Below are 64536 nucleotides of genomic sequence, written 5' to 3'. Positions count from 1 at the left end.
CATTCATCCATCCATCCATCCATCCACTCATCCATCCACTCATCCATTCATCCATCCACTCATCCATCCACTCATCCATCCATCCATCCATCCATTCTCTCATCCATCCACTCATCCATCCACTCATCCATCCACTCATCCATCCATCCATCCATCCTCTCATCCATCCACTCATCCATCCATCCATCCTCTCATCCATCCACTCATCCATCCACTCATCCATCCATCCATCCATCCATCCTCTCATCCATCCACTCATCCATCCACTCACCCATCCATCCATCCATCCTCTCATCCATCCACTCATCCATCCATCCATCCACTCATCCATCCACTCATCCATCCATCCATCCATCCATCCACTCATCCATCCACTCATCCATCCACTCATCCATCCATCCATCCATCCATCCATCTTCCCATCTATCCATCCATCCTCATATTCATGCATCCTCCCTTCCATTCATTCATTCATCCACCCATCCTCACATTCATCCATCCATCCATCCACTCATCCATCCATCCATCCACTCATCCATCCACTCATCCATCCACTCATCCATCCATCCATCCATCCATCCATCTTCCCATCTATCCATCCATCCTCATATTCATCCATCCTCCCTTCCATTCATTCATCCACCCATCCTCACATTCATCCATCCATCCATCCACTCATCCTTCCATCCATCCATCCATCCATGCACTCGTCCATCCATCCATCCATCTATCCATCCACTCATCCATCATCCATCCACTCATCCATTCATCCATCCACTCATCCATTCATCCATCCACTCATCCATCATCCATCCACTCATCCGTCCACTCATCCATCCATCCATCCATCCATCCATCCTCTCATCCATCCACTCATCCATCCATCCATCCATCCATCCACTCATCCATCATCCATCCACTCATCCGTCCACTCATCCATCCATCCTCTCATCCATCCACTCATCCATCCATCCTCTCATCCATCCACTCATCCATCCATCCACTCATCCACTCATCCATCCATCCATCCATCCATCCATCCATTCCTCAGTCTATCAATTCATTGATCATCAACTGTCTAACTCCATGGAACTCTCCTCTGCACGCCCAGGCCATCCTCAGCTCTGCCCTCCTCAGAGAGGTTTGAAGAATCAATGCTCAGCCACTGGCCTCCTGCAGCAGCAGTTTCAGGAGCTGGTTAGGCTGCTCCCACCTTCTCCCTGAGTGTGGACCTCCTTTGCCCACACCTGCCATGCTCAGGAGTGCAAGGCAGGCTGTAGCCCTGAGTTCTGGAACTGAATCCTCATGATACCCCCAGGTGTGATCAAGGAGGCCCCTCCCACTTTCTGACCCTGGACACAGTCCCCACTCCCGGGACCTCGGGAGGCGACAGAGTAGTACTTTCCTGAGAGAGTTCTAGAGTGGCTGAGGTGGAGCTGCTCCCAGCAAGTTCAGAGCTGTTGCTCATCATGAGACAGGATTGGGGAGAGGAGGTCTGTCCCACACTCCGCCTGGGTCTGCATCTGTGCGATCCTGGGCAAGTAGCCTGCACCGTCTGGGCTTCCTCATCTGTAAAATGGGATAAATATGTCCATGTATGCTATACATTAAGGTAATATTGACATAGATTAAGAGACAATACATGTCCCATTCATATAACAGCCTGGCACAAAACAGGCCGTTATCGACTGCAGTCTGTTGTTTCAGATAGCATAAGCTTTGACTTCCTAAATAGAAAACTCAATTCAGCTGGGCGCAGCGCCCACACCTGTAATCCCAGCCACTCTGGAGGCTGAGGAAGGAAGATCACAGGTTCAAGGCCAAAATAAAAAATAAAACTAAAAACTAAAAAAGGGCTGGGCAGGGAGCAAACTGCTCTCAGCCCTCTAGGGCTCCAGGGCTGCACGCCCCCAAGGGAACAAGGGATTCACCACATCCCCCTGTGCCCTGGGAACCCACAGCCAGGGAGAAGGGTGTTGGAAACCCAAGGGCTGCCAACGGGGCTGGCAGGTGGCCCAGAGACCCTGCCACAGTGACCAAGGGAAAGGAGGCTGCTCCAAGTGCAGCAAGCTGCCACCAGGGGGAGCCAGCACCATGCACGGGCTGCCTAGAGGGAGCAGAGAGGGAGGCGCCCCAGGGCCTCCGAGGGCACCACTCAAGAGGGTCTGTGCGCCTTGCTTCTGGACGCCAAGCAGGCTCCTGCGGGGCTTCGGGGCGGCGGCACCTCCCCTCAGCTCACTGTGCCATCTTAACTCAGCTCCTCAAGACCACCCCTAGAGTGCCGCCTGTGCCCGCCCCTGCTTCTTGTCCACCTGTTGAGGCCAGTGTCTCTTCCTGGAGGTAGTGAGCCCCAGGGGAGGTTCTGTCTCCTGGAATATAAGTGAACCCTGGTCCCTGGACTGTGCAGGGTGCGCATACAGCAGGGGCTCAATAATGAGCCCGAGTCGACGCAGGAGTGGTGCTTACTGCACGGGTAGAGTGCCTTCGCTCTGCCTGCCTCTCCCGCGGGGTGAGGGCTGTGTGGCTGCTGCTGAGGCCCCACGGCCGGGTCCTCGGGGTGTCGGTGAGTGCGGAGCGGCCAGAGGTGCGCCAGGGTGGCCGAGCACAGGTGGCTCACCATCTTCCCGAGACACGGTGCGGCCACGTGCTTCGCCCAGCACACCTGAGGACCAGGTGTTTTACAGAGTTTGGGAGAGAAGAAGGTCACGAGCAGAAGTCGAGGCCCTGGGACAGATGCCAGGTCCTGACTGCAGCCCCCAGGGCGGGCGAGCACTGGAGCGCAGGAGGAGCACCCAGGCCCAGGTCCCAGCACTGGGCTCAGGGGCCCGAGAGTGTGGGCCTTGCAGTTGATCTGCATGTAAGAAAAGGCCTGCCCCGTGGGTGGGTGTGGACCCTGGTCCTCGAGGGGTGCCCCCCATGGATCAGCCAGTGAGAGGGACGAAGGGTCTCCCCAGGCCTCCCGCCCCACAGGAGAGGGGTGCCCGAGCTAACCTCCCGAAGCCCTCCCAGCTGTGCAGGGCCGAGCAAACCCGGCGGCTTCCCACGGGCCCCAGGATTGCAGCGCGCCCACCCCGAGACGCTCGCGGGCGAGGCTTGGCCTGAGGCAGCTCGGGGAGGCATGGTGTGGGGGCAGGGTGGGGGTGGAGGGTGTGCAGCCCTCTCCCCAAATTAAAACATCCATTTTTAAAAACAAGAATCAGCCTGAGGGCTGCCATGCCACAGAGGCTGGTCACAGCTGTCAGAGCATTTGGAAGTGTCCCCAGGTGCTGGCTCTACCAGGCCCATGTTAGGCTGCCTCCTGAGAGGAGGCAGCTGGACAGTCCTGCTTCACTGCTGCTCCAAGGCCTCCCTGTGGACAGAGAGGGACAGATGTGCCCTGGATGAAGCCTTGCCAGGTCCCTGGTGGCATTAGCTGGGCAGAAGCGCATGGCGCCCTGTGACTCTCAGGAGCAGATGACCACTGGTCTTGGGAGGGGCTTGGACAAGGGCCCAAGGCCCGACTGCTCACAGTGTCTGGGTCTTGGGACACTGAGCCCCTCCTGGGGTGGAAGTGGTCTGAGCATTGGAGAAGCTTTGGCTCTGGTCCAGGCAGGGCCCTCGGCAAGTCACCTTAAGCTCTGGACAGGTAGGAGGGGCAAGCCGTTCTGGCAGAGGGAAGGGGTCAGTAGGCAGGGTGACCTGAGGGCTGGAAACCGAGGTGGCCGACAGTTGGAGGCCCGCATTGCCTTGGAATCTCGTGCCTGTGGTGTGGGCCCTCTGAGCAGTGAGAGCTGTGGCTGACGTGGGTCACCATGGTGCCCATCTCACCGGTGTCCCCTCTCAGCAGCACTGCAGTGCTGGTCACCCGTGGGACACACCTTAGTCCGAGGTCACGTGGTTTTCCCCGTGTTCCTTGGTCCTTCCGGTGCTGGAGGCCTGCAGCTCTCCCTGACCCAGCTGCGGAGACAGAAGTGCCTTCTCAAGCCGGGGCCTGGCCATCCACCCCAGAGTGGGACAGTCAACAGCCCCAGGGAAGTGCAGGGAAGTCTGGCCTCTGGTGTCCTGTGCTGAGTCCCAGCTGCAGGCCAGAGAGCAGCTGCCTGCCATCAGGAGGCCCTGGCTGTCCTGCTGAGGGGACATGGCCTGGCCCTGGCCCTTCCTCCTGGGCCCCCCTCCTCAGGCCTGCTGTTCTCTCTGGCCACAGCAGTGATGGGAGGAGAGCGAGGAGGCAGCCTGGCAGGCACCCTGCAGTTTGTGTGCTGTGCAATGACATTGCAGTCCCCTGGCTCTGGATGGCTGAGGACGTTCCAGGTAAGTGGCAGCACGGAGTGTTCAAGGGGCCTTGTTTTCCAGTTTGCAGGGTGACACCTCGTCCCTGATCCTTGCCTGGCCTCGGCCTGGCTCCAGGTTCTGTCTTCCTCCGAGGGCAGTTTGGTACATGGGCCATCCATCCCTCTGGCCCTCCAAGCTGCAGCTGTCCGTGGCTTGGGCTCCCACAAGGTCCAGCCTGCTCTGAAGCCTGTGCCCATGGCCGCCCAGGCCCCTTGGGGCTTAGGTTCTCAGTGGTGGAGTCCTGGCCAGAGGAGGGACCGTGCGGGATGCCCAGCGGAGCCCCGGCTGCTGCCCCAGTGGCCTCCCCATCGTCCTCTCAGACGCTCTGTGCCCGGCTGCCACTCCAGCCCGCTGTCCCCGGGGCAGGGTTGCACTGAAGAGACAGTGCCTGTCCCCGAGGGTGGTGCTCATCCCCGACCTTGGCCTTCCCCTCCAGCCCTGCCTGCCACCCCTAGACCTCCCTGTCCAGTGCAGCCTGCTGCCTCCTGGATTGGGGGCCTTGCTCCTGAATCTCAGGGGACACTGAGCGAGGACTTGCAGATCAAGTCTCTGTCCTCACTTATGCAGGGGAACTGTGTCCCAGGGAGGCTCAGAAGCTGCCCCAGCTGCCGCAGAGTCAGGTTGGGGCTGAGGTCCCCAGTAGCCTCGTCAGCCCGCTCCTCCCACCCACTCCCCATCCTCTGCGGTCACCTGCTCCGCTGGATGCACTCGGCATTATGAACACAGGAGGGAAGAGCCAGCTCCTTACTGGCCCTGGCCCATGTGGCACCAAACAACAGACAGCCTGAGTCATGACGTGAGGAGGCTTCCTGTCACCACAGTGTCCAGGGCCCTTCAGAGCCCAGCCACGGGAGCGTCCGAGCACTCTGAGCTTCTCCCTCACAGGGAAGGAAGAAGGAAAGGGACCCAAGCAGGGAGCTCTCCGCAGGGAGCAGATCTGCGCTGGGCGCTCCACAGGCTCCCTCGGGCCTCCCCGCCTGGCTGACGGGAAGGCGGCTCCGCAGGAGCACAGGGCAGTGCCCCGGCGCTGCGCAGCAAAGCCACTCAGAAGCAGGACGGCTGGCCTCAGCGCCCCTGCTCCCCGTGCATGGCGAAGGGCCCTTCTTCAGGTGTCACGTGGCTGCAGGTGTCTGCTCCAGGCCACGGGGACTCAAACCCTGACGCTGGGCTGGCCAGAAGCAGCAGGTGCTGCTGGAGCTTAGCCTTCTTTCCTGGGCCCTGGCTCCTTTCTTGCCAAGGCCCAGGCGCCTTCCCTGGGGATGCAGGGGTCCCACAACAGGGCCAGGGCTGGGCAGTCCCTGGGTGGGGGTCCTCCCCGGTGTCCACTGTTGTCTCGGGGCCTCCTGCTGGAGAGTGAAGCGCTGGTGGAGACGAGCAGCCCTCCCCTGCTGGTTTAAGAGAGAATTCAAGCTGCAGGACACTGGGCAGCAGAGTGGCTGAGCCTCTGGTCTGTCCCCTGAGTTCTGTGATGTTCACCAGCCCTCGGAGCAGGGCACATGCCCACGCCTGGCCCACCCGGCTCCAGCGGCCACTCGCGCCTCTCAGCAGGCCTCTGCGTTGTCTCTCACCTTCTGGCCCTGTCCTGCCACAGGCCCTCCTCTAAGCTGCCATGCTGGGAAAGTTGTTCCAAAACGCAGCTTTGGGCTGCTCACTTGGGGCACAGGTCCCCGTGCTCTCAGGAAACGGCCCACCCTGAACCGGTTCCCAGGATGAACCCCGGCCACGTCAGAAGGCCGGGCAGAACTGGGGAGAGACCAGGGCTGGGGTGGCAACATCGGGGAGGGCTCAGCCTGCCAAGCCTGAGAGCCTCCTCCTGCCCCTGGACAGGCAGCAGCCGCCCGCGCCCCCTGAGCCTGCGCCACCGCCGTCCTCACGTCGTTGCACGAGCCGCCAAGCGGCTTCCTGGTGACATTCATGTAGCTGTGTAGCCCAGCCCCCAAAGGTTCAAACACACCACCTGACACCGCCTCCTCCTCCTTCAGAGGGGCTGACCACCCAGAATGGGTCAGCTCTGCTCACCTGCTGTCCCTTGCCAGGCGTGGCCCTGCAGACCTCCACCAGCTTTGCAAAGTGGCCACAGGTAGGACCTGCCAACCTGTATCAGGGTGACACCTGCTGGTGGCTCCGAAGCGCAGGGACTTTGGCCCAGCAGTGTCCTTTATGCACTGATGGGGCTCCTGAGGCGGGCAGGCCCTGGGGGCCGACATCCCCCAGGTCCCAGGCCAGCCCCAGAAGCCTCAGAGATGGGTCCGGGGCATGTAGGGCCTAGGATCTGCTTTCAGAACCAGCCCCGGGTGCCGAGGTGCAGCCCTGGGCTCTCACTTGGTGTGGCGCTGATCTTCACAAAGACACAGGCAGCTGGTACCTTCCAAGGCCCACGAGGTGCCAGGCACAGGTCTAGGCTCCGGGCACAGCAGGGCTCCGAGCAGCGCACACTAAGGACCGGCCACCAGCATGCGGGGGCAGCAGGTGTATCCGCCATGGGCCACCTTCACAGGACCGCTGGGGCAGGACCACCATCCTGCTCAGATGGACACGTGGAGGGTGTCCAGCATCTGGGCCCCACAAGGGAGAGGCAGAACCACTAGATTCAGAACCCAGAACCAGCGCCATGCTCTGCAGACCTCACCCAAGACCTCCAGAGGGGGAGGAGGCCAGAGACCACCATGGGATGTGAGTGCCCGAGGACGGCCCTGGGGTCCCTCGTGGCACAAGATGGCACGCTGGGTCTGACTGAGGGAGGGTGGCGGGCAGCCGAGGGCCGCAGTCTACGATCCAGGCTCACCGTCAGGTCTACCAGAGACACCATCTTGCAGAAGGCCCGGGCCAGGCAGGGGCTCCCCCAACCAAACGGCACAGATGGACTGATTGGACAGTGTCCCACGGAAGGCCAGAGAGCTATCAGAGGTGCCGGGCCCTCTGCAAGGTGGGCGAGTGGACGCCCGGAGTCCTCACGCACTTTTGCTGGAGCAGGAGGGGCCAGCGTGACGGCAGACCCCAGGAGGAGGCCGGCTACCGTGGGATCAGGCCACCCCAAGGGGCAGGTGCCACACCTGGGTGATGTCATAGCAGACTACCTGGTCTCTGCCACCACGTGGACACTCACCAAAGGGACCTCACACCCACTTCACAGCTGGCAAAACAGACTCAGAGGACCCCGTGAGCAGAGCGAGGATTCCGCCCAGGCCTTCAGCAGTGACTCGGGTGTCATGTTCGCCGTTGACATCAGAGCTGCCATCCAAGAAGGGCCACAGGGAGGCCAGCCAGCCAGCGACCACAGCAGTGCCCGTCACAGGTACAGAGAAGGACGACTCCTGTCCCCGCCCCGGGGGTTGAGGGTCCAGCGTCAGGCAGGCTGGCTGCTGGGACACCAGCCCCCTCTCGGCTCCAAGCTGGCTTCTCGCGTGTGTCCAACCCGATGTGCAGATGACCCTGAAGCGGGGCCTCGGGCTCCTTCTAGCTGCTGCTCCCACCGGTCTTTGGGGCTCCGTCCTGCTCGTGGGACTCCTGGAGCCAGCACTGCCCTGCCGGGAACCTGGCCTGCGGAGAAGCCGCTGTTTTGGGAGACCCAGCTGGGGACAACTCGCCGCGCGGCAGTGCGCTCCAGCCAGGGGACCAGGAGCCAGGGACCTCGCCACCACTCTGCCCGTCCCCTGTGCCGTGAAAACATGGGCGAGGCAGCACGGCACTCGGAGAGCTGCAGGGGTCGGCCGTGGGAGCCAGGGAGCACCCCGCCAGGGCCACCGCGCAGAGCCCTCACTGACCCGGCCGGTGCAGTCCCCGTCTCAGCTGGAGCTGCTGCTTCTGGAGGGACCAGGGTCTCCCTCAGCCAGCTCCCTTGTCCCTGGGGCGGGCTCGGGCCCCACGGTGGCTGGATGAAACCTGAGCGGGGCGGGTGAGGAGTGGGCCTGCAGACGGCCCGGGCTGTGGCCGGGTGCTCCCGACCGACCGGCCTGGGGCTCTTGCTCAGGGCTCCCTGCCTGGAGTCCCCACCTCTCCTCCCCACCCAGCTCTCCGGCTCACACTGTCCCTGCTGGGTCTTCTGGTCCACTTGAGGTTTTGGTGTCCCCACCTGCCTGCGCAGCCTTGGCCCTGTCTGCGGGGGAGGCTTCTGTCTCACAGAGGAGGAGGATCAAGCTGCCATTAGTTTTCTTCACAAAATGCACCTTGTTGTGAATGGGCCTCTGGGGTGGGGGGGTGACGACGCCCTCATTCAGGCCCAATCAGCGCCTAAGCCTCCTCCAGTCTGTGGAGGCTGGCTGGGCCCAGGTGCCAGCTGGCGCCAGAGCCTGCACGCCACCTCGGAGCAGCTCCTTTGTCCTGCCAGGAGCCCGCCGACCCACTCAGCTAACTGCAGGTCTCTGAAAGTGCAACTTCAATTTGCCCCAGGCCTGTCTCCTCCAGCGTGGCCAGGAGGAGACCGAGTTCCCACACAAGAGCCGGGAAGACTCCAGCTCTCCAGGACACCCAGGCTGCCGCTCATCTGCCTGCTTGTCCCTCAAACCCGCAAACCAAGGTGCCTGCAATCCTGAACAACGTGGCCCACTCTCTCCAGCACTTGCACCCGTGCAAACCTCTGCCTTACTGGGGCTTTGAAAAGCAGCCACGAGGCAGCCAGGCGGCCCTTGGGGACACTGCACCCCTGCCCGGCCCTGCTCAGGTGGGACACACTTGTCCTGGAGGCCCGGAAGAAGCCAGGGACCTGAGTTCACAGGACAAAAGGGGCACAGCCTCTAGAAACATCCATCCCCTCCAAGTCCTCTCTGGGGAAGAGGGATGGCTTAGTTGGTCAGCCATCTGAGACGTCCCGTGGACACTGTGGAGAGCAGCTCTCCTCTGTGCACATTTCAGAGAGAGCACCAGGTGTAGGGGGGCTTCAACTTCCGCTTGGCAGTCTCTGCTCTCTGATCCTGGGGGTGGAGCCTCAGTGTGTCTCTACCCACCAGGGCACCAGGGAGCGCCAGTGCCCAGAGCAGCTGTGGGTCTCACGGTGGCCACCAGGGTGACCAGGTTGGGCACAGAACTCAGGCCCCCGCTCTTGGCTCCTGTCCATCGCCCAGCATGCGCTGGCCTCACTGTGGCAACCCTGCAGACACTTCCCGTGGTCCACCGAGTCCAGCAGGATGGGCTCTGCCCTGCAGCCCTCAACTTGCAGAGGAGCTCAGCCTTTCTGGTCTCATTTGACCAGCTTTTGTCCCAACCCTGCCCGGGGGTCCAGCCAGACCCAGTGAGGGCTGGGCTGAGGGTGGGGTGGGGTCAGGAGGCCTGGGGTCAGAAGACAGTCTTGACTGCAGGAGGGACCCACAAAACTGAGAGCGTGCTGGGCCCCACGGCACAGCCAGGCCTCACGGGACCCAAGATCCACTCTGACAGCACCTTCCAGTCGCCAGAGTTAACTGAGACACGGTGAGCCCCCAGTCACCCCTCGGGCAGGGCTGAGTATGGCGCAGGGGCTGGCTCAGCGCACTGCACTGGCGCTGCTCACCTCTCCTCCCGGCACCCCAGAGCTGGGTTACCAGCCCAAGGAGCCAGCAAGGAGGCAGTCTCTGAACCAGGTGAAGGGCTCGCCACGATCCTGTCTGTACTGGAAGGCAGAGCTGAAATTCACACTCAGTCCCCCTGAACAAGGGCAGCAAAGCCACCAGCCTCTAGGGAACACTGGCGAGAGGGCCAATGGGCCTGTTGCCACCCGCGTCCCTGCTCCTCCATATCCTCATACCAAGACTAGTCCTTGACCGGGGGCCTAGGCCCACACAGAGCTGCCGCTCATGCCCTTGGAGACTGGGCGCATGTGCCAAAGGCACTCAGGGCTTCATCCACCACTGCCTTCAGGTCGAGAAGCCTGACCCCTGTCTGCAGGTGGTCCCCTGCCCCAGCGGCTGACCCCAGGTTTGAGGCCTTATCCTAGAGTGCACAGAATAGTCCTTCCCTTTCTTCAGGAACTGCCTGGAGACCTGGCAGAAATCTGGGCACAGAGCAGGCGTCTCAGCCCCACAACTAGGCAGCTTAAAACCATCACTAGTTCCTTGGTCTTTGGCCCAATGATGTGCTGGGCCCAGCTGGGTGGCTCCTCTGCTGGCCTCACTGGGTTTGCGCCTTCCTCTGTGGTCAGCTGGTGGTCAGTGATTTCAGAGCCAGGTTTGATGGTTGCTTGCTGACGGGCTGATGGTCAGGTGGAGTTACTAGGGGTTCCTGGAGGTTCCTGAGCCTCATCTCTCACTATGGCATGGTCTGGCTGCATTTCCGAGGTCAGCGAGAGCCAGTCCAATGGGTGAGCACTTCTCAAAGCCTCTGCTTGCTTTGTGCTTGCTCACCTGCCATTGTTCAAGACTAGCCATGTGACCAGCCCATGTGCAAGGCATGGGGACCCCCACCATCAAGCACATGGGCCCACTGGTGCATCTGTGGCAGGAGGTGCTCTGTGCTTTCCAGGGTGTCTGCTGCCTCTCCCTCCTCCCAGGAACAACTCCTGTCCTGACCATGACAGTCCCGTGGTGCAGTGGTCTGATTTCCGGGGCTTCTCCTCCTCCTGCGGTGGCTAAGCTCCCCAGGCAGGAACACAGCAGCTGTTTTGCTTCCCTGGCCCCTGGAATAGGGTCTAATGAATGCTTACTGGTGTTTATTAAAGTCACTGAGTTTGCTGAGATGGATTGGAAGTGAAAGTGGCTGCAGGTGAGCAAGGTGTTAATTAGACCCAGGATCTGGAACTCCAGATGGCAGAGGGGACTCAGCCTTTAGGAAGCATTCTCGCAAACCCATGTCAGTGTGACTGGCTGCCCCCAACATCCTGCCCAGCAGAACTTACAGATCACAGGTGGGCCAGGCTCTGACCTGGCTTGGGGCACAGGCCTTTGGAGAAGCTACTGGGAATGATAAGTTTCTCCCCAGAACATGCCCACCCACCTGTATCAGTTGGGGCCCAGCAGCAGAGAGCAAGGCATCCCCCAAGCTGGTCGAGGCAGAAGGCAGGATTGCATGACCCGGAGCAGGGTCATCTGGGGGAACCAGGTGATGCTGAGCAAGTGCTAAGGAGTGACATTGAACACAGACACAGCTCCCTCTTCACCAACCGGAAACCACCTGCTCGGCTGGGAAGCTGGTGTGCCACCCCCAGCTCCAGGGTCTGCTGCCACTGCCCCCGTCACGGGTCGGGAGACAGCACTCCTGGACTCCACCCAGAGCCGGATGCTGCTGTAGGAAGGCTGGGCTCCACCTGGTGTGCTCACCGGCTGGTCGCCCGGCCATGGGGCTGAGCCCGCCTCTGTGTGGGCCAGTGTGCCCATAGGGCCAGGCAGCCGGTGCACGCGGGAAGGCTGGGTGGGGGCGACGCCCCTCGCTCCACCAGGCCCTGGAAGACCAGCACCGCACGCCCCGGTCCCGTCCTGAACCGCAGGCAGGGCATGTGTTGTTGATGGGCACCGACTTCCAGCTCACCTGGGAAGCGGCGTCTTCCTGTTTGTCTCTTCTCTGAGCACGCGATTTCTCTCCGTTTGCGTCTTCTCCAGAAGTTCATGGTTTTCTTAACGCAAGCCCCACGGTTTCTTGTTTGATTCTCCTCTAGGTATTTTCCGTCACTTGCTATTCTTTTCTCCCAATGCTACTTTCTAAACACTATTTCTAGAAATATCGATGATGTTAGCATAGGTCATGTCGCGTAGGGTGATTCTAGCTCCCAGGGGATTTAAAAACTCAATCAAACGTATGTGTGATACAAAGGGACTGTGTGTAGATGGTGACCTTGTTAAACTGGGCGGGCGGCCTCAGTTGTCCTCCTTTCCACCTGCTTGTGCCCTCCATGGGGAAGCGTCGTCGAACCTGCCGAGGTGTGATGGACTGACAGATCTGGCTCCATGAGAATGTTCTAGGCCAGACTCTAAGGGAAATGACTAAACAGACTCCATTCTGCTCTGAGACTCCATGTTATGTAGGAAATAAGCTTCTCCCATGGGAACACCCCGCCTCTGTGCCCATCATCAGTTACATGGTGTGACATGTTTAATAATATACAATGGCAACTCCTATGTAGTAAAGAATTGCTCTCTTTTGATTCCTATTGCTCCTAAACAATGTACCATGTGAACAGTGATTGTGTGGGTGTTAGTAACCATTCTTCAGTTTGTACCTAGGTAAGGGTCATTCTGACCCACTGCCCCCTCTGTTGATGATCTCATGATGTTAATGTGTAATTTCGAATCACAGACACTTAGGATTGATGTGATTTTTGGTATAAGAACCCCTACAACCCTGTGGTCGGGGCTGTTCTTCCAATAGCCATTTTTTGGGGCATTGTGTGAGACAGTCAGCTGGCCAGCTTAATAAAGACTCTCAAATTTGGACTTCTCAGTGGTGATCGGTCTGTTCTTAAGTTGCGCCCCATAACATATGGAGGCCCCAGCGAGAGCCTTGCTGCCTGGTGGGTAACCACCGCTCACCACTGACCTGGAAACTCCTGCGGAGGGGAGAGGCCACAGCGCTGCTCCCAGGGGAAGGCCTCTGAGAGACGTTCCTCAGTCCCAGGCTGCACGGTCTGTGGAGCCCCAGGACTGGACTAAATTCTCCAAGAGAATCACCTGTTTCTGCACCCCTGGGGGACCGGTGAGTCTGTTTCTGGCGGATCCGCATCTGGGGACTCTGAGGAAGGCTGGACGCAGCATTACTTCCCTAGTCCGGGACTGGCAAGACGTTGCTCAGTCCCTCTGGTCTGGAATCTGGAGTGGCCACTCCTCCGTGTCTTGGTGTTTTACCTGTTCTGTGTTTGTTTGTCCTTTTCTGTTTTTTGTTGCCCTTAAGTGTAAGCCTGGGTCAGTCTCCCTCACGCCAGTCATGTGCTCCCCTCCAGTGCATGTTAAATAATTTCCAGGAATTCCAGAAGAGGGCCAGTGACTGCGGAACCCGCTGCGATGTCTTTTCTCTCTCTAAATTCTGTGAGAGAGAACGACCAACTTTCGACGTCTGATGGCCCCCTGAGGGTACCACCAAATTGTCTTTGGGCAGCCTGAACAATCTGATCAAATGTTGTATAGTCAAATTTGGAAAAAAAATGGTTAAAAAGGTTTTTAGCCATGTTCATTGAAGCTTACATTAAAATATAAACTGCTGCCAATAGGAACTTCCAACTATTGGAGTTGGTCCATCAAAATGCCAGGCTAAAATTCTGATGGCTGCCATCCAAAGGGAAACCGGTTTAGAACAAGACCCCAACCTGAGGGGGCTCTCCCAGGAGGCCAATGGAAGCAGCTCCCTTGCTGTCTCTTCAGGAAACTCCTTCAGGAAGGGATAGGGCACAACCTTGTCTATATTCTCTTAATTCTTTTTCATCTCAGAATGGAGGCAAAAAAAGACTTTTAAAATTCTATTTTTTTTTGAATTCATAATTTCGATCTGGTGCACCTAAGTTAATTTTTAGTAAGACCTATTTTATCCAAATATAAAGTTTTCTTAATGCTCTGTTTCATTCAGAGGCCAGTTTACAAGGGTTAACTCTCAGTCTAATGGGTTTTAAGAAATAAGCTATAAGGCCTTTGTCCATCTGTTTACTGTATGTATATGTACACCGGTGTATTGTCATGTCTGCATATATTTGGTACCAAAATTGACATATGAGCTCATAAATTAAAATTTTAAAAAATGGATCCAAATGCTTTTGATTTACATGATTTAAAAGGTTTTTAAATTGGGTAAACAAAAATATGGCTTTCAAGTTACTAATACAGTTTTGTTTCTAGGTGGTCAAAAATAATAAAATATTAATTTTATAAAATGTCTAGTACCCATTGTTTCTAGGTTTTTCTTCAACAGGAAAGAAATGACTAATATGGCTCAATACAATTTTCTGGATATCTTGGTTTTTAAAAAATAACTAAATATTGATTTAACGTATATGGGATTGATCATGGATGTGTTTGGTTAAAAAGTTAAAATGCTAACTGTTAAATGTAACATCAAGTACTCTACTCCCTAAATTCCACAAGGTAACATACTTAAAACATTTTTGGTGTTTTCATAAATTGGTAAATAAAAAAGGATTTAAATTTATTTTATGTTATCACTGAAAACATGGTTACTAAATGTCTTAGCAGGTATTATTCTATATAAAGGGTCCAAAAGTTTCAACTGTATTTAAATAGAATTCTATAAGTAACAAAGAATTCATCGGATTAAAATGGAGTAGTTTATCTCAATATAGAAATTTATAAGGGTTGTTTCAGAATATAAATTTTAAAAAAGGGAATCAACAGATTAAAACATTACAAGGTTTTAGATATAAAAATATATTTAATAAAAAATGTTTCTAGATAAAAAAGCCTTTATGTGATAAAATAAGGCTGTAATACATATAAGTAAACAACAAGAGTGTCTAAGTGATTAAAAAATGTTAATTAAGAGTAAATTTTAAAAGGTTTACATGTATATGTAAGTAACACAACAGTTAAAACTATTCAAGGTTTTTTCCTAAGGTCAAATATTAATGTACATAAACCAAATTTCAGTCTATATGCTAAAATGACCAATAATTCTGAAAGCATTAATTTATTCTTAACATTGTATCTGTTAAGTTTTATTCTCTAGAACAGCTAGTCTTAAAAATTGGGGGTTTGTACAATTCTGGTTAAACAGCAACTGTTATTTTAGAGTATTGTACTACATTACAAAGTCTAAATTTTCTTTATTTTTTTTTAAATTTATTTATTTTTTTATTGTAAACAAATGGGATACATGTTGTTTCTCTGTTTGTACATGGCGTAAAGGCATACCATTTGTGTAATCATAAATTTACATAGAGTGATGTTGTTTGATTCATTCTGTTATTTTTCCCTTCCCCCCACCCCTCCCATCCCTCTTTACCCTCTATACAGTACTTCCTTCCTCCATACTTGCCCCCCTCCCTAACCCTAACTCTAACCCTAACACTAACCCTTCCCTCCCCCCCATTATGTGTCATCCTCCACTTATTAGCGATATCATTCGTCCTTTGGCTTTTTGAGATTGGCTTATCTCACTTAGCATGATATTCTCCAATTTCATCCATTTGCCTGCAAATGCCTAAATTTTCTTTAAAAGTTAAACATGGTTAATAAAAAAACATCAGTGTAATTTGATTCTATTATTCTTACTCATATATTAAATGTGTTCATATCTTCCAGGTATGCAAGTCTTCACAAGGTTTAAAAGAACATTTTATCAAACTGGTGTTCTCCACCTAAAGTTGTAATGGTAATTTTAAACTTATCAGAATAAGAAATTTTATTGGGGATTTATTTATATCATTTAGTGTTCTGTAACTGGACTTGAACCTTATGTTACCTTCCGCACTGGGATAAAAATGTAAATGTATTTCTAAAAGATAATGAGAGCCTGATATGTTTAAAAGTTGATATCATGAAACAGGAAAAACATTTTGCCACTTTACTAAACAAAAGGAAAGTTAAAAGCTCTCTCAGCTTTCTTTGATTCATGTTTTAGGTATAATATCATACTGCTTTACCTAAGATTTATGAAGAGCCCCACCTTACCTGAGATAAGGCTCTACTTCCTACCTTACTATATGTTACAATGGCTCCAAAATAGGTCAGAATTCAGCTCAAAAGTTATATTCTAAAGGTTGATTTTTTGTTATAATTCCATTTTGTATTTTCCTTGTAAACTCTGTAACTTTTTACTGATTAATGTTTTACAGAGGTACTGCTTCAAGAACAATCTAAATTAATTTGTGATAATAAGTCATCACCTATAGGACAGATCATATAGACCCCAGTTTAATAAAAGTTGGTAAATAACTATAAAGTCATAGACATTAAAGTTAAAACCCAGTACTCTTACTGTATAACTGGTGAAACTGACTTGCTGGATGTTTAAGATCAAAACCTAAAGATTAAGATTAAAATAAAGAGGTCAAGAGAATCAATATTTTGCTCTTGCCCTCAGAGTCAGCCTAAACCCAGGAACAAGAGAACTTCTCTAAGGAGCTTTGCAACTCTGGGCCATACAACCTTCCGATCAGGGAGACTGATGAGACCACTAGAGGATGAAAAGCCAATCAGTGCACCTGCTGTAGAGGAGGGTCCTTGGGAAAGGGAGACATCCCTAATGCTTCCAAAGGAAGCCACCTCCTCAAGGAGACCCTACCAGGTGAATGGCACTAAAGGAGCTAAGAAGCTGCTCTGGGAACTCAGCTGACTCTTAACAGCAGATAGGAACAAGGTCAATTTGACCAGCTTGATCTTAAATACCTAGCAAAAACAGTTAAAACCAAAACACAGTCATTCCTGGACTAAAACTAAACAAAAGTTATTTTAATGTAACAAGATGTACACTTTTGGTAGCCCCCCCCCCCCCGCCCTGCCAAATAAGTAAGACTAGAGGTAACAAAAAATATTCTTAGACAAAAATGCCTGATAACTATCAAGAGTAACTGCCAGAGTTATAAGTTTTTAGTCAGTTAAGGCCTGCAGATCATCCTAACCTCCAGTACAGGTAGACTTAATTAATGTTTGCTAGTATGGTTCTCTAACCCTAAGTAACAAAAACAAAGGGATCTCTACTAAACAAAAAGATCATGCCAGTAAAAAGATACTTTACAAAAATCAGGTGACATTAACTTAACTAAATGTTGTGCTTACATTCCTGATATCTCCGACAGTGTTAAAGATTTACGATTGAGGCCTTATCATCTCCAGCCTTGTTAGACTTTGTTAGGCCTTTATATGGGAACAACCTCTCAGCTCTTCCACCTCCTGGTAAGAGATTATTAATTTCTATCAGCTTCATGATAGTTATTGACATGTTCCAGATGCTATTTATTTTGCACTCATGGTTTTTTGTTTCTTTCATAGAACAAGACTTTTACCCCTAGAAGGGAACTTTTTACTGCTTGCCCCACCCCACATTGCCCCCTCTCAGCTTGAAGCAGCAAGAGTGGTCATCGCCCTTTTTCCTTACAGCAGTAAAGAGTCCCTAAAATTAGAGGGGTTATAATAAAAATTTTAAAAAGACAGTCAATATAGATGGGTAAATTGGGTTAAATCACAAAAATAAGGGCCAGTTTGGTTCCAGAAAGTTGAAGGCAAATGACATCTGAGGATTAAAAGGTTAATGCTTCCAGAGCCCTTCCTCCACCCTTACCAAGAACCTGCTCCTGTTCTAACCTGTTGTTAAGTCTCTCCAACAGGTTCAACTTATGAGAAAACCAGCCCCAAGAGACCACTGATTTCCAACACCCATTTCAGTCAGAAGACTATGTCTACGTCAAATGGTTCCAAAAAGGACTAATGCCCGGCTAAAATGGAGGGACCTTACTCACAACATGGACTCATCACATCTGAGTCAAGACAACAGAAAAATGGACAGCCCTCAGAGACCCCAACCACCATCTAAAGATAAGACTGAAAAAAATGTTAAACATGTTTTTCTCTTGCTTGGACTATGTTAGGAATAACTCTGTGCTTAACCGTTCAACTTTTTGAGATTGCCAAATGGGCTAAATTCTGTATACTATTATGATGGGGAGGGATAAAAGGAACATATGGGGCTAATATCTAAACAAGCAGCCCCTGTCTTAGTTCCCCTCCTAGTGGGAATAGGTATAGCGGGCTCCACAGCTGTAGGAACCACTGCCCTGATTACTGGAAACCAGAATTTCAAAACTTTAAGTAGACAAATAGATTTGGACTTAAATATGTTAGAGATAATCCAGTCTGTTAAGCTAATGGGGTTGCACACTCACTACAATCACCTGTGCACTACTAATGAATCAATGATTTGATTATGTACATAAAATCAGTGGGGAATGTGATGGGCTGACAGATCTGGCTCCATGAGAATGTTCTAGGCCAGACTCTGAGGGAACTGACTACACAGACTCCATTCTGCTCTGAGACTCCATGTTATGTAGGAAATAAGCTTCTCCCATGGGAACACCCCGCCTCTGTGCCCATCATCAGTTACGTGGTGTGACATGTTTAATAATATACAATGACAACTCCTATGTAGTAAAGAATTGCTCTCTTGATTCCTATTGCTCCTAAACAATGCACCATGTGAACAGTGATTGTGTGGATGTTAGTAGCCATTCTTTAGTTTGTACCTAGGTAAGGGTCATTCTGACCCACTTCCCCCTCTGTTGATGATCTCATGATGTTAGTTTGAATCATAGCAACAGACACTTATGATTGATGTGATTTTTGGTGTAAGAACCCCTACAACCCTGTGGTTGGGCTGTTCTCCCAATAGCCATTTTTTGGGGCACTGTGTGAGACAGTCAGCTGGCCAGCTGAATAAAGACTCTCAAATTTGGACTTCTCAGTGGTGATCAGTCTGTTATTAAATTGAGCCCCATAACAGAGGGTATGGCTGTTGTTGTTTGCTTGGTGCTGGGGACAGGGCCAGGCAGCATCCGCCATCCAGCCGCACCCCAGCCCGCTCTGGGACGGGCACCATGGGCTTTTGTGAAGGTTACAGTGTTTGAGAAAGTGTGTACGGTCGGCATCTGCCTGTGCTGCGTTTGCAAAGGCCCTGGCTGCATGAAGGATGGCCACCGTCCTCCGTGCTAGTCAGCTTACTGAACATCAAGGTTGGTGGCTGTGCCCAGGCAAGGACTTCAGGATCCAGCCTCCTCTTCTCACCCTCCATCCTCAACCCATGGCCTCCAGTCGGCTGAAGGTTACCTGCACTCCAGCCAGCAGAGGAGGGCTGCAGGTGGGCAGTGGGGACCCACCCTGTAAATACTGGACCCCATTCCTCTCACGTGATATTCCCTGATTAGATCCCAAAGCCTGGCCCCCCTAACTGGCAGGAACAGGGACACATCGTCTCACTCTGGGCCCAGCAAAAGGCAGAACAGATCTGATGAGCAGAGCCACCGCCTGCCTCTCCTGGACTGTCCAAATTCTCTGCGTCCTTGCTAGAAGTCTTCCTGCTTGTCTTAGCAATTACCAAAAGATGCTTATTACCAATGCCCACTCCTGGGCTGGGGCCTGACTCCTTCCCAGCACCGCAAACCAAACCAAACCAACCCCACAGTGGTGACTTTCGATTTCTTAGGGTGCACCTGGTTAGTGTTTTAGAATTTTATTATTTGGTTCATATTTTTATTAAAGTTACATATGTACATAGCCTAAAGAGTCAAGTTACTTTTAAAAACTGGCTAGAGAGAAACCGAGCTGGACTCGGGCTGCTGGCTGCTGTCAGAATCGCTCCGTCCTGCAGCACGTGCCCCTCCTGCACCGACACTTCTTCCTGCCTGGCCTGCGTCTCTGCTGGCTGGAGGGTGCATCGCAGGCGATCCTGGTGGCTGCCAGCCCTTCTCACTTGCCATGAATGACTCCCGCCTCCCCCAGGGCAGCACCCCTGGCGCCTCCAGGCCAAACCCCTCCCACACCGAGCGCTTCGTCCTGGGGTCGAGTTTGGGTTCGGTTCAGTTTCATTGTCCGAGAGGAGGGTTTGATCGCTTCTGCTCTTGCTTCTAAGCAAGAGCCTGCAGGTGGCCAGCTCCTAGGTCCTCCGTGGAGCGTCTCATGAGGGTCTCCTATGTGTCTGGCTGCACTCTTCAGCGCACGGGCACAGGATTTAGGGCTGGTGGTCCTCTCCCGTTTTAAGGACCTCGGTCCCCCACCCAGGGCTGCTGTTGCTCATGCTGGCAAAGCCCGTCTGTCCCACCCGCGCTGTGCTCTGCAAACCTCCTGCCGCTTCTGCTGCCTCCCATCTTCTCCTCTTCCTTAAGCTGCACTATGAAGCTCAGTGGTGCCTTGGGCTCTGCCTGTCTGATCGACGTGGAAGAGCGCGTCCCGTCTTCCGTCTGCGTCTGCTTTTCATTTGGATGCTCGTGTTCTGACACGTCCCTTCCTGTGCCTCTTGTTCTTCCGTCTCTCATCACCCTGGACTCTCCCTTAGGTTTTCCATTATCCAGAGTTTTGAGAATGCGAAGTCCGGAAGCTGGAGGCCGCAGTCTTATCCCGCGTTGGCCGGAGGGGCGGCGACGGGTGACTGTGGAAGCGGGCGGCAGGTGGGAAGGTTCCGCTGACAGCCTTTCCACTCCACTCTGCCAGTTTGTCCCGTGATAATGTTAGTGGCCGGGAAAACGGTGTCCAGCAGTCTGCTGCTTGGCAGCCATTAGCCCCTCATGTGAGGTCCACTTACAATTCCCCGGGGAGAATGTATCCCTACTCCGCGCCAAGGCCGTGGGCAGGTGCTGTCTCCTGGACGCCGCTTCACTGACAGCGTAGCGGCCTGAGGACTCGGCTTGAGCAGGTCTCCCTCCATCTCGCCCTCGGCAGCCTCAGAGCTTCCCCGTGTGGGCGCTGAGCGCTGAGCCGCTGAAGGACGCCTCCTGCTCTCCGCCCCGAGACAGACACCCAGAGAAAGGAGGGGGGCTGGTCTTGACAGTGCATGTGTTTCTGCTCCGGGTTTTAACCCCATTGTTTATTTTGACTGCATTTTATTGTGAATTCTGCTAAGAACTTGCAGGACAATTTTTGTGTTTTTTCCGGTTTTCCTCGATTTTTTGATCCGTGGGATTCGATTGTCTTGTCTGAAATGTTTCTGGACTCCCAAGTCAGCCTGCGCAGCTCTGCAGTTCGGGTTCTGCTGGGGCAGGGCGAGGGGAGCGCCGTTCCAGAAGGCCGTTTAATTCTGATCATCTCGGAAAACTTTTGCCTTCCCTTGAACCCCAAGACTGCCCTCTCTCTTCTATTTGTTTATTATTTGCTTGGTGGACATCGCGGGGCAGAGACAGGCATAGGATGCTGCATGGTCCTGGGCACCAGGTCCCCGCTGGCTGTCCCCATCGTCCCCATGCCCGCTCCCTCCTCTCTCCGGGAAAGCGCTCGCTTACTGTTTGACACACACCCTGGAAGTCTTGCGTTCCTGGTAAAATGCGTGCTGTGCTTTTACTTTGCCTCAACAGTGCCATACCATCAATCCCATCTGCTTTTAACTTAAAACCCAACACAGATTTAAGACCCGTCAGCTCTCCCGTGCGTGTAGACTCCAGTGCTTTAACGGCTGCGTGGAGTTCGAGGGTTGGTATCTGCCAAGCAGTGCTTACCAAGCCTCCCACCAAGGGTGCTCGGGAGCTCCTTGCCCAGGTGAGAGGCAGCAGGGCGGGTGGCTGGAGTGGACGCGGGGGCAGAGAGCGGGACGGCCGAGCCCCTAGAGCTCTCCGGCAGGCCCTGCCAGAGCGGGTCCGGTCCTGCGGCTTCTCTGCGAGCTTGGGCATGTGCTCCAGGCCGCCTCCCCAGCAGTGGTCAGACCCTAACCGGCCCTGGCCCTCTCCCTCCGTTTGTCCTTCCCAGCTTGCAGAATCCAGGCCTGCCACACCCGGAGGACCTACCCGTGGGCTTTAGCATCAGTTAGAATTCTACTGTCTCCAGGGATCTTTCTCTTGGGGGTTGCGATTCGTGCCCCTTTCAGTCAGCTCTTTAGCCTGTGGCTAAATGATCTGACCCGCACAGTTGTGGAGGAGAAAAGGTTTATTTGCCGGCTCACGGTCTCAGAGGTCTCAGTCTTAGTCCATAGAAGGTCGGCTCCATTCCTCGGGGTTCCAGGTGAGGCTGAACAACAAGGCAGTAGAGGGTGGCAGAGGGAAGCAGCTCACGTCACGGCGATCAGGAAGCAGAGCGAGTCACTCCACTTGCCAGAATCGGACACATACCCGAAGCCACGCCCCATTCCCCCCTCCTCCAGCCACACCCCCACTTCATTAATCCATCAGGGATCAGTCACCAACCTGGCTAAGACTCTTACAACCCAGTCAGTTTTCCTCCGAACCTTCCTGCATTGTCCCACATGTGAGCTTTTGGGGGACACCTCTCTTCCGAGTGCTGTCCGCCCGGTGTCTGGAAGGCTGTCCACGCTGCCTGCCTGGCTTCTTCCCTTCACTCACCCAGTCATTTGCTCAACTTTCTAAGCCTCCTGGTGAGTCAGTGCTGGCCATAATGGTGACACCAAGTCCCTGCCCTTGGGACCTGCCATCCAGCAGGGGACAGACAATTCCCAGAGCCAAACATATGCTATGTTGGGGCAAAAAGTTGTGAAGGCCAAGCACACAGGACACAAAGATGGGGCTGTTTGGGGCAGGATCACAGCCAGGGACCAGCCCCGCCCAAGAAAGAGATTTTCCCAGAGCCCTGAGGGTCTCAGGGAGCAGGTGGTGGAGGAGTGGGCCCATGTGCCAGAGGGGCTCTGCACCGGCAAGGCCAAGGCCGAGGGAGGCTGCATGCTCCTGGAGCTGCACAGAGGACAGTGACAGGGAGCTGGGCTGACATCACAGAGCTGGCAGCCACGGGTCCAGCAGAGACTCCAGAGAAAGGCTCTACCTCTTCTTCCTGGGTGAGAGGCCACTGCAGGACTCTTGGTAAAATGTCATGAAGCTCCCGTCTTAACCTCTGGGCACACTGTTGAGTGACATTAAATAAGGCCATCCACCTTCAGAACTTCCTCGTCCCCCCAAACTGAAGCCCTGTTCCGTAAACACGATCCCAGCCTCCTCTCTGCCTCCATGAGTCTGAAGACTCCCGGGGCCTCTGCATGGACTCCTGTGGTCCCGTCCTGTGTGTGGCTTCGTCCTCAGGTCTTCCAGGCTGCAGGAGAGTCCGAGTTCCCTTTCTTCCCCCTCTTCCTTGTGATGGTGGTATTATTCGAGCCCAGGGCTGCTCCACCACTGAGCTGCACCCCCCGTTCTTCTCAGTTTTCCTTTTGAGACAGTCTGGCTCAGCTGCTGAGGCTGGCCTTGAACGGGCCATTCCCCTGCCTCAGCCTCCCGAGTCGCTGGGATGGCAAGCGTGTGCCACGGCACCTGCCTGCTCTCTTCTTCAGGCTGAGTGATATGCCGCTGTCTGGACAGACCACATTTCCTTCATTCATCCGTCAGTAGACCCGGCGGCCTCCACCTCTGGCCACTGCAAACATCGCTGCTGTGAGCACAGTGTGCGGGCATCTCTTCGAAGCCCTGACTTCTCTTGTTCCAGGTACACACCTCCATGGGGACCGGCTAGATCACACAGTATTCTAGTCTTAACTTTGCAAGGAGCCACAGTACCGTTCCCAGCAGCCCCTCGCAGCCCCCAGGGGGATATCCCCACATCCCCATGAGGCAGGGAGCGGCTGCCCTGGAGGGTGAGATGGGTCCTCCTGTGTCCTCAGGACCCGCAGCCCAGGAGAGACATCATCCCACTGTGTCCTCGAGAGCTTTCCAGCTACATGGTGAAAGCTGGGACCTGTTCCCAGGCCGCCACAAAACCAGGCAGAGGCCCTTGTGGGGGACGGCAGTGCTGGGTGGTGGGGCTGAGTCCTAGAGAAAGTTCGAAGGTTCTTCCAAAGCAGGCTGTGCTTCCAGCACACTGTTGCCAATCATGATAGGTTTTGCAAAACAGAAAGCGTCCTCCCCAGGAGCGCAGTGTGGAGCTGGAGAGCCACATCTGACCACCTCCCCAAGGTCAGGTGAAGTGGCAGGTGATATAAGTGTAAGCTTGAGGGCAGGGCTGGTGGCCACACAAAAGTGGGCAGAAAGGGCCGAAGTGAGCTTTATTGGAAATTCCCAGCCCCCGGGGTACAGGTCAGGTAGGGAGCCAGAGAAAATTGCACGTGGCCCTGCTGCCCGGGGTCTTTCTATGGCGGAAGAGGCGGGGGTCCTGCTGAGTGACAGGTGGAGGTAAGGGTCAGTGGAGGTTCCCTGCCCCTGTTTGGTCGCTGTTTGGCACGCTGCCCGCTCCTCAGGCGTTTTGCTCTCTCGTACACCTGCTCAGATCCCGACCTAATAAGGAGTGGGCAGGTGGCTGGAGGTGGCCAGCGTTCTGCACAGGAGGAATCCACCTTCATGGCTCTTCTGGGAACACGTGTTCAGAGGGTGGTGGAGGCAGGGGACCGGAGGTGGAGCTCTGGGCCTCCGCACGCCAGGTCACCATGGGATACCTGTGCAGACCCAAGTGAAGAGTGGCGGTTTCAACAGGAATGACCTTCAGGTCTCTGGAAAGTGACCTCAGCACCCTCCGCCATGGTCACCGCAGGTCAGAGGTGTCATCTGCCTCAAAGCTCAGCTGCGAGACCCTCAGAACCAGTGACTCGTGACGCCGACTGGAAGCACGTAGCCCAAAGGGGAGGACCCGGAGGTCTGTGCAGGATTTCCCTCAGCTTCAAAGGTGGACGCCTCTGTGACATGGGCCGCAGCAGGCGTCCAGGTCACCCTGGGCATTCTGGCTGAGTGGCGCCCCACATGGCTGCTGCGGGAGGCAGCTTTGGGCCTCGGGGAGGGTTCCTTTCTCTCCTGTGTCTCCCTGGTCCTGCCCCTGGCACTCGGATCAGATTCACTTACACATTTAAGCTCCCTGTGGCCACCTGGGTAACCTCGATCCCGCAGATACCTGCTCCGCCCCAGTTCCCGCATCCTGGAATCAGCTCTGGGGCGGGCTCGCCGCAGCACCACAGGACCTGACCCTCCCGGTGCCGCGCCCCTCCCACGTGCGCTCTGGGCCCCCGCCCGACTGCTTTCATGCCCCCAGAGCTTCCGCACTGTCCCCATGTGGGTGCGTCGGGCCTGGCAGGGGCACCTGCCGGCCTCTCGAGCTGTGCCCCATGCCCTTTCTGGCTGCAGCACTGCACTGCTGGGGTAGGACGCTGCCGTGGTGTCTGCCTAAGCTTCCCACAATGCAGCCCCACTACCTCGGATGAGGTCCTGGGGTCCTTGTGATGGCATTAAGGGTTTATAAGAGGATGAGGAGGACCCGTCTCTCCATGCGATACCCTCTGCCATGTCATGAGGCAGCCCTGGCCAGACACTAGTACCACTCTTGGACCTCTCATCCAGAAACAGGAGCCAAATAAACCCCCATCATTTCTAAAGGACCAGGCCTTGGGCATTTTGTTTCAGCAACAGTAAATGGAGCCAGACCCCCTCCCCATGGACGAAGACAATGCTGCTGCAGAGGCTCTGCCAGCACGTCCCAAGTGTGGGGCTGCAGGAGGAGCCCTGGCCACCCCAGGGCACAGCCACAGGCATGGGAAGCCACCTGTTTGTTGGGGCTGAGTCAGGGGTGTGTGCCGCTGTCCCAGCTGGGAGGCGGGAGGGAGTTCACGAGGAGACACAGCATCCCTCGTTGGCCTATTTACCGGCGGCCGGGGAGGAAGGACCTCGCGTGTGAGCGGGCTCCACAAGCTGACCCACTCTGACCTGGACCTGGGTGGGTGGCACAGGCAGGGCCCTGGCAGTCACATGTCAGATGCTTCTTCTGCTGACGGCGGAGAATCCCATGTCCTTGTACTCTTTGTTGGTCACCCACATTTCCTCGAACGTGGACAGCGAACACAGGATGGAGCCACCCACCCAGGCACCGTACTTGGCGTATGGAGAGGTGTACACCTGGAAGGTAGAGGCAGTGCAGAGGGGAGGGGAGGGGAGGGGAGAAGGCCTGTCAGTCCACAGCTCTACAGGGACAGCTGCTTCCACAGGCTGGGCTCCTCCTGGCAGGCGGGCTTTTCCATGGGTTGGTACTCTTGAGCAGCTGGCACCTCCTTCCAGCACCCTCACCCTCAGCAATGGGGAGACACAGGAGGGCACCTTCTAACCTGGGCCCCTCCTGGCAGACCTGTTCTGAGGGGAAGCTAGCGGTCCCTGACCTTCACTCCCAGCCCACTGACCCCACCCACAACCACATCCAGGGCAATCCCTTCCCCAGGGCTCCGGCCTCCTCCCCTCGTCCCTGAGCTCTCCGAAGTGCCTCCGTGGCTCCTGCTCTAGGAGAGCGGGACCCCCCTCACCCACTGGTCGGGGGGGGCCGCTGAGGCTCAGGAGGGTCAGGGTCACTGTCGAGGTCGGGCCTGCCACCCTCAGGTCTCACTGACGTCCTGCAAGGCGCAGGGCTTCTGGCAACAGCTTGGCTGCTGTCCTGAGACATGGGGGTGGGGCAGGCTCCAGCGTCTGCACGGGAAGCTGGGGCTGGGGATTCAGGTGCAGCGGGGAAAGTCAAGTTGAGCTCTCAGCCCGTCCCTGACACCTGCTGGCTCTGTCGCCCACAGAACTGCCCGGCTTGGACCCGTGGCTGGCCTCAGTGAAGAGGGGTATCACGTTGATTTTAAGGAGGGAGAAAGAGGGTCCGGGAGAGGGGTTGCATGTTTCAGGTGGGTCCTTTGGGTAGGGAACAGGCCATGCCAGGCACCCGGGGCCTCGGCTGCTTTCTTCTGACCGGGGACGAGTCCACTCCGCCTGCATCTTACCCAAACACACTAGAGCCAGACCCTGGGGGCTGTGTGCATTAAGAAGAAAGCAAGAGTACCCATGGAAAACGTGGCCGAGGTTGGAACAGGCGACCACAGAAAGGCGCTTTAAAACAGAAGGAAGAAAGAGCAGGACAGTACTTGCTCCCCACCTATCCAGCTGGCAAAAGGGGTTTGAAGACAAAGCCGGCGGCAGCTTCCATGGGCATTTGGCCACACTTTTCGAAAGCCTTAGATTTCGCCTGTATTTCTGATATCAAAAACCCACATTTAGTGGGCTGGGGAGATAGCTCAGTTGGTGGAGTGCTTGCCTTGCAAGCACAAGGCCCTGGGTTCAAATCCCCAGCACCCCCCAAAAAAAACAAAAAACAAACAAACAAAAAAAAAAAACCCACATCTAGAACGGATTCTAGGAGAAAGAAAGAGTATCCTAAAATAATAATAATGCAAAGAGTTCAGCTGGGAACAGTGGGGACATCTGGAAGGAACACAGCCGCCCCCCGGCCGGGGCTCCCATCCTGATGGAAGGCTTGCAGTGGAGCCACGTGGAACCCCGCCCTGCAGAACACCCAGCTCCGCCACTCGTGCCCGGGCGCTGAGCCCGCTGCTGCCATCACAGAGCTGACCAGGAGCTGTGGCCACCTGGCAGCAAGAGTGAGGACCGTGCCGCCTACCGCTAGCTGGGAAAAGCTCAAAGTTCCAAGCTGCAGACACGGCCACCTGAACCCTGGCTTTCACACCACCATGGAGCGGAAGGCCCGTGTGCCATCACCGGTGTCGGGCTCCTGGCCCCTGGCAGCCGGCTCTCCTGCTGCTGGTGAGTGGCTCTGGAAGGGGACAGTGCTCTCCTTTAGGGGAGCCCCTCGGAGCTCCGCCTCCAGGGCGGGTCAGGAGAGGGGTTAGGCTGCTTCAGAACCAGTCTCAGGAAAGCAGCTCCCCTCTCCCGCGGGGTGGGCGGTGGGCGCACCTGAGGGGCTCTGCAGAGGAGGGAAGGGCTGGTGCCGGGCAGCCCAGCCACGGCTGTAGCACAAAGATGGCCCACAGCTCCCCTTTGCCATTACTGCCAAGACACTGACCATCGTCCACGTTCACTGGCTTCCCGTCCTGGCTGAGGGGTAGCCTCCTCCTTGATGTGGTAAGAGTTCACCTCACCAAGAGGCAGGGGCTCAGAGGGCAGGGAGGTCAGGAGGCAGTGGCAGAGCGGGGGGCAGAGTGCGAAGCGGGAGGGGCCATTGTCCCCTAGGATGTAAACATGGATACACGGGGCTGCGGGCTCGGGAGGGAGTGGGCAGGGCGCCCGGGGGCGGCAGGGCTTGCGCTGTGTGGAGCCCTGTGTGATGTGTCACCAGGCGCTGGGTCGGAGGAAGGAAGGATAGGGTCAGCGCTCAGCATTCTGTGAGCTGAGGGCTGCGGGTGGTAGGCCAGGGTGGCGTCTGTGACTGTGGCTGGTAGAACAAGGGACTTTGCCAGGTCGACTGTCACACAGCAGCCTGGTCTATAACTCAGTGGTCACACCAAAGAGCGAGGACAGGCAGAAGGCCTGCGACTTCAGCAGGGCACGCACGAGACGCTCTGGCTGGGAGAGCCCTGCCCGCGGCCAGACCCACAAACCCAGGAGCCGTGCGGCAGGCGGGGTACTGACTGAGGCAGTCCTCCAGCGAAGGCTGGGGAGCCAGGGCACAGCGGTGAAGTCCGCACCTCCTGCCAGTGGGCCCTGGGAGGAGGTGGCCTCCAGACGGGTACAAGGGAGGCAGCTTCTGAGCTCACTGCCCCAGGGAGGACACGGAGCAACCTCGAAGGGCGGCGGACAGAGAGGAGGCACTCGCAGGCCAGCCCGGGGCAGCCACAGTTGGCTGGGGAGCTCAGAGCCAGCTCCAGGGCAGCAGGCAAGTCAGAGGACCCAGGGCCAAGGAGGAGGGCAGAACCCCAGCCGCAACAGGGACTGTGAGGCCAGAAGCAAACCAAGAGCAAGCCAGAGGGGACAGCTCAGCACAGAGGGTGCCAGGGCCGAAGAGGGCTGCATTCCACCAAAGGGCCCGTGCGGACGGACGGACGGACGGACAGACGGCGGAGCTCGCAGAGGGACTGGGCACCCTCAGCTGGGCTTGTTCTAGAGCCTGCATCCTGACATCCCGGCAGGGCACACCACACTCCTGAGGACAACCCACATCTGGGGACAGTCCACCCACACCTGAGGACAGCCCACACCTGAGGGCAGTCCACCCCACACCTGAGGACAGCCTACCCCACACCTGAGGACAGCCTACCCCACACCTCGGGACAGCCCACCCTCTACTTGGGAACAGCCCGCACCTGAGGGCAGTCCACCCCACACCTGAGGGCAGTCCACCCCACACCTGAGGACAGTCCACCCCACACCTGAGGGCAGTCCACCCCACACCTGAGGGCAGTCCACCCCACCCCTGACAACGGCACTGGCGGACGGTGTCCCTCTGCCCAAGCCTTGGTGGTCTCAGGTCCTCTCTGGCATGGGCTCCCCACAGCTTCCCGATGGTCACTGGCTCCCCTGCCTCTCTGGGTCCCGGCCAGCTGTGCCCGCCTGGCTCCACTCTGCCCCCTCCCCTTCCCACAAGCCCTCCCCGTCAGGGGTCTGTCCGTGGCTGCTTCCGCCCCACTGCAATGGAAGCTCGAGGGCTGGCCTCCTTTGTCTACCGATGCTTCCCCAGTGCCAGGACCACCTGGCCCCAGCCGGGCGTTCTGGCAGTGTCTGGGCGGGCCCCCAGGTGGCTGGGAACTCACCTGGGTGTTGAAGGCGGGCCCCCAGGTGGCTGGGAACTCACCTGGGTGTTGAAGGCGGGGCAAACCAGTTTGTCTATTTCTCTCTGCAGTCGGGACCGCAGGCCAGAGCAGGAGCCCGTTCCTCCAGACAGGATTATGTGGCTAAAGAGGGCCTTCCAGTGGCGGGGGTGACAGGAGGAGATGCAGCGGAAGACGGTCATGGGCATGCCCAGGCTGTTCCTCCCTGCCAGGCAGGAGCGAGAGAGCCCGGGCTACAGCCGTGCCCACACCCGGCCCTCCCCCAGCTGTCGGCAGTGGGCACCCATGTCCCCCGGGTGGCACAGGACCTCGGCGCCCCCATAGGAGGCCGGTGGCTTCTCCACGGTAGTGAAGGGGGCCTGGCTCCAGCTCCGCAGGACCCACGGCCAGCTGATAGTGCTGGTTCTGCCTCCTCGCCCAGGGAGTCCACCATCGGATGGTTCGGACAGTTTCTCAAGCCTCCCTACTGACTGTGTTGTGAAAGGCTCTTGGCCGGCCAGTGTCCTGGCCTTTGCACAGGGATCCTGAGCAACCCTCCTGAGCCCACAGAAAGGCAGAGCCCTGGCACGTGACGGTCTCGGATGCCCTGGGCCTCTGGAGGGGCTGCTGTTCCCTTACATCTGATGCCTTGGCCAGGGCCTGAGCAGCTACTGAACCAGGTGGTGTCCATTTCCCCTGGGGTCCACCCAGACCCTGGAGAGGACCTGGACGCAGTGGGGTAAGGACTCCAGTGACTCAATATTTGGGGGGGTGGCATGTGCTGTGATTTTAAAACTGGATGCCTCTGGTCGAGCAGGGGAACTGGCACCCCCCTCCCCCCTGCCTCTCCCAGGACTGTGCCAGGCACTTCTTAGCTGGTCCTGGGAAATGCAGCCAGGCCCTCTCCGTCCCATGCGTTATGGCTTGGATGTGAGGGGTCCCCCAAAAGCTCACGTGTGAGACAATGCAAGAAGGTTTGGAGGAGACATAATGGGGTTTGAGTCTTAACCCAATGGGAGGTTTAACCCGTGGGATTACTGAGTGGAGCTGGCGTGGGGGGCGAGGCTGGAGGAGGGGTCGATGGGCGTGGCTTTGGGTCCTAGGTTTCCGTCTGGAGAGTGGCTCTCCCGGCTCTGGGTGATGGGAGCTGCTTCCCTCTGCCACATGCTTCCTTCAGTCACGATGTTCTGCCTCACTTGATCCCTGAGGATGGGAGCCAGCCTTCTAGGGACTAAGACCTCTGAAACATGAGCTGTCAAGGAAACTTTTCTCCTTTAAAATTGTTCTGGTCAGATTTTTTTAAGTCACAGCAGCAAAAAAGCTGACTGAAATGTCGTGACTGTGACAACCCATTCCAAGACTTGGATTCCAGGGAACATTTGGTTTTCCATACCTTCCCAGCAAACCTCATCTCCCTGTGCTGGTGACTCTGTACCCCGCTGCTGTCCCTCCCCAGTGCTGCCTGCCAGGTTCACTCAGCTGGAGGCTCATTTCCAACCTCTTCAAGTTCCCTCCGAATCTGCGGGTTTTACTTTCCTGCCTCACTTGTCTTCACTTGTATGTAAATCATTTTGGAAGCAGCTGGAGTTTTAAAACTTCCCTTGGGAAGGCTGCAGCCCAGCGGAGTTAGCATCCTCCTGGCAGATGACCTAAGACGCCAGGGCGAGTTTCCTTCTCTGTGAGGCGAACAGGAGAAGGGGGAGGAGAAAAGGGCCACTCAAGGGCAAGGGCCAGCAAAACCAGGGGCACACAGCAGGCACCAGAGGAGCTTCTGCCGCAGAGCGCCCCTCGGCACTCCAATAGGCCCTCCTGGGCCCAGCACTTGCTTTGCCGGGGCCCGATGGCCGCCCTGGCTGCCTTCCCCAGACTCACCTATGAGGCTGGGCTGGAAGAGCACCTCGGGGCACAGGAAATGCTCCTGCCTCAGCGTGATCTCCTGGCCATCGGGCAGCAGGAATCTGTCTTGGCAGGGAAGGAGGCTGTCCTTCGACTTCTCCAAGTCAAAGTCCAGGGCCACATAGCAGCACTTCTCTTTCATGTCCCTGACGAACTCTCGGTCCGCTACGGGACAAAGGAAAAGCCCCAGCTAGAGGAGACAGGAGAGCCACTCACAGAAGCCCCTGCCGGGCGGAGAGACCCCACCAGCAGCCCTCCACGCGTAGCCTGGCTGCAGGTCCTCCTGTCCCTACCACGAGGGCCTGGACCTGCCCTGAGATGAGGGTGGCAGGACGTCCGCATTTTGTAGGTTGAGACCCTGCCATGTGTGGTGTGTTTTGGGTTCTAGAAAATCAAATCTCCTTGTTATTTACTGCAGCAGGAGAGTCTGCAAGCCTCGTCCCTGGAAGGCCATGCCCCCCTTGTTCTAGAAGGCGACGCCCCCACTTTCTCCTGGAAGGCAATGCCCCCCTTTCTGGGCAGCTGGCGACAGCTGAACCTCTGAGTTGCAATCAGCAGGGAATTTCTCGCAGGGCTGCCCTGGAAATCCCACCTGCTCTGCAGCCCACTGACGCCCGGATCCCACCGCCACTTGCTCCGCCCAGAGGGCTCCTGCCCAGTCTGCTCCGTTCTCCCAGTTCCAACGCCCGGCCAGCAAGCCGAGCAATCGAGCAATCCCTTCTCCCTTCCTGCTGCTAAGATGCTCTGACTCCTGATACTTTTCCCTTCTTCACCTAGTTCAAGCTTTGGTGAGACGAAGCTGGGTCCAAATCCTACCTCTGCCATTGACTAAATGCCTACATTTACGCAAGTGCCTCATTCCCTAAGCCTGCCTTCCTTCAGCTGCATGAATAGAATTAATGATCACTCTCAGGGTCATTTTAAGGACAAACTGAAATAATGCACATAGACATCTTGCTAAACGTGATTTGTCATTAACGTGCCATAGCTGGGCCAGGACCGATTCTCACTTCCTCCTGATTGGTGGTGTTCTTCAGGTCTCCCTACTTTGCTAGGCACTGGACATAGACCTCTGGCCTGGGATGACCGGAAAGGCCAATGCGGGATTGCAGGCTTATTGGAAGTGGCTGTCATGCAGTGTGCTCAAGCTGGGAATGTCCAGAGACAGCTGAAAAATAGGACAGGCACTGCTCACCTCCCAAGAGCTAAAACCCCCACTTACAGGATGCTGGCCACATCCCCTAACCTTCCTAGGCCTCTTTGTCTTGCAATAGAAATAACTGTTCCCCTCATAGGGTTGTGGCAAGAAGCAAAGAGAGAATGTGCCTTGCACAGTCTCAGTTCTCTGTAAAGCTTAACTCATAGTTACCATAAAAACCACCACCACCACCACCACCATCACCACGACCACTATCACCACCACCATCACCACCACCATCACCATCACCACCACCACCATCACCACCATCACCACCACCACCATCACCACCACCACCACCACCACAACCATCATCACCACCATCACCACCAGCACCACCACCACCACCACCAGCACCACCACCACCACCACCACCACAACCACCACCACCACCACAACCACCATCACCACCACCACCACCAGCACCACCACCACCACCACTATCACCATCACCACCACAACCACCACCACCACCACCACCACCACCACCACCACCATTGCCACCACCATCATCACCACCACCACTATCACCACCACCACCACCACCACCATCACCACGACCACCATCACCACCACCACCACCAGCACCACCATCACCATCACCACCACCACCATCACCACCATCACCACCACCACCATCACCACCACCACCACCACCACAACCATCATCACCACCATCACCACCAGCACCACCACCACCACCACCAGCACCACCACCACCACCACCACCACAACCACCACCACCACCACAACCACCATCACCACCACCACCACCAGCACCACCACCATCACCACCACCACCATCACCACCACCACCACCACCACCACCATCACCATCACCACCACCACCATCACCACCATCACCACCACCACCATCACCACCACCACCACCACCACAACCATCATCACCACCATCACCACCAGCACCACCACCACCACCACCAGCACCACCACCACCACCACCACCACCACAACCACCACCACCACCACAACCACCATCACCACCACCACCACCAGCACCACCACCACCACCACTATCACCATCACCACCACAACCACCACCACCACCACCACCACCACCACCACCATCACCACCACCACCACCACCACCACCATTGCCACCACCATCATCACCACCACCACTATCACCACCACCACCACCACCACCATCACCACGACCACCATCACCACCACCACCACCAGCACCACCACCATCACCACCATCACCATCACCACCAGCACCACCACCATCACCACCACCACCAGCACCATCACCACCATCACCACCACCAGTAGCACCACTGTCACCACCACCACCATCATCACTGACTTCATCGCCACCACCATCGCCACCACCATCACCACCATCTTCACATCACCATCTTCACCATCACCATCACCATTGTCACTCTCATCATTGTCAAGGAACTAAATGTCCCTAAATACAGATAGGGCTGATTTTAGAACTTGGATGCTGGTCCTGTAGCCTTAGCTTTACAAATTGAGGGCTGCAGGTTGAGCAAGGCGAGAAGGATATCATACCCCAGTGCTGGCTGAGAATAGCCGCTTCCTACCTGTGCTCACCAGTAAGTTCCTACTGTCTGCCAACAGTTGCAGGAGGTACGAGGTCAGGTCTTGGCCGGCTATGTCCATCTGGACGGTTGACTGAAGCAAAGGACAGCCATCAATAATGGGCACAAAGTACGTCATTCCTTCTCCAGATTCGATGGTTGTTCCTGGGTAAGAAAACACGTTGGTATCGTCACGCGGGGTACACGCATGCCTTACCACTGCCAGGCCTCAGGAAGAGAAGGCAGAGGGGAAGAGGTCCGAGGAGTCGGCTTCTTCCTGGGGAGGGCTGTTGGGAGGGGAGCCTGGATTGCTCCTTTCCTTATGGTTAGGGGAGGAAGGTCGGCAGCAGGGGTCAAGGGGTCGAGAGGAAGGAGAGTGCCGTGAGGCTGACGGCGCCTCTGGGCACGAGCACCCCTGGGCAGCACCGAGGTGTGGGGCAGTCTGAACGCGTGGAGGAGCTGCATGTCAGCCAGCAGGCACGCTAAGAGGGGTGGCCCAAGGGACGTGAGTGGCAGTGGAAACGCATGACTCATTCTGTGAGACAGACTGGCTTCTGGGGCCTCCAGAGCTGACCGGGGTCCAGGCACCGGCTCCTCACGCCTGTCGAGTCTTCAGCCTAGGACTGCACATTCCAACGAAGCCAGTCACGCAGACAGGCCCTCCCCTTCCAGCCGTGCTGGGGACCGGGGATTCCCACCCACCCTCGCAACCAAGAGCACAGAGGCTGCCTTCAAGATACTGGGTGCCAGGCTAGAAGGCGGTGTCCCTGGGAGCTGGAACACTAGGCCACTGTCACCTGTGAATATGGACTCAAAGTTCAAGGAGAATCAGTGACACATACAACGGCTCAGTCGTGACCAGACGAGTCTGGCCTGGAAGGCCAGGAAGTTCTGTTAGTCCAAATCAAACAGGGAGAGCCACCATATTAAAGAGGAGAGAAGACCCAGATGCCACTCAGTAGATGCAGAGAGTGCTTTTGAGAAAATCCAACCTCCACTACTGGTAAAATACTTCTCAGCAAACTGAGAACATAAGAAACCTTCAAAGGCATAAAGGACGCTGATAAGAAACCAAAGCTGTCACTGCAAGACCTAATGGTTCCCTCTAAGATTAGGAGCAAGATTAGGGGCTTCTGCCCCACCACTTCTGACCAGGAGTGTACTGGGGAATTCACTCTGTACAACCAGAAAACAAAACAAAACATAAAAGCATCCAATTCTGAAATAATGGAATGGAATAAGACTTTGTTTACAAAACGATGGTCCAAGTAATAAACCCTATGAAATCTAAATAAATGAGTTTAATTAGAATATAAGTATATAATGTCAATGTACAAAAATCAATTGTAGGGACCTGGGATGGATGTAGCTCAAGGTAGAGTGCTTGCCTGGCATGTGCAAGGCAGTGGGTTTGATCTTGCATCACAAAAACAAGAAATTGATTGCATTCCTACCTAACTAGCAATGAACAATAAAAATTGAAATAAAAATATAATTTACTACAGCACCAGAGTGTAAGAAACAAAGACAGATCTGACAAGACACCTGTGGCCTGTCCGTTGTGAACATAGGAAGCTCCTGGGAGAAACGAGCGTTCCCAGCATGCATGCCACGGTTGCTGGTTGGAGCTAAATATGCAAGCTGGCTCCGATCAAAACCTCACGCCCTAGGCTGGGGGTGAGCTCAGGGGTCAGCACTCGCCCAGCAAGCAAGAGGCCCTGGCAAGAGGCCACAAAAGCAAAACAAAACCACAGCACCCAAAGAAGTGATTTTGGATTTTTTTTTATGTTGTTTGTTTGTTTTAGAAAATTACAAACTGATTCTAAAATTCATATGGAAATGTTGAGGACTAAAATAGCCAAAAACTTTCAAAAACAAGAGACCAAAACAGTAGCACTGATGTCACCTCATTCAGAGACTCCTCACAAGCTGCTCCTCAGGACAACATGGCAGCAGCCCACGACTGGACACAGAGCTAAGGAGACAGGGTCCAGGGCACCAGAGGAGCCGGAGCACACAGACAACCGTGCACCAGCAAGTCAGCCTAGAAAAGGGTGTCTCCAACAGACACCTCGGGAGAAACTGGAGCTCTGCACACACACACATGCATGCGCAAGCACACACATGTACATACATGCACACACATGTGTGCATACACGCACTTCATTCATGCCTTACGCCTATTCAAAACGATCCCTAGGACTAAGTGCAAAACTAAAATGCATGAGAGTTCTAGCAGCATATCTTTGAGTTTGGCTTCTCTGTCTTTTCCTTTTTATTTTTATTGTGAGGCAGGGCCTGGCTACGTTGCTGTGGCTTGGCCTCTCACCCACTCAAGCCACTGGGATGAGAGACACACGCCATGGCTCAGCATCTATTTCTTAGATATGATACCAAAGTCGCAGTCCACACAACAATAAACTGATAACTGGACGGAATGGATATCAAAACCTGCTCTTCAAAGGACAGGACGAGAGTGAAGGGGAAGGCAGGGACGGGCGTGTGCGGAACGTGCGTCTGTCGAAGGGCTGTGTCCAGGATGGAGACACAGCGCTGAAACACAAGCCCGAGGCCTGGGAGGAGCAGGGCGAGCCTGCAGAGCGCTTCCCAGGAGGACGCCCAATGGGAGCCAGGAAGAAGGTCCAGTGCCAGCGTGGCCAGGGTGCTAACCGAAGCCTGGGACACACCCTGCACTCCCATCCCTTGCCCAGAGCGCCCACGGCCGTGGACCGGCAGAGCGGCCTGGCTGCCTTGGTGACTAGCTTGCAGGGCCATCACGTGGCCCAGACAGTCCACCTCTGGATATGCACCAAGACCCAGTGAGAGCGCACATCCATGCAGAGACGTCCGCAGCAACGCGCATGGCAACTTTCTTCCAACAGCTCCGAGCTAGAAATAGCCCCAAACCCGTTCGTGGACAAACAAATGAGGGTGCATTCACCACACGGGACAGCAACGCAGCGATACCAAGAAACGCACCACCAATGCAAAAGGATTTCCAAATTATTCACAGGGAGAGCGACACATAGAAAAGAGTCCTTGCCTTCTGATGCCATTTATACCAAATTCTAGCAATGCAAACTCATCTGCAGGGACGGATTGGCCATCACCTGGGGACAGGTGGGAAGGGGTGGCATGAGGGGAGCCGGTAGGGGTGAGGGGGGGTGCATCATGGTGGTCATGGTGACCCATACATCAAACCTGTCAAAGCGTGTCCCTGAAACAGATGGGGCTTGTATGTCAGCGACACCTCAATAAAGCTGTGAAAAATAAAGGCGAGTCCAGCGATTTTAAAAATCTGGGCACATTTGCTTAACCAGGAGGGTGGAAAGGTGGGGTGTGAGCTGTGTGGAGTCCCCTCTCCTGTGCCAGGGAGGGAGTGTGTGCTGGGATGGGACAAGAGGGCAGGGAGGGGCTCCCACAGGGCCACTCACCTGAGGTCTGGCCGGAGGAGTACAGAGACAGGACGCCCGGGTTGGCGATGTACAGGGCAGGGACGCCGAAGGTCTCGAACAGGATCTGGGGGAAAGCAACCACACTGGCAGCCAGGCCCCAGGTGGCAGAGCCCAGGCCTCACCTACTGCTGGGCCCAGCCAGAGCAGCAGAGGCTCCAGGCAGGCTCCGAGCGCGCCCGTCCCCAGCCCTGTGAGTGGCAGTGCCAGGCACTGGCTCCCAGTCTGTGGAACACCCTCAGGGCACTTCTGTGGCCGCAGTCCCCTCCGATGAGGGCAGGGAGGTCTTGCACACCACTGCCCTGCACCCACGGGCACCTCTGCTGCCCCAGAGGCCCGTGGAGTGTGCTCTCTTCACTGGACTTCCCTTCCTTCGGCAGCGGGCAGGTGGGGGCCAGGGCCGCTTTCCCTGGTCACCTCCCAGCTCTTGTGCGGCACTGGATGCCCAGCCCCTGGTGTAGACTTGGTGTATTTCAGAACACGGCCCAGGTGCCCACTGAAGCCAGGGCAGGAGTGACTGGGCGAGGCCAACCCGGCTCCTCCTGCACAAGCACGTGACGGCCCCGGCCACAGGAGACAGAAGACGGTGAGCCGGTGACCGGGAGACTAGGCACAGGTGGCCGATTGCTGGGCCCTGTGCCCGTGGGGGTGGCCATGAGCTTTGCCCGCAGGGCAGCAGAACTGTGCTCTGGGGATTGAAAGGCCCTCGTGCTGTCGAGACCCATGGCAGTGTCATGGAGATGGATGAACGGCACCTCTGTCACCTGAACTCTGAGGGAGAGAGGGCTGCGGGTCAGGGCCGCCCGGGGGCTTGTGCCCGGCGAAGGCAGCCGCGAGCTGGAGCAGCAGGTGGGCTTCCCAGCCTCCTGTGCCCTGGGACATCGGGGCCTTCCCAGGTCTTCTGCACGTGGAGGCTGTCCTTAGCTGCCCCGCAGGTACAGCCTGGCCCTGGGCGTGTCAGCTGGACGAGGGCAGTGGTTGGGGTGTGGACTTAAATGCCCACCCAAGGAGGGGAACTGACTGGCCTCAGTTGGGGCCTCAAAACTGGGTCGAGACAGCGTGTTTAGGAAAGGAGGTCTATGTTGCTGGACCGCATGGCCGAGGGGGCCTGTGGAAGACGCTAGCAGTGTTGCCAGGGGCAACTTCTGGTCAGTTTCATCACTGTGGCACAACTTGAAGGAGGAAAGATTTGTTCCTTTGTTTCTACCTCATGGTTCAGAGGTTCAGGCCGTGGCCAGCTGAACCCTCTGCTCTGGAACATCATGGCGGAAGGGGGTGGTGGAGGGAAGCTGTCAGCGGGGAAGTAGAGAGAGAGCGGCAGACCAGGACCAGACACATTCCCCAGGGGCACGGTGTCAGTGACCTGCTCCCCCAACCACGCCCCGCGTGCCCACAGCTTCCTCTCCATCGACGCACAAGCCCTCCCATGAGGCAGGGCCCTCAGACCAGTCACCTCCCGAGGCCCAGCCTCTGAACAGGCTGCCTGGGGACAGCCATCATACGTGAGCTGGGGGCAGTCCAGTTCCAACCATGCGAGACCGGGAGTTTACCCAAGGGAAGCCCTGTCCCTGGGTAGCCTGGCTCACGCTGGCTCGTCACGGCTATCCTTACGGGAGCCCCAACTGCAGACACCACCAATGGAGTCACGGCTGGGTGGACCCACAGATGTGGCACGTGTCTGGAAGGGAGGGCACGGATTCCAGGGGCGAGGGCTCAAACTAGAGCCTCAGGCTCCAAAAACTGCACAAACACCAGCCTTGGTCCTGCTCGCCTGTCGCGGAGCCTAAAGGTCAAGAGCTGAGGGTCTTCGGGGTTCTGGAGTCAAAATCCCACCACAGCGATGGGAACACAGGTCTGGGAACCGCGGTGCGAGGGCGGGTCTGCAGAAGGCTGAGAACCTGCCTGGCTTGTGCCGTCAGCTCACTGTCCTCGCCAGCGACCTGGGGCTTCCGTGGTCACCCTCCTGGTGGGGAGCTGAGGCACAGCCGTGACCACTAATCTGCCCGAGGTCACGGCTGCTGGCAGAGTGAGGGCCAGGACCTTGGGGACTCGGGCCCGGCGGGGCCTCCCTGTCCCACCCGCGCTGGCTTCTCCGAGGCACGAGGCATTTCAGATCCCCACAGGAGGCAGGCTGCCGAGGGAACACCAGCCTGCAGGGGCCACACAAGTGGGCAGCTGGACGAGGGACACTGGCTGGGAGGGTGGCTGTGTGGTGGCTACAGCCCCTTTGCCTGGGGAGGCCTCTCCTTCAGCACACCCTCTGCCCCGGGCTGAGGTCTGGGGCCTTTTCTTGGGTGGCTCTTGGGGACACCAGAAAGCTCAGGGAGGTGGGACAGCAGGTGTGTGCAGAAGGTCCTGCCTGTCCTGCAGCCTCCCCTCTGACCGCCGGTTCCTGGGCAAGGCTGCTCTTGCTGTAACCACAGGGCTCTTCAGGGCCTACGGTGGCCATGGCCCTGTTACCAGCTTACACTGCTCCTTCCCAAACTCTCAGCAGGATGACCAGGTGAGCAACCTTGGTTTCCTGCTGACCCCTGACATGGTTGGGGTGACTTTGGAGAGATCCAGGGTGAACAGGCAGGCAGGGGCCGAGGGGAGCTGCTGGGAGCCAACCGCTCTGCTGGTGTGGAGGCTCATCCGTGGGTCACCCAGGCGGCCTGGGTGACCAGATGGTAGTCAGAACGTCCTGCAGGCCTGTCCTAGGTGCTCCCAGAAGGGACTGACGCTGGGGGCAGTGGGCTGAGGCAGCAGTGGTCTCCCCAGGGAGGGCGGGCCCAGTGAGCATGGGCCTGAGCACAGAGGCTTGGGCAGCAGGGGCCGCCCGCCAGGCCCCAGGAGCTGGGACACATCTCTCTCTCTCCTTTGGGGCTCCTCTGGGGTCTTCAGCCTGGGCCTCAGTTTGGAAGCACACCATCGACCTCTGGGCCTCCACCTTGTCATGCCCATCTTGGGATCGCGGCCTCAGTGGCCAGGGGAGCCACCTCCTCCTCACGGCTCTCCTTGGGTGCACGCACACACCACCACACCTTCTCTGCAGCTGGGGAGCAGCCTGCTTCCTGGGGCGAGGGGTCTGCCCTCTCTGTCCTCCTCCAGTTTGCCAAGGGCCTCATGGACACTGGTCATTCTCCAGATGGGCGCCTCCTGTGCTGGTCCCTGGGAGCCCAGCACTGACCCACTTCCATGATCTAAATGTCCATGGGGAGAAGGGTCCACGGTCCACTCGGGGCAGTGCGCACCTGTGCCGTGATGGATGGAGCTGCTTTTTCTGGGCTGCAGGTGCTGCCTCGGCCCTGGGCCTGCCCTGCCGGTCACTGCTCACTGCAGGAGACACCGCGGGGCTTCGGGATTGCTGGGCCAGATGGAGAGCCCTGCTGCTTGCTTAATTAGTGCATCAATGTCCTCATTAGAAGCCCAGTGGCGTGCTGAGAACTCAGGCCGCCAGCAGGGACGCTGCAGCCCCCACCTCCCACCCCATAGTCCCGAGGACTGCGATTTGCACCAGGGCCTGTGGGGCTCCGCCATGCAGCTCAGTCCAGGCAACCACATCAGCACACACCACTGACCTCCCGCCCAGCAGGACCGAGGTGGGGCTCACAGGAGAGGCCCCGCAGCCTTCCAAGCAGAACCAGACCTCCCAGGGGGACGGGCCACGGAGCAGGGTTGGTAGCGGAGCTTGGGGCCACCCTCTCTGGATCCAGGAGTCACCAGCCACTGGCCTGTGACCTGAGGCAGCCACTGCACTGCAGTCCCTGCTGCTCTGGTGTCTCCATGGAAAGCACAGGGGCTACTAACGACCTGCCCGCAGGGTGGGGGTGGACGGGATCCCTGCTGTCACGTGCCCAGCCAAGGGGACAGCTCTCGCCCGTGCCTGCTCCTTCCGAACCACAGAGAAGGCGAGGCCCTGAGGATGTTCCCAGCCAGGTGGAGGCCAGAGCTGACCTGACCCGGCCCCGCCCCGCCCAGCCCGGTCTGTTACCTGGGACATTTTCTCTTTGGTGGATATCTTGCTTAAAGGTGGCTCTGTCACCATCAGAGGATGCTGCTCAGGGGCGACGTGCAGCACATGGTAGAAGGAGTGATGCCAGATCTGGGGAGAGAGCATGGCGGGTGAGCTGCTGCCACGCACCAGGCAGCCATCCATCCATCACCTGTCGCCTGTGTGTCGAGCCCCTGCCATCTCTCAATCGCCTACCACCTACCAGTCACTTCCCACCTATCAATCGCCTACCACCTATCAATCACTTGTCATCTATCAATCACCTGTCGCCTGTGTGTCAATCCTCTGCCGTCTCTCAATCACCTATCACCTGTCTCTAGCTGACAAAGCAGTGCAGTCAGCCTCTGAATCTGGGGGTTCCTCATCCAAAGATCCAATCAACCAAGGATGGAAAACATTCCAAAACAATCCGCATCTGCACTGAACACATGGACTTTTTCTTGTAATTATTCCCAAACATCAGAGCAGGGGAGGGTTCCCGGGCCTGGGCACCATCTCCAGTGTCGGGCACCACCAGATGGTCCGTGTGGTGGAAGACGGGCAGGTCACGCAGCACTGCCGCAGTCCTGCCTCGGGTCTCAGAGGCGGACCTGGATCCACCCACTGACACCGACTGGCTGCCGGGGTCGGGAGCACCCGAGGCCCTGACCTGTGGAGGGGCCACTCAGCAACCAGCCTGGAGCCAGGCGTGTGGCCAGAGCCGGGGCGGCACCGGGCTTTCTCAGCAGCTCGGGGCTGGGGAGGCAGCGCTGGCACCAAAGTTGGGGGTACCCAAGACACCGCAGGGCTGGTGTGGGCAGTGAGAGCACCGCTGTGGCCCAGCATGAAGGGAGGCCCCACCACGTGCCAGGGCACCCGCTGGCAAGGCGACCCAGCCAGCCCCTGGTCTCGTCTTTAGGACCGAGGTGGTTCCCTTCCTCAGAGGGCACCGTAGGATGGCAGACCCGCGTGCTCAAGGGATCCAGTGTGCCCTTTCCCCACTGCAGCCGAGCAGAGTGCCACAGCCAGGCCTTCAGCAGACAGCCTTTGTCCCACGTCCTGGGGACTGGCACCTGGGGTCCGGGTGTCACAGACTGGCTCCTCCCGAGGCCTCGGGTGCTGGCTTCCCCGTGTCCTCTGTGTGTCTGTCTTCTCTCCCTTTCTTATAGGACTGTCAGGTGGGTGGGACCTACCCTAACGACCTCGTTTTGATTTCCATCTTAAAGGCCATCTAAACCCAGGCACGTTCTGCAGGACTGGGGGTCGGGGCTCCAGAATATAAATTTTGGGGTGCACAGGCTGGCCGTGACACCTAGGTGCTCTGTAAACACTATTGCTTCTCATGGGTGAAGTTCCTGTCTGCCCCTGGCTGAGGGGGCGCTGGGCAGAGGAGTGAGGCACAAGCTCTGTGGGTGGGGGTGGGTGCAGGAACCAGGCCCGGGAAGCACCACGGGCCACGGGCAGGAGTCACGTGGCACCACTACCGAGGGCCAGGGTTGTGCAGGTGAGCAAAGCCTCGGAGCCAAGCTCCCATGACCACCTCCAGAGCCCCGCCCTGGGTGGACTCTCCGGCCTGGACTCAAGATGGCTTGTGGGACAGCAGAATAGGCGGAAGTGACGTGTGACTTCCACGGCTGGGCCACAGGGGCCTTGTGCCTCCACCGGCCTCTGGAGGAAGCCAAGCACCTGCTCTGAGCCCTTGTGGGCAGCCCCACACAGACACCCCGAGGAGAAGCCCTGGCAGCCACACGAGAGTGCCCCTGGCCATGGGCCCCCCAGCCCTGCCAGGCTGGGGGGCTCCCAGTAGGCATCTGCCCCCACCTCCCGAGGCCCCGGGCCGTGCCCGAGTCTGGCCCACGGAATGGGAGAGGCGGGGCAGCTACTGCACTGGAAGCCTCAGGCTTGGCTGAGCTCGGTGTCAGAGGGCACCAGGTTGGCGCGTGCCCGGCCCCACGTGCTGCAGCCCCCGCCCTGCCTCAGAGCCGACCGCGGGGAAACAGGGCTACTGCCAGCATCGTCAGAGGAGATGACGTCCTGCTGGGGAGGCTGTTCCCCGGCCAACGTGCAGGTGAAGGCAGAGCTCAGGGACGCCACAGGCTGCGGGACCCCGAGCTGGACAGCATACACTGCAGGCGGGAGGGGCCCCGACAGCTCTGCCGGCCTGGCCTTGGGCTTCCGACCTCCAGGCCTGTGGTTTCAGCCACATAATGGCTGTTACAGCAGCCCTGGGACACTCAGACCCCCAAAATATATTTTCTAAGGCAGTTGCAACCTGCCGAAACCCCCATGCAGGCCCAGGTCAGAATCACGGTTGTGAAGAGAGAGACTCAACTTCACAGAGTTTATGACTTCTGACCTTCTCAGACCAAGGACCCCCAACCGTCACCCCTTTAAGCCTCTCAGCAGTGGTGCGGTAGGAACAACGGTACCCATCTTCACAGAGGCCATGCCATTGTCCTGAGTGACATTGCAATGAGCAGAGCAGACGGGACTCAAAGCCAGTCTCCTGACTCTGGAGCCTTGTGGTTGGGACCATGACACAATGTCCAGAGGGACTGAGAGCTGAGACATGACAGAGAGTCCTTCCTCTGTGTCCAGCAGGGCAGGGATGCCCGTGACAGGCGCCCCCGGAGCTGCAGCCCACCTTCTCCAGGTTGTCCCAGCTGGTGACAGTTCCCCGGGAGATGGGGTACTGCAAGTTGAGCATCCCTCGATTGTTCTGGGCCTCGTCTCCGATGAACCAGTCCTCCTCGTCCATTCCCACCAACACGCTCTGGAAAACACAGCAGGGGGTCAGGCTTCGGGGCGGCGGGTCCCTGCCCTCGGCGATGAGCAGCCACAGGGGCTGTTAAAAGTGGCCTGAGTTGCAGCAAGGGCATCTGACCCTCTCCAACGCTGCCCCCGAGAGGTTCGGGCCAGTTGGCTGAGGTAGAGCACCCGGGATGTGCTAGGACGCGGCCTCACCCACCTTGGGAAGAGGAGGCCCAGATGCGGCAGGGGGCCTGCGGGGAAGGGGCAGGGGAGAGGCCGGGAAGAGGAAAGGGAGGATGTGGCTCCCCGTTTCTAGGAAGACGAGCTGTCCCCTCCAAGGCAGCTTCGACTCCCATCCTGTCACTGGAGGGGAGGGGCCGGGAGGCACCAGAGCTCCTGGGCCAGGTGCTACTCTGGTGCCCTGAGAAGCAGTCTCCACGTTGGGTTCAGAGGCTCCTAGTAGGGCATGTGCCTGTGTGGGTGGCAACAGGCAGGGGACCGGGCAGGATGTGGAGTCACACAGCCAACGCCCCTGGCTGAGTCCTGGCAGGAGAGGGCGGCAGGGTGAGTGGGTCCTGGACCTGTGGGCCAACCCAGGGGCGCTCGAGCCTCTGCGCTCATCAGAGGAGTCCCGGGTCTGGGCTGGGAGTGGCCTGCAGGAAGCGCGGCCTGGGAACAGAGCAAGGCGGCAGCGGGCAGCAGGCCAGAGAGTGGGGCTGATGCCGGCCAGGGCGCAGGCTGTCAGGGAGGGTGCTGAGCCACGCAGAGCCGGGCTTCCAAGCAAGTCTGTGCTGCAGGCCACCTCAGCCACCGCACGGCCGTGCCCTGGGCCTTGGTGTCTTTCCAACGGCAGAAGCTGGACCCCAGAGGGAACACTAGCTGAGACCTCGGACAAGTTGCTATCTCCCAGGCTTCGGCTGGGCCAAGGGGGACGATGAATGACCTCTGCTCCTCGAACATCGCCACGGTGCAGCGGGGCGCCACGCTAATGAGGCCAGCCACCAGGGCGCATTTCCAGTCCGAAAGGACGCACAGACACAGAAGTCACAGTGCTGCCACCTCCTCGGGCACTCTTCAGGGGTCTGCCTGTGTGGCTTTGAGGGTGAGGATGGCCTGTGGTCCTGCTCTGAAGTTGCTGTGACCAGATGGACAGGGCTTGGCCTGTGTCTTGTGGCTGGGCGACCTGTGGGTCAGGACTGTGCTGGCTGGAACAGACTGAGTGACTTTGGTAAAACCCCATCTTGCCACTCCGTCCCCACCAGTCTTCCCACCAGGCTGCCATCTCGGCTGCTGCCAGGAGGAGCCCTGAGTGGAGCTGGGGTCACTCCAGCCTCCACCCTGCACCTGAGAACCCAGGACAGGCCATGCCGAGCCTGGAGCGGGGCCTGGAGGGGATGCGACGTCTCCCGGAGGCCAGAGCCCAGGCAGGCAAAGCTAGAGGCTGGCAGGGGACGGGACCCCTGGAACACAGACCCCGACAGAGGTGAGCGCAGCCTGCCCTCAGCTGGGCCAAGGTCTGGTTTCCCAGGGGCTGTGACACTGGGCTCCACGCCAGCGCCACTCGGCTGCCCGTGGAGGTGCCACCTGCCCGCTCCTCTTCTGTGGGGCATTTTCTGATCACCTGCAGCCTGAAAACATGGGTGCTGGTCTGGGCTCTGTGGGGACCACATCCCCAGGACTGCAGCTGCAGGCCTTGTGCTTCTCCCGTCCCACCTCCCGCTGTCCCTCCGGAGCTGTGCTGACCCTGATAACAGGGGGTGGGGGGCAGCTCGTGCAGGTCTCTGCTGGGGGTCCGGGGGTCTGTCCTGCATGTTGGGGATAACTGCGTAGTCAACCTGGGGCCAGGGGGTCTTCATGGGGTGGGACCTGAAGTCTCTACCTTGCAGGACCAATGTGTGTCCCTCAGGAAGAGCTGCCCCAGTTCAGGACAGAATCCAAAGGATCCCCCTCAGCCTTGTCCACTGCATGGACGTGAGAAGTTCTTTCCTGGGGCAGCACAGGCGAGGCGCATGCTGCGCAGAGTAAAGGGTCTGGCTGGTGGGGTTGCCCAAGCCCCCACTGTGCCCAAGGTGAGGCCCAGCAGGAGCTGAGCGTCCAGCCACAGAGCTGCACAGGGCTTGTGGAAAAGTGAGTTAGCACTTAGGAACGACACTAAAATCTGAATTTCTTAACATAGAAAAATGTGGTTCAGCATTTCTCCTTCTGGATATGGACCCCAAAGGATCAAAGCCGGTCCTAAGAGGCATGTGCGCACTTGCAGAAGAAATGGCAGCGCCCTGGGGAGAGGGGGACCCGAGGAGTCAGGTTCTGCCACCAGCTGCCACGTGCACGGACCCTGAAACATCTGCTCAGAGCTAAGCCAGTGGCAGAAGGGCAGGCACGGTGACTCCACCACATAAGGACAGCGGGACTCTCAGGGGGAGTAGAGAGAGGACACAGTGACTCCACCACGTAAGGACAGCCGGACTCTGGGGGGAGTGGAGAGGGACACAGTGACTCCACCACACAAGGACAGCCGGACTCTGGGGGGAGTGGAGAGGGGACTGTGGGGCAGGGGAGGGGGTCGAGCCCTGGTGGAGGCAGCTGCAGTCTGGGAGGTGAGGAAGCCTTGGAGGCAGGGGTGGTGACAGCTACAAGGCAGGCCAGTGTGCCCAGCGCCCCAGCTGTGAGCCCAACAACGGCCGAGAGGGGAAAGTTCTGCATGTGCTGACACGATAATAAAATCTGAAAAACGAGACCTGAAATTCTCTTGGAAAACAGGAGCCTGGGCATCTCGGGCCACTCTCTGGCCTGCCAGCCTCTGCGCCCTTGGAGAGGCAGCGCCCCACTGCTGCCTGGCTCGGGCCGAGTGTCAGTGCCCACTGGCTGCGCCCGGCTCCTGTCTATCCAGAGTGCTGCTGCTCGGCACCACACCAGCCTCCAAGGTGGGAAAGGCAGAGGGCCGGCCGGCGGGCAGCAGGGCCTCTCCGTGTGGCCCTCTGCGCCCACTGCTGTGCCTGCATGTGCCCCCAGGGCTCCTGTGTGGGACACTTGACCCGATGCAGCTGTGTTGGCACTGAGGTGGCCCCAGAGCTCCGCCCTGGTGAGTGGGATCATGCTGTACGGAGGGAACAGGCTCCTAATAAAAAGCCAAGTGCTCCCCTCCCCCTCGCTCTTGCTCCTGGGTCTTCCACCTTCCACCAAGGGACAGTGCGGCAAGAAGGCCCTCGCCACAAGAGGGCGCCCCTGTGGCCTCCCAGCCTCCGAGCTGGACCGACCTGGGTTGTTTCGCCTTGTTTTTAATAATTGCTAGCCCGGGGGGCTGCCCCAGCAGCACGGCCAGACCAAGGCGCTGCAGGACTGCCGGGATTCTCGGAGCCAGGCCGCGCAGCAGCAGGAGCCCTGTGGTGGCCGGCATCCTCCTCACCAGCTGAGGCCAGCCAGTGCGAGAGGAGACAGGCCGGTGCCAGCAGAGCCTAGGGGCTGAGCAACCCCGGGGAGGATGCCCTGTCACTCACGTCATGCCGGAGCTTCCCCAGGACGGTGGGGAAGACGGCATGGGGGGCCTCGGATCCAGCGAAGCCCGCCTTGCTGCAGCCCGAGCCATAGTCGCAGATGACTGGCACGCTGCTGTCCGTCCTGCGGTGTGGGGCCCGGCTGTGCCTGTGGGGAGACCTCGCGTTAGTCATGCCGTCCGCAAGGGGACGCAGCGCCGAGCAACCAGAGCTCAAGGGCACCTCGGCAGGAGGCAGTGGCCCCGTGACCTGCACCCCCATGGCCACAGCCGGCCGGCTTGGTGTGACTCCATGCCACCTCCTCCGAGAGACTTTCCCGGCTCCTCTACTTTTCTACCAGAGAACTTTCTTTACAAGTGTGGATCCACGAGGCGAGAGGGAGGAGGAAGTCACCAGCACAGACCCGCCCCGCTGCCCGGGGACATTCGGCTATGTCTGTGTTCAATTATTTTATGGATGAAATTGCTAACCAATCAATTGCCCTCAGAAATGTAAGAATCCAGTTCTCCTGGGATGTTGCCCTTTCGTCAAACCTTGGCCATGACACCTTCCCTGTATTTAGAGGGACTTTGGTTCTTGTTGAGCGGAGAAGGGCTGTGCGTTTACGGTGGAGAATGGAATGGTGAGGGGAAGCCCAGCCTGCCGGCTCCGACCGGTCGTCCACCGCCTAGTCTACACTTGGGTCTTCACCTTCCAGTTCCCACAGGCGACAGCGGGCTGGTCACCAGGCACCTCTGTGGCCAGCTGCACCCAGTACGATCCTGGGGACACCAGGGTGTCCAGTTGGCCTCCGGGTCTGTGGGTCCACCCAGCCCCGCCTGCAGGTTCTACCAAACCGTGTCGAAAATGATCGGGAGAGTCCGCGTCCGCACGGAGCTTGTGCAGGCCTCTCTCGTTCTGGCCCTGACCATGCTGGGCGACCACGTCACAGGCCCTTGGTTGCACTCGGGGCTCCAAGTCGTCTAGAGACGGTTTGGTGCGTACAGGGCGCGGGGCAGCTCTCCCTAGGCACGTCGTTTTCTGACAGGGCTTGAGTGCCCCTGGACTTGGATGTCTGAGGGTCCTCGAACCAAGCCACTGTGGACAGAGGGACAGCCACACGGGCTTTCCCTTCACATTGTCACTGAACCTCACAAACATCCGCATGTGCTATGGAAACATTTTAAGTCACGGTCACGTGTCACCTGACAGCGAAGACATGTCCTGGGAACATGTCACATGTTGTGAAGCGATCCGTCACCTGGGACCTTACCCACTCGTTCTGATCATGCCCAGGCAACACTTCTAGGGCCACCTCCACACGTGTATGTGGCAATCCCAATGCCATTGTGCAGCCTGGGTCTGCTGCCCAGTGCCCTGCCCCATCTGTCCACCGGGTCTGGCCATGACCTACTGTGGGATGTCTGGGCCCAGTTCCATTTCGTCGTGCGGGACTGGCACGGAGCCTAGGGCCTCGTGCTGGACAGGCCAGTGCTAACCACTGTGCCCAAGACCCAGCCCCTGGACTAAACATTCTGGTCATTTTAAGTTACCTTGTGAACCTCCTTGCCCGTCACTCTCCGTCCCGCATGAGGGACTGTCTCCTTGGCACGCACCTCCTTAGAATGACTAGTTGAAGGCCAAGTCCTGCCAAGTTGCTCTCAGAAGCCTGGGTCATTTGCCACAACCATGTCCAGGCACGTTCCACCTGAGTGGCCATTAGCATGGCAGGTGCCTGTGGTATGTCCCAGGGCAGGGAGGGCCCTGGACATGCTGCAGTGAAGCCTGAGCTCTGGGGGGCAGGTGTGACCTCCCTGCCCTTCCTCAGCCAGGGGAGCCTGCGGGGCAAGGGCTATTACCATCTCAGGCTCCCTGGGCTGCAGGCGGCCTGGCTCCAGGATACCACAGACGCAAAGCCCATGGAGCTCAGACCCCTGGTGTGAACTGGCATACGAGGTGCCCACAGCCTCCCTCTAGCATTACACCATCTGGTGATTCCTTATAAAGCCCAAAGCAGTGCGTGCAGTACTGTGTGAACAGTCATTCCGCTCTATCATTTAGGGAATAATGACCAGAGAAAATCTGAACGTGTTCAATACAAATACAATTTTAAAATATATTTTCTATCCGAGTTTTATTGAATCCACAGATGCAAAACTCACAGAAGCGGAGGCCGGCTGGATTTCTAGAAAGGATCGTCTCCACGTGCAGGGGATCTGCTTGAGGGAAGCTGCGGACAGCAGACTCGGGGCCGGACCCCAGAGGCACACACTTCTGCCAAGCCTGGTGCAGGTGGGGTCTGGAAATTAGCTCTGGGGCCAGGCAAGTTGCTGTCATTCTGCCTTTGACCACAGTGCCGGCGCTTAGGGCGCTAGCTCCCATGGCAGTGCGGGTCTTCCCGTTTTAGTGTGAAACCATCTCAGGCTGGCTTCCCTTTCCTTCCACCTTGTAAGCAGAAGGAGGGAAAGCGGACCCTAACTGTGCTGCCTCCCCAGGCCCAGCATGCTCACCCGGCATCTCAGGTGGAATAGGAGGTCAGAGCCGGGAGGGGGTCTCTAGGATGACATCCCGGTCACGGCCGGCCTGCCCTGCGCCCTCTGGCCCAGGCAGCCAAGGCCATCGCCTCTTCCCTGGGGCTGGGCTCCTGATGCTGGCGACCAAGACGGGTGTGCAGCCATTCAGCTGCCTCCGACTCGGCCATCAGAAATTGGTTCCAGTGCCCAGAAAACCATTAGGAATTAAGGAGGATGATCATCCTCTGAAAATGGCCCTGTGACAGCAGCTAAGGTGGTTACATCAGAGGCGCTGGCCTCTCAACTGGCCATAATCAGCATCTACTCTGCAAATGTTCGAGAGCCTCCCAGGGATCGGCCCTGCTCAGGTTGGGAACCTGGTGAGGAACAGCCAGACAGGTGTCACGCGCCTGCTTCTGGGAAGCCAGGAGTTATAACAGCATTTTTTAAATTAAAAAATAGTGAAAGGTTTCCAGTTATGACCAGTGCTACCAAGAAGCGTGTGTTAGTAGGACAGGGGCAAGGGGCCACATGTCCTCAGGGCAGGTAGGAACGGGTTCACGTCGTGTCCTGGGAGACGAGCAGCTCGCTTGGTCTCCGTTTGATTTGAACCGTCTCGGCCTTCGAGGTGTGCAGTTGGGTGGACCCGTTCATGCACCGTCACCAGCAGCTGGGCATCTCCAACCCCAGCGCTTTTGGGGTCAGCTACTGGCACTCTGGGTTTGAAGCAGGCTGGTAAGTCCCCTGCTAAGGGGCTCCTGGAGGGCCGCCAGCCAGGGGACCACAGTGGGGTGAAACGCCGCCCCGTGGGGCGGGGCCTGCCCCTTGGGCACCTCTCCCTCCGAGGGAATCCCATGTTCACATTGGCCCGTGCCCCGCCCCACCTGGCAGGCGCCGACACAGCACCTCCCTGGCCCTGCCTGCTCTGCGTTCCTTGGGAACAGGACCACTTGCTAACTGGCCTTGCTTTCTGGCCTCTTTCGCTCAGTGTGAGATTCTCCAGGTTCATCCGTGCGGTGGTGTCAGAGCTGGGTGATATTCTCTTGGGCAGATGTGCCACCACTGGCTTCCCTTACTCCACAGAGGGACACTTCAACTGCCTGCTTTTCTGCCTCTGTGGACAGCATGGTGTGGAAATCCACGCAGGAGCTTCTCTGTGTCGTGACTTTGCTGCTCTCAGGTGATCGCCCTGGGTAGACCTGCACGGCTCGGGGTAACCGTGTAGGCTTTGAGGAGCCGTCAAACTGTCCTCCAAGCCAGGCTCCCTTCGACGTCCCCAGCAGCAACGTGGCAGGGGTCCTCTTCCGCCCACCACCAGCACCTCCCCCCGTCTGGCTTTGAACACATGGTGGCTGTGGTTTCAATGTGCATTTCCAGGATGGCAACACGGCAGTGTCCACGTTCTGGCTGTGTGTCTGCGTTCGAGCTGCTTCTTTTGGATACGAGTCTCCTCAACACTTTGCTATTTTTCGTTGGGCCCTCGTCTTTCCATTTGTGTCTTTAGAGTTCTTGGGTGTTCTGGACACCAGACCCTCTGGGATGGCCGATCCTCTGGGGCCCATATTGTGGAAGGTTTTAGCGTGAGTGTGATTCTCAGAAATGACTTTCCCCTCTGGCAGAAAGCAGTCATGCCTGCTGACCACGCGAGCCCTCCTGGTCATCACCCTCTTGCAGCCCATGAGCCCCTCTTTTGTCATCTTCTACCATGGTGCTCAAGCAGCAGGACCTGCAGTCACCAGCCGTGCCACGTCAGCCATGCCACCCGGAGTCGCCTCGGGCAGGGCAGAAGAGGAGCGGGGTGTGAGGGCCACACTGCGCAGGGGCCTGCTCGCAGCCCCACCTTATCTCTCCCTCTCACCAGCCGATCTGCCGAGATCAGCGTCACCTTCGTCCTTCCTGCCCCCATCCCGCCCGCTGAGGTGTCCCCCGCTCCTCAGGATACGCCTCAGCCTGGCAGGCCACCTTTTCCCTTCTTTCCGTAGGACTGTCTGGGGTCACACCGAGTGGGGCATCCGCTGCTGCTGGCACACAGCACCCCACTCAGCTGGCCGGGCAGCGCTGAGAGCCCAGAGCATCAGCGGAGTGGGGAGCAGCTGCCTAGGATGGGGAACCCTGCTGGGGACTGTGCCAGGTGGGAGCTGAGGAGAGGACGCACCAGGAGGGGTGCTCTGGGCAAGTGTGTCCCCCCAAAGACTGCAGAAAACCTCACCCTGGCCCCCGCAAAACTGAGTCCCCAGGAGACCATGCAGCAATGGCAGAGGAGAAATGACCTGATCAGCAGGTCGACCCGTTCATGGATCAGTGACTTCTGGCTGATTTTATTGGTGCTTCCTAGTTGTACATGATGATGGGATTTGTTGGTATGTACTCATAATGCCCAAAATGGCACAATATGATACTTTGGCCAATATCGCTCTCCGGACTAATAATTTGAAAAGGCTGTACTGGAGGGTACCTGTAGGCAGGTGGGACGTGGCTAGAGCAAGTAGGTCACTGGGACGATCTTCCTGGGAACCTTGGCTTGCTCTGCTTCCCAGCTGCCGTGTCCTGAGCTGCTTCCACCATGACCTTCTGCCAGGACGCCTTGCCTCACCTTAGGCCCAGAGGTATGGACTCGCTGTCCACGATGAACCTCTAGAACTCTGAGCCCGAAATGAGTCCTCCCCCCCCCCAGTTGGTCTTCTCGAGGCATCTTGGCTGACTAATACAGTGAGCTAATTCAGAAACAGGGTCTCTGCAGACGTCACCGAGTTAAAACGAGGCCACGGTGGATCAGTGTAGGCCCTAACCCTGTTCGTCTGGATTGATTACCTATTTAATGCCACTGTTAATCTCCATGTTCTGCTTTGTTCCTCTGCGGAGCACTCATTACATGTTATTTGAATGGTCAAAAGAAAACGCACAGTCCTCTCTCGTGCAATTAACGCTTCCTCTGAACTTGACCTGAAGGTTTTAGAGCAGTCCTGACTTTCAGGGGTGTGGTTCCCTTTCCTTCTCTTCCAGATGACAAACAGCTCAACTGTAAGTCCGAACATCCTCCATCAACCAATGGGTGCAGTTTAGCTTTGTGGGTAGGGGACGTTCCCCAGGTGAGGTGGGCACTGTGGAGGCGGGAGCACGTGTGGCCAGAGCCAGCAGCCTGGGTCCAGTGGCTGCATCCTCTGCAGCTGCTCTGAGGCTCGGGTCCGCAGTTAAAGTTTGCAGTCGTTAGAGATGACTCAAGACCAACATGTATTTCTGCCGTGTGATGTGGCGGAGTCCAGAGATGACCAGGTATCCGCTGAGAGCTACAGAAGGTATTTAATTGGAAAAACATGCTAAGCCTGGGATGGGGTGCAGGCAGCTGTGAAGGGCACAGGTCTTCCTGGGGCACAGTGGGGTGAAGTTCCCAGGGGGTCACTCGACACCGACATGTCTTCGTTTTAACATCTATAAAATGTGAGCAATGTCACAACGGGAGTGTAGCACTTGGAAGCCCCACGGCTTGGGTCTTGGTCCTGCACTGGGCTCCACGGGCCAGGCTGAAGGCCAAGTGGAGTCGCTTCTAAGGAAGCACCTCTCTCCAAGCCAAGACCAAGATGCTGTCGGAAATCAGGACAGGTCAGAGCCAAGGGTCCTGAACTGGCCGTTTTCAGCTGACACAATGAAGTTCCCTCTGCCTGAACCCTTACATGTTTACGCCTTTCAATCTTCACAAAAAGCAGCCTGCAACAGCCTGATGTTCGTCAGTCCCTGCTTGCTTTGCCCTTGTTCTGTCTTCCCGTCCCTGTAAGGTCAGCAACTAAAGCCTGAAGCTGGCTCTGTGCTCTCAGCCCCTGCCCATAAACCACCCTTTTCAGCCAAGCAGAGCGCCTGTCCTACGGAAGGCAGTGTTGCCTGACCCTGACGGTGTGCAAACAGGCACCACAGGCCTTTGAGTGGCTGAGCTTCTGAGCTCTGCCACCCTGACCTCGCAGTTCTCCGATCTCCCAAGCATCGGAGAGCTGCCTCTGCACCCCACAACCTGTGCAACCAATGCCCGCAGGATAAGTCTGTCCTCCTGGGAAACAGATGTGGCTACTTTTCCTACGCAAATTATGCCAAGATCCACATGACAGTGTCCCAGAGAGAGGCCACATGGTCATAATGGAGTGATTGCTGATTGCTGCTTTTCTTTGGTCTGGCTCCCAGCCTTTAGGGCCTGCTGGTCTTATCTTGCCAACTGGATCTGCCTTCAGCAAGATCAGCGCCCAGCCAGGGCTACTCAAGGGGACCCCATGGGTCCCCAGGAGCCGTGACTCAGGACTGTCCTGCAGTCAGAAGGCAAAGCGCGGCACCTGCCCGCTCCTTTCCGGGAAGACCGAGGCCTGCGGCCAGGGCAGCAAGGTCCTGTCTGGCGCTCGACAGCACAAGCCAGCCACAGCCAACAAACCCTCACACTGGGGCCAGACACCTGGGGAGGCCGGTCTGGCTCAGGTGTGCCTGGTTTCACCCAGTTTTAACGCTGAAGGAACTACGTCTGGGAAAACCCCTCGGCCCTCAGCTAGCCGGACAGAGCCTCCGTCTGGGACTGCAAAGGGCCAGGCGCTCGCGGGGCGAGGGCTATCCCGGGTTCAGGGCGCCACCAGTAGAGCTGCATTGCGGAGCAGGGAGAAGACGCTCTCTGGGCAGCACGTCGCCTGCGGCGACTTCTTCAGCCCTGGGTCGGTGCTCACACCCCGTCTCTGCTTTTCCAGCTGGGCTAACTCGACACCAGCTCCCTGGCCATCTTGCAACAGTGCTCAAGCACCACAGCAGGCGTGTGCCCACCTCAGGAAGCCCCTGCCACAGGTCCTAAGCAGCGCATCCTGCCTGGTGTCTGGGCAGCCCGTCACCTCTCAGGCCCCGTTCCCGCTGACGCCTCTTGCTAATTCCACCACGACTGCAGCTATCCCTCTGCTCAAGTCCAGAAGCGTCCGAGTCACCCACGAGGACGGGCGGGACTCACGTCCTCCTGGCTCCTGCTCTGGTATGATGCTGGCCTCCTCCCAAGAAGCAGGGGGTCTCAGTGGATCCCGTCCCGAGGTCTGGGATCCACGTTTCCCCGATCTGCCGGGGAACCTCTCTCCGCGGCAGCTACAGCCATGGAAAGATTCTTCTTAAGAGCTCCACTTAAAAGTTGACCCGCCCCTCGCCCCAGGGCGGCCCGGAACACGGCCACATGGAAATGTCAGATCGTGCACCTCCCTCCGGTGGCTTGGGATCCCAGCACGCGGGTGGCGGATGCGGTGCTGCCCTCAGGCTCTGCCCTCCGTCCACAGCGCAGGCAGAGCAATGCAGCAGAATTCTCGGGGGCCCTGGACGTTCGGCGGGCAGGGAGCAGCCTGTCCTGACCTCTCCCAGCTGTGGGGTCCTGAGGGCATCCCCAGCCCCAGCAGCCCACTGGACACCGCTGCTCGGGTGCACTGCCGACTGCCCGGTGCACAGCCTCCGGGAGTGGGGCAGCTCCGTGCGCCTCCGGTGCCGACGGGCCTCCGCCAGCTCGCAGCTCCTCCTCTGCAGCGTCCTCACCTCCCGACCTTGGTAGACCTGAAGGGAGCCGGGACCCCGCTCCACGTGGGCTGGGGCTTCACCCAGACCACAGTGCTGCCCGGCCGTGAGGCCGCTTTCTCCCTGAGCCGCCCTCTCGACTTGCTTCCAGGGCCTTGCCGACACCCACCCGATGGCCAGTGGGCACGGGGGCTGAGCCTCCTGCCGCGCTCGGGGTGGCTGCCTCCCCCGCAGCTCTTGGCTCCTGGTGTTCGTGAGAGACGGGAGACTTCCTTTCACTCGAGCATGGAGAGGCCGTTACTTAACTGGCCTGATTCCCATTCTGTGTCTCAGGGAGCCAGGAGCCGGGGGAGAGGGAGCGGTGCAGGAGCGGCGGGCGGCAGGGCACTCAGAACGCCAGCTGCATTTACCAGCCCAGGTCGCCACCTTACATGGACACCGTCTGCGGGGCCCCCAAGTGACGATGGAGCACGGAGATCACTGGTCCAACGCCACCCTCACAGGTGTCTAGTAATGAAAGGAATCGGCGTCCTGCCAGATCTACCAAGATGGGAGGAGCCCACACGGTGCACAAGGGTGCCCGTGCAAGGGTCTCCCGAGCCTTCGGCCTGTGGAAACGCAGAGCCTGTGGCTGCAGCATAAAGTGCACTCATGACCAGGCCCCTGTCCACAGTGACCAGGCCTGTGTGTCCACTCGAGCCAAGGTGTGGTCCGCGTAGCCACGTGGAGCTGGCAAACAGTCCTGAGGACGATGCCCATCTTCAGGTGGAGGACCGACGGGCGCCAGTGGGGCCGGAGCAGGTCCTGGGCCCTGGGTGGCTCCAGCCCTCTCCTCCCTGCAGCACTCTGCTCCCCCTAATCAGACGCCAGTCTGTTTTTAAGCCATCTGGGCTGCAGGGACACCGGCTTGCTCACGGGTGCCAGGCAACCTGGCCTGGGCCTGATGACACCACATCCTTTGTGACTCGTTTACTTTTCAGGGCTTGGAGGAACCCAGGCTCAGGCATGCGGGGTGAGCACGGACCTCCGGGGGCCGCCACAGCACACAGGTCTTGGATGAGAGCGTGTGTTTGTGTAAGTGATGCATGTGTGTGTGGACAACACGAGACCCTCACAAGGCCGTAATAGAGTGTCCTCCTCAGTCTTTCCACCCAGGATCCCATCCGTACCCCAAGAAAGCCCACCACACACCCAGACATGGCACGCCTCTTTGAGGCTGGTTCAACGGTGCATGTGCACAGGCTGCCCCCTGGTGGCTGCTCCTGGAAGTTCATTGCTTCACGTAAGCTCCAAGCTCCCAGAAAGAACGTCAGCCTTTACACTCAGTCCTGCGTATAATAACTTGACGACGTCCAAACGAGTTCTTAGGGCATAACAACAAAGGGATTGGAGTTTCACCAAATGCATTCAACTAAAAAGGAGTTACAGTCCTGTAGGGGGCGCCCGAGGAGCGCAGGGCTGGCAGGCCGGTCTGCCTGTGGTCCACCCCATGGCCTGGGAGGTCTGCCTGCTCCTGGCCGAGCAGGCCAGCTGAGGCCCCGGCACAGCAAGTTACTGTTAGCCTGGGAAAAGCGCCATATTTGGACAGATTTTGTTTTGTTTTGTTTCAAAAAATTGTTGCAGCCGGGCGCGGTGGCACAGGCCTGTACTGCCAGAAGACGGGGAGGCTAAGGCTGGAGGATCTTGAGTTCAAATTCAGCCTCAGCAAAAGCGAGGTGCTAAGGAACTGAGTGAGATGCTGTCTCTAAATAAAATACAAAATAGGGCTGGGGGTGTGGCTCAGTGGTTGAGTGCCCCGAGTTCAGTCCCTGGTACCAAAACAAAAAAAAATTTGCGTCCCTACTATGTGCTAGACGTTCTTTCTGGTCATAAAAGATGCCTGACATGTTCATACTTGGAGAGCCTTAGTGTTTCCAACTAGGACAAGAAACCGCAGTGATCACCAGCATGTTCTATCCAAAACAGCTGCTCACTTTTTCAGCTTCTGCCCGAGCCCACTGTCCAGGGGTCCACTCTGGGCTCCGGGTACAAACCTTGCTGCTCAAAACCAAGTGGCTTCATTCAAAACGGGCATTTCTTCCCTCTTTCGCTCCCTCCTTTCCCCTCCCTAACGGGGGAAACAGATTTTTCCTATTTCAGGCTAAGCTACCATGTCCTTCGCTGCCCAGAAGAGTGTCGCTGCCCACGGAATGAAGAAACCCCCGCCTGGGCCTGGAGCTGCGCTCAGGGACCCACGGGGACACTAGTGGATCACGCTCCCGACAGGCTGCTCTGCCGGCGCTGTGGCAGAGCTGACCCAGGACTCCCTGAGCTCCTCCTCTGCGGCAGTCACACAGCTTCCGCCTTTCCCTCAGAACCTTGTCCTCGACATCAGATGGGCAGTGGGGACAGGACCGAGCTCTCGGCGTCAGAGTTGGCGTTCTGGCTGCACGAGGTGGACCACGGGCCCCTCTCCACCTCCACCTGTGTCGCCTGACGCTGCTGGGGCCAAGCTGGACTCTGTGGAGGACTCCATGGGTCTCTGCCTGGTCACCTCCAGGAGGAGAGGAGGGAAGAGCGGTGCCCTGCTCCGCCCAGGCCGAGGCCTCCGTGGGGGACATCCTCACGCTCAGCAGTGGCCTGGCCTGTGTCATCAGCAAGAAAGGCAAAGTTGGCGGAGTTCAAATCTGTGCTTAGAGGGACGTTCCAGTGAATGTCCGTTCATCAGCACCCTGGGCAGAGCTGCGCTGGGCCTCCCTGGTCCAGAGGTGGACTCTGCCAGGAGCCCCTGGACACTGGAGCCCGCACAGGAGTGCATGCTGCCAGAAGTCACCGCCAGGACAGTGTTAGAAATCAGGTGGAAACCAATTTGGTTCTGTTTCCACCCAGAGAGAAGTTGTTTTTAATGGCTGGAAGGAGAGGTAAGAGGGCGTCGATGAGAAACACAGAACGTCACCTTCTGTGAGAACATGTGAGTGTCACAAGAGGACTCCCCGGCGCACCCTGCTCGGGTCTCAAAACACCCTGGAAGACCATCTGCTCTCACCTCCGCCAAGTTCCTTCACCTCCGCATGGTCTCTCCTCTCACCTCCACCAAAAGGTCTCTCCTCTCACCTCCACCAAAAGGTCTCTCCTCTCACCTCCACCATGGCCCCTCCTGTCACCTCTGCTACCATTTCTTCTCTCACTTCCACATGGTCTCTCCTCTCTCCTCCACCACCATATCTCCTCTCACCTCTGCCAAGGTTTCTCCTGTCACCTCTATCACCATCTCTCCTCTCATCTTCACGTGGTCTCTCCTCTCACCTGCACATGGTCTCTCCTCTCACCTGCACATGGTCTCTCCTCTCACCTGCATGTGGTCTCTCCTCTCACCTCCACATGGTCTCTCCTCTCACCTCCACGTGGTCTCTCCTCTCACCTGCACGTGGTCTCTCCTCTCACCTCCACATGGTCTCTCCTCTCACCTGCACATGGTCTCTCCTCTCACCTCCACATGGTCTCTCCTCTCACCTCCACATGGTCTCTTCTCTCACCTCCACATGGTCTCTCCTGTCACCTCTGTCACCATCTCTCTCTCACCTCCACCAAGGCCTCTCCTCTCACCTCCACCAAGGTCTCTCCTGTCACCTGTCACTATCTCTCCTCTCACCTCCACGTGGTCTCTCCTCTCATCTTCACGTGGTCTCTCCTCTCACCTCCACATGGTCTCTCCTCTCACCTCCACCAAGGTCTCTTCTGTCACCTCTGTCATCATCTCTCTCTCACCTCCACCAAAGCCTCTCCTCTCACCTCCACCAAGGTCTCTCCTGTCACCTGTCACCATCTCTCCTCTCACCTCCACATGGTCTCTCCTTTCACCTCCACGTGGTCTCTCCTGTCACCTCTACCAAGGTCACCATCTCTCCTCTCACCTCCACCAAGGCCTCTCCTCTCACCTCCGCCATGGTCTTTTCTCTGACTTCTGCATTCCTTGGGTGGAGTTGGATCACCTGTCCGCTTGATTCTGTGGTTATTCAGCACTGGTTGGTCTTGTGCAGGGACATGTTCCCTTCCTATTAGGAGAAAGATCCCCAGGACCGTAAGCAGTGAAAACATTCAGGCCAAACAGCGTGACTGGGCGAAGACCCCCACGCCCCCTGCGGGCCGCCCAGCCCCGCGTCTCCCCACCAAGGAGCCGGCGGCTCCGTGTATCTGAGTCACCCCGTAATGAAACCTCGAGGAACCTCACACCTCCAGACCCGGGCCATCCCCGAGCAGGCCACCGCCTTCCTGCCCTGCTCAGCAAGGCTGCTGGCACCAGGATGCCCTGCTGGTGGCCTGGGCACGCTTACGCACAACAATCGCTCTGTGCTGTAACACAGCCCTGACCTCAGGGACCTGCTGAGGGGCTGCCCTTGGGGGCGCTGCCTTCCTGCTTGCTCCAGGTCTGCCTTCCCTGTCCAGGAGTGTGGCTCCCCAGCGCCGCCCTGCTGCGGGACCTAGGATGGCGGGACTCCTGGAACCTGAAGAGCTCCACCCCTGGGCAGCGTGGCCCGCACCCAGGCAGGAAGGCAGAACGAGGCTCCGCGGCCAGAGAGGAGGCTCCTGGCAGGCAGGCAGGTGGGGCGGTGGGGCGGGGCACCGGGGGCAGAGGAGGCTCCAACTTCACTGTGAGAGCGGGTGTCGTGGCACCTGGGCTGAAACAACGGGCCAGCTGGGGTGGGGGCTGGTCAGCACGGGGACGGTGCACACTCCATTTGGGACAGGGTGAGCACAGCGGCAGGCCCCAGCCCTGCTCCACACGCCAAGGCGCTGGCCAGGGGTTCACGACGGAACTGCCAGCGAGCACCCGTGCTTCCTAACACCATCTCCGTGAGCGCCCTGCAAGGACCAGGCTGATGATGGCTGATGATGCTAACAGCCATCATCAGGGACCCCAGGAGAACCCGCTGTCCTGCTGCTGTAAGTACCCAGGGGCGCGGGGTGGCGGCTCAGAACCCTTAGGATTCTACCCTAGCCAAGTCAAAGGCCCTGGAGCTGAGAGCACAGGCCTGTGGCAGGCGGGGTGAGAGGTGGGAGTCAGGGGCCACTGTTTCCTCCTGTGGGAAGAGGGGACGGTGGGGAGCTGACGGTGTCACAGAGCTGGCATGAGGAGCCAGCAAGCCACCCGCGTGCAGCGGGGCCAGGCTGTGGCAGTCAGTGGGATCACCCCTGCAGCCTGAGCCACGCAGCTTCCCTCTGTCCATCTGCCCGGGGACTCCCCCATGGTCAGCTCCTCTGCACCCAAGGGTGTCTCAAAAGCCGCCCAGTGGCCTTGCCGCAGTTGCTGCCCCGCACGGGCCTGGCCTCTGCAGGGGCCTACCGTGCTGCCTGGCCCTCTCCCTTCCTCAGGAGAGATGGCTGACCTGGACACGGGTGTGCATCCTGTGTACCCCAGGGCAGCTTCTCAGGCTGACTGGATCCCGAGTGCCCAGGTCCGGACATGGCATGCTGTTCCTGGTCCCCAGAGGCTGGCCCTCTGGCCCCTTCCATGTCACGGGCCCTGGAGAACCAGCCCCGCTCTGTGGTGACGAAGTGATGGCGTGGGATCCCGCACACTGGCCCCTCGGATCCAGCTTCCCGCGCTCCCCCGGTAGGGGCCGGTGGGCGTGTCCGTGTCCGCTGGCTTCTTCTTGCTGGGCAGCGTGGCTGCACGTTCGTTCCTCTGTCGACTGTTCAGGTCGTGTTCACTTCTTCTGTTTCTGGCAATGCCCCGTGCACGCTCTCGTGCTGCCTCTGCTGGAGCACAGCTGTCTCTCCCTGGAACGTGACCTGACGTCACCTGCTGACCAGGGACAGGAGTGCTCGGCTCTGAGGCGTGGCCATGCAGGTTCCCCAAGAGGCTGCCAACCTAGAGGACAGTTAGGGAAAATCTCCAGAGAACAATGACACCAGGTACACAGGGCTCGGCAGTGGGACCGTGTCCCCAGCAACCCAGGAGCCTGTTCAGAGCCGGGGTGACCTGGAGATTTTAAGGCACAAGTTGGAAGGACTGCGTGAGGCGTTTCGTAGCCATGATCCTCGGCCCCCAGGATCAGTAGTGGTGGCAGCAGCCTGAGCTGGTCAGCGACTGGACACACTCCTGCAGGACAGTCGTGCAAGAGGTGGTCCTGGTGGCTTTGGTGACAGCGACCATTAGAAGGATGGTCACTTCCTTCAAGGAGACATTTCCCTGTTTCAAGCTCCAGCTCTGTATGGTGTCCGTAGGATTGAGCTGGGGACGCCGCATTGACCCCAACTGTCTCAGGGTGGCACCAACTTGTGCCCTCAGCAGCCAGGGCACAGCACCCCTCTCCACGCCCAGGGAGGCCCGAGGCCCCAGCCGGCACCCTGGGGCAGCTGCGTCTCCTGGTGGCTCCAGCGCCCAGGGGCCAGCTGCATCCAGCCTGCTGTCGTGTGCTCAGGGGTCATCCCATCCCGGGCTGCCTCATCCCACAAGCGTTTCCTGGTGGTCACCCCCATCTGGGCAAGAGGCCCTCCTGCATTCTGGGCTGGGTCCCTGTGGAGGGGAGCGTCGCGCCGGCTCTGCCTCCTCCTGGAGGGTCCTTCGCTCTCTGCAGAGAACCCTCCATTACCACTCATCATGAACCCTACCTAACCCCAATCACTCCTCTGCTTTTTTAAAAAGAATGTTGTTTACATTTTCCATGTATGTCAGCGACCCATCTCCAATTTATGTATGATGTAAGTTGTAATCAGAACTCATTTTTCTCCCTTTGTGTCTATATTTACCCAAACATTTTTATATTTAAAATCTTTTCCTTGCTTTAATGAAAAGATCCTTCTCTTCCCTTGATTGCTGTGGTATGGGGATAACTCAGTCTCCAGGTACGGAAACAAGGTCGCCCCTGCTTAAACAAGACCTAGAACTGGTCTTCGGCATAACAAGTCTACAGTGGTGAAGTTTCACTGGGGATTTGGTGTTTTAGTAAATGGTATAAAAATCCTTGCTTTCCAATTGCTTGTTTGCTCAGAGTGCATTGAGCCCCAGGGGTGCCAGGACCCTAAGACGAGTGAGTTCAGGGCTTGCATGTTGGTGTTGTGTGCAAAAGACCGTGAAAAAAAACTCAGGAGTTAAGCCAGGAAGGAGGCTGCATTCCTGGTCGCTCCGTAACTCCGGTTTCAAGCAGAGGATATCTGTTTCTTGGTGAGGCAGTTTTTGCTGCTTATCGATCCCCTGCTGTTTACCCCATTTGTCTGCTGTGATCACCTGCAGTCTGCCAGCATATCGACGCCTTTATTGAGTGCAGATTGCTCACTGTCAGGCACCTATCATCCGCCATTTGCCTGCCTCTTGCCTGTCCATTGCCTGCCTTTCACTTACCCATCACCCACCACTCGAGGTTCACCTCCCGATCATTCGACAGCTGCCAGCAGACTGACCGCAGACCACCAGTGGAGCACCAGCTGCCTGCTGTTGCCTGGAAGTTCACTGTCACAGTACCTGCAGGTTTGGTTACACGTGGCTGCCGCCATTTTGAGACAACAGCCAGGCCCCATAGGGGCCCTGGCGGGGCTGACTGAGCCCCGTCTCCAGGATCCCTCAGCCCGACCGATCACTCCCTGCCTCTGGGGCCCTCACATCGACTGAATGCTCCCTGCCGCCAGGACCCCCAGATGGACTTGACTGTACCCTATCACCCAGACCCCAGACCGACTGATTGCACCCGGCCTCCAGGATCCTGCAACCACACCAAACACACCCGACCTCCACTACCCCTGCCAGACCAACTGCACCCCACCTCCAGGACCTCCAGCCGACCACGTCCACACCCCGAGCTGCAGCTCCCCATTAGCCAACACATTCGGAAGCCAGAGTGGCCATCTTGGATAGTCCTGGAAGCTGTATCTCCCATCTTTAGGTGGGGCAGGTCCCATCCTGAGGCGCCTGCTGGAGACTTGAAGTTCATTGTAAGGTACCTCTCATGCATCAGGCTACTGAAGACTGGAAAGTTTCATTACTATATGACTGTTAGAGTGTAGATTGTCTTTTTTCTCTGTATTGAACAATTTTAAGTTTTTATTTCTTTACTTTTCTTGCTGTCTTTTCCTTTTGTTTACCTGTTCCCTCAGAGTCTCTTTCTCCCTTTTTTGCATGCCAACATCCAATTTCTTTTGATTATATTCTCACCCTTTCTATTATCTAGAACTTCTGTATATTCTTTTCTTATCCCACTAACAGCCACATCCTACATCCCTCTGCATCCTCTTTGTCCTCCATTGGAAACTGCAGACTGGAAATCTGTGTGTTTTACTGAAGATAATATTTGAAATCATTCTGTTTAATATGACAATATTGTTAATGTCCTCATAGGGGCTATTTGGTCTAGGATTGTATAGTGTCTGAATCAGGCACTGCTAATATTGATCTCCCCTTAAAGAAAAGGTTTTGGAAACCTATAGGGCCACTATAAGCCTATAGGGGGAAATCTGCAATACCCCAGATCTGCACTGCTAGAGGGGAAGATACATGAACAACATGAAAAAACAAGGGAAGAAAATGATCCAAACAAATCTAGATTCTATATTAATAGAATCCAAAGACAGTATAGCAGAAGAAATGTCAGAAAAGGATTCAGATTATACATGATTAAGATGATTCACAAAGCAAAGGATGAGATAAGAGCAAATGCAGGCAATGAATGATAATACCAATAAGCAGTTGAAAGAGCAACTGCAGGAAGCAAAAGATCATTTCAACAAAGAGATAGAGATTCTCAAAAACAAAAACAAAAACAAACAGAAATCCTTGAAATGAAGGAAATAATAAACCAAATAAAAAACTCAATGGAAAGCATCACCAAAAGACTAGACCACTTGGAAGACAGAACCTCAGACAATGAAGACAAAATGTTTAATCTTGAAAATAAAGTTGCTCAAACAGAGAAGATGGTAAAAACTCATGAACAGAATCTCCAAGAACTATGGGA

General features: G+C 57.2%; 1 protein-coding gene across 1 annotated transcript; it reads right to left on the bottom strand.

Moving 5' to 3' along the window:
* Positions 1 to 25425: 25425 nt before the first annotated feature.
* LOC306639647 (actin, alpha skeletal muscle 2-like) lies at positions 25426 to 47780 on the bottom strand (the record flags this gene model as incomplete). Its single annotated transcript, XM_079103434.1, has 8 exons — positions 25426 to 25660; positions 29316 to 29497; positions 31144 to 31332; positions 33940 to 34101; positions 37371 to 37455; positions 41362 to 41472; positions 44006 to 44134; positions 47610 to 47780. 8 exons carry the CDS (start codon positions 47778 to 47780, stop codon positions 25517 to 25519), a joined length of 1173 nt encoding a protein of 390 aa, XP_078959560.1. The 3' UTR covers positions 25426 to 25516.
* Between the last annotated feature and the right edge of the window lie 16756 nt (positions 47781 to 64536).

The sequence above is a fragment of the Sciurus vulgaris genome, assembly GCF_902686455.1.
Source record: "Sciurus vulgaris genome assembly, chromosome: 11".
In the NCBI taxonomy this organism is placed as follows: Eukaryota; Metazoa; Chordata; class Mammalia; order Rodentia; family Sciuridae; genus Sciurus; species Sciurus vulgaris.
This window is presented reverse-complemented; position numbering and strand designations above follow the sequence as displayed.